This window comes from Clytia hemisphaerica, unplaced genomic scaffold (genome assembly GCF_902728285.1).
Source record: "Clytia hemisphaerica strain Z4C2 unplaced genomic scaffold, Clytia hemisphaerica genome assembly, whole genome shotgun sequence".
In the NCBI taxonomy this organism is placed as follows: Eukaryota; Metazoa; Cnidaria; class Hydrozoa; order Leptothecata; family Clytiidae; genus Clytia; species Clytia hemisphaerica.
Genome location: NW_027103956.1, coordinates 31406 through 103494, shown reverse-complemented (window position 1 = coordinate 103494; position 72089 = coordinate 31406). Strand labels below are relative to the sequence as shown.

General features: G+C 34.6%; 3 protein-coding genes across 3 annotated transcripts; 1 reads left to right on the top strand and 2 right to left on the bottom strand.

Moving 5' to 3' along the window:
* Nucleotides 1–55413: 55413 nt before the first annotated feature.
* On the top strand, nucleotides 55414–57141 carry LOC136810171 (probable ATP-dependent DNA helicase RecS). The gene has a single exon (XM_067066742.1). It carries the CDS (start codon nucleotides 55414–55416, stop codon nucleotides 57139–57141), a length of 1728 nt encoding a protein of 575 aa, XP_066922843.1.
* Nucleotides 57142–57748: 607 nt separating this feature from the next.
* Nucleotides 57749–60457, bottom strand: LOC136810165 (uncharacterized). Its single transcript, XM_067066738.1, has 6 exons — nucleotides 60362–60457; nucleotides 60023–60222; nucleotides 59493–59762; nucleotides 59199–59380; nucleotides 58911–59001; nucleotides 57749–58797 (listed from the first exon to the last, which is right to left on the bottom strand). Exons 2-5 carry the CDS (start codon nucleotides 60191–60193, stop codon nucleotides 58998–59000), a joined length of 627 nt encoding a protein of 208 aa, XP_066922839.1. The 5' UTR covers nucleotides 60194–60222; nucleotides 60362–60457; the 3' UTR covers nucleotides 57749–58797; nucleotides 58911–58997.
* Nucleotides 60458–60672: 215 nt separating this feature from the next.
* LOC136810164 (uncharacterized) lies at nucleotides 60673–62718 on the bottom strand. Its single transcript, XM_067066737.1, has 3 exons — nucleotides 61811–62718; nucleotides 61498–61656; nucleotides 60673–61261 (listed from the first exon to the last, which is right to left on the bottom strand). The coding sequence occupies exons 1-3, from the start codon at nucleotides 62006–62008 to the stop codon at nucleotides 60806–60808; spliced, it is 813 nt and encodes a 270-aa protein (XP_066922838.1). The 5' UTR covers nucleotides 62009–62718; the 3' UTR covers nucleotides 60673–60805.
* Between the last annotated feature and the right edge of the window lie 9371 nt (nucleotides 62719–72089).

The window sequence follows — 72089 nt, the reverse complement described above, 5'->3', positions numbered from 1 at the left end:
ATCCATTTCCTTTCTAGCAGAAACGTTCTTTGAAAGACTTGCGTACTCGTCAAAAAGAAGTTTGCAAATGTATTTTTCATCTATATCAACCAGGTTCGTACCCATCTCACGAATTAACACAAAAAGAATGGTTTCCAATAGAATCGATTGGAATTCAAGAATTGAATCAGGAATCAAACTTTCTGAATGAATAGCAGCACTGTATGATGTAAGAGGTGTTTTTTGGTTGAGACTATTTGGAATCCTTTTTCTTCGCTTGCTGATGGTGGATTCCGGTCGATCATTTTGGCACCCTTTGCAAAAGCAAGATGTACCGCATTTAGTTCCTCTCTTTACACAGGAGCATTTCTTCAGCTTACTAGTATCAATTTGCAAGCAATGGCTGGAACCTTCCTGTTTACTGTTTCTGCCACACCTACAACTTGTAGGCTCATTTGAGTTGCTTACCAAACAAGTAAATTCTTTTTCCTTCGGACCACACCATACATAGCACACATGTGGTATTGCTACACCTTGCCTCGGGGTAATGGGTAAGAACGGCATTCCAAAACATGCTGGTATCAACACGATCATGATGCCTAAAGAATTGGCCAATGCTTCTGGAATATTGCATTCTTCGGTTTCTGAATCTATCTCATAATCATCACAATTAAAATTTACTTCTTCTGATATCATATATCATCGATTCCGATTTCTTTTGTTATCCCGATACTCCGGAGAAACGATAAATAGCTTTCTGGCATTTCAAAGTAATGAAGAAGTAATGAAGAAGATCCAGGAGTTGATATCCAATCGCCTCGACGAAAGTTCCGCATTTCTTAGACTCCGAAAGATTAAGCGATTTTAAAATTGACCCAAGTGGGAAGGAGTCATCGATTGAATGCTTTTTCAAAAAATCTCTCGGATGCCAAATATCTGCAGGGATTGAAGCATACCCTTTTGTTCCGAATATTCGATATAGTAAGTCGGAATCCATTTTGGACTTGATTTGTTTGAATTGATTTGCAATGTTGATGATGCGTCTAGTTCTTGCAGCTAGAATAAAGTTAAGCACAAACATTTGTTATGAATCCGAGAAAAAACTAATCCTCATCTCATCGTAAGCTCCTTTACCAAGCCATGGGCGTAAGACAGAAATCTCTGCAACAAGGGGGTTCGGAGGTCCAAATTTATAATGTAGAAAGGAAAAGGGTATAGTATCGTGTTTCACACTTACGTAAGGCTTGAGTTAGATTGTAGGCATCGTGGTCTGCATGTTCAGATATGGCTAGATTATCATCCATTAAGGATTCAATTTCGAAGGGTTTGTCAAAGTCCACATTGTTATTTAAAGGCATATTCCTATCGTCTGATGATCTTTACCGGCGAATTTCCAAATTGGCTGAACGTGTTTTATTTTGACGGCTTTTCCATTTCTGTCGACGGTTTTTTTCTTCTCGTTATGGTAGTAGAAAATAGAGTTGAACAATGCATTTGCAGTATCAATACCGAGTCTATTCCTTGGCAAGATTATTCTCATTTGTCTGTGTAAGTTCTCGTTTTTGTTTGTTCCATGACCTGAAATATAAAATATATTTGAAATATTGTTGTATTAAAAAAGCCAGATTGACATTGTTTTTTTAGGTCTGAATCGCTGCTTCAAAGACGCTGAGTTTACATAAAGATTGCAGTAAACCCAGCTCTCAACTTCTTATGAGAAAAAAGACAACTTACACCGTTCGATAGCTTTCAAAATTCGATATGGAAGACATTTAAGCGAATATAGTCAATCCTCAACCTAACTCGAGAAAAATGTTAAAACAGGACTTTTGATTTTTGATGTCAAAAGAGTGCAAAGAATGGGCTATTCCAGAAAATGTCTGTACATGGGGGGGGGGTGGAGGATATATTGTCCGGGGGTAGCGAAAAATCATCAAAATTTGCCTTGTCTGGGGGGTAAATTTGCTCTGTCCAGTAGGTAATTTGGTAAACTTCCTATGTTTAGGAGGGAAATCTTCTTTAAGCCTTCCATCTTGTAAAAAGATTTTATTCCTTCTGTTATTTCTTGTTTAGGAAATTGGTTTACTACTTTGCAAGGATTTCTCATAGACACCTAACACTTAAAAGCATGTATTAAAAAAGAAAAACTTACCAACAGGAATTCCTGATAAACAGCCCAGCAACACATGTACTTTTAAATTTTCCCACTTCATAAAAAAGCTTTCCTGCAAGATCTTCCATCCTTTATAGCTAACGGTGTTCCAATTTTTGATGAATCTTTCCATGTTTTCAATTATTTGGGTTGGGTTTGGTGTGGGCATAGTCCTTTCTTCACCAGTATCATTCTTATCTCTGAAAACAAGTCTCAATTGGTTGCAAAGGTCCTTCAAAATGGATGTCGTTTGCTAATGGTTTTTGTTAATCTTTGGACAGCATGGAATAGATCAAGTTTCACCTAAAAAGATAATGAATGAATTTGATTTAAATGAACTTTTTAAAATTTTATTTTTCGGTTACCAGAAAAAGCTCAATTAAAAAACTAAATATGCTTGAAAACTTTGGACAATTTACAAACACTTTTATACTGTTGCTTTTTTAGCCCTTGCAGGACACATGAAATTTTATGGGCCCTAGTGAGAATCATGCTATAACCCTTCAGCTTATAAAGCTTATCGAGGGTGGTAAGATTTCTTACCATCCGTAGCTAAAGGGTTCTGACAAAAACTTTCCTCAGTAAGATGTTTACTTGTCAAGATTGAAGTCAATAGAAAAATGGTAAGGTAAATACTGTAAGTAATGAACAAAGCAACAAAGTACTAACTATTGCTGAAGGAAAATATTCAGCCAGTTTGGATTTCCACATACAGCAGTTATCTAAGTATATGTACTTAATGTTTTGACATAGAGCTGCCAAGTTACCAAATATATCTGACACTTGCTCAAAAGCAGTCCCTTTGCACAGCTTATATCCAAGAACTTGTCCGTTTTCATTGAGAAAGAGAAATATAGAGTCGACCAATTTGATCCAACGTTTGTTTTCATCGAGAAACCCAATATTGGTTGCAACTTTAAACGTATGGTCACAGCTTAAAAATTCACAATCGATTTCATTCATTTTTCTATCCTCTGCTGCCTTGTCACTACAATCTGATATAAGGACACTTTTGCGATAATATTTATCAAATACACCTTCTGTGTATATTTTTTGTGTTGCAGAAAATGAATTTCCATGGTCAACCAGACGATTAACCAGATCAAACGCCTCTACTGTAAGACCACTATCATGGCTCAAATAAAACGGTACTTCAGTCACTGGATTTAACTGGCGAAGAATGCCAGCATGGTAAGATGTGACAGAATGGCTATTATTACACCTGTATCGCCTGCCTACTAATCCCATGCACCAATTTATATCCCATATTGTTATTGGCATCATAGAATTCGAGCTACAATTTTCCCAGCCTTCAAGTGGATTATCTGGACGACGTAATGGTACATTCTGATTTCCATCTTGGTGACAGAGAGGGCAAAGCAAAGTTCTACATGGCTGCTCAATTGGATCCCAAAAAAGCAACACAGGTAAAACAACTTCATTGATTGTTCTTTCATCAACAAGATCCAAACAGTTATATTTGGCAAGATGATGACATTTACCAGCATTTATAACTTGATTGACAATTTCCATACATTTTTCATTCAATTTCATTTTTTATTTTTTTATCTAAAGAGATTAAAATCATTATTAGCTAAAATACCTATGTAATTTGTTCACTCAGATACAGGAAAAAGAAATGTACAAAAGAGATTTCACACTTTTTGACATGTTGAATTTATCGCAAATGGTAGAAAGCACCTTAACTTAAAAATATTTTGTGAATCAATTGTAAATCATTTTGCTATTTTTGCAAGGCTTGTAGAAAAGAATTTTATACTAAATTGAAAAGTTAGTATAGGAAAAAATTGAACAAAAAGAAAAATTTTCCCGTAAAATATAAAACCAAAGATTTGACAAGAGTAAGATTTCTTGGTACCTTTTAAAGGTCGGTTTTCACTGCAGTAAAAGAGTAAGTGGTATAATAACCAAAATAGAACTAAATCTTGGACCACAGTGAGTAAACCAGCCTCCAGAAATATTTACAGGTTAAAAGGTTTAAAAATTAAACAAAAGGATAAATTTACTAAAAAAGAATGGGCTGTTACATTACATATTTGGTGGGGATGGAAGAAATTTTTCAAGAAAAAAACTGAAAGTGATTGTGGACAAACCAACATAAGTCTTAGATGTCCAGAAATGCAGAAATTTTTGTCTACTCCTGCTATAAAATGAAATGGCCTAATTCATTTTCCTAGAATATAAACAATAGAATTCTTATTTTTCTTGTGGTATGAAAAAATATGTTTGAAATGTTAGTCTTATTTACAGGTTAAAAATTTAAACGAAAGAAATGTTTCGTTTTTCTCGTGGATTGAAATATATTTGATGTTAGTCTTATTTACACGTTAAAAATTTAAATAAAAGAAATGTTTCGTTTTCATGTGGTATGAAAAAAATATGTTTAAAATGTTAGTCTTATTTATAGGTTAAAAATTTAAACAAAAGAAATGTTTCATTTTTCTCGTGGATTAAAATATATTTGATGTTAGTCTTATTTACAGGTTAAAAATATAACAAAATAAATCATAAAAGTCTTCGTTTCCTTTTGAAACAATGGTTTTTCTTGTTCGCAATCCAAACTTTCCCTGCACATCCATCATCTGCGATTGCCTTTTTGTGGTTTGAATTTGGCGGACAAGGTATCAGTTAGACTCTCCAACTCTAAAATCAAATAAGACAAGAGCACTTAACTAACCTGTAATAAAAGAAGACTGGTGCTTAAAAGAAAAATAAACCATCTGTTCTGCAATGATCATTAGAATCAGTTAATGTAATATGTCAAAATCATGCTTAAAATACATAATACCTCTCCCCAAATACCTATGGGGGTAGGGAATGGTGAAGATTTTGAAATATAAAAACATATTTAGGAGTTGGGTTTATGAGAAATTTTAGGTGGGGACGACATTTTAACAGATCAGGTTGTCAAGAAAGTCAAAAAGTATAATCCAGATTAAAGGTTCATTTTTTCTACCATCTCTCTTCAGTTTGTCATGAAAACTTTGAACCAAGAGCTTTAAGATATAAAAAGATTTAGGTAGGGGTTGTCAAATAAGGTAAGGGTTGGGCTGATAAGAGATTTCGTTTAGGGGAACCACTTTTGAAGGGGTGTTGCCCACTATGATAAGCTGCACACGTTAAAATCTTACCACTCGCAAATTTTCTCTTTCTAACAATCCTTTTCCCGTTAGGGTCGTTAGGGTCGTTTTGTGTAGAAGCCTTACTGATTCTTTCCACAATCTCATCTTTTCTTATCTCTATCTCATCTTCGATATTAGATTTATCTGTCACATCTTGAAAATCTAAAAATGCATTATGCAGAAAAATAGGTCATTGTAATTGTATGATAATAATTGTACATTTTTGGAAATAGGTCCATGAAAGAGAGGCTCTAAAATAACAAACAAAATACTCTTAATGATAAAAATAATACTCACCAACATCTTCATCAAAACCACCACATCTGGCACCAGATCCACTAAAACCTGCTCCATCAGAATTGTCAAAATCGTCTGCTGATATTACTGAGAAAAAAAAATAGTACATACATACAGACTGACATTCTCAGAATCTAGCTCAACTTAAGTTGAGAATAATTCTTATTTTTCGTCTTATTTTTTAAAATAAAGAAAAATCTGAATGAGGGAAAAGTAGCTGCTGAAAAAGTATGTAAATAGGATCGTCTCACTAGGGGGTTATTTTAATTTATATAGCGGGTTTGATTATTTAGGGGGGGGGTTCCGGACCCTAGGAAACTATGCTACTTTAAAGTGGAAGTACAGAAATTGCAATTCTTGCCCAATCTTTAATTATATATCTAAACAAATACATCACAAGAAATATTAATGTGATTGGGTTCACCTATTCTCCAGCAAGAATTATTTTTAAAAATCTTGGTAAATAAAAATTTATTTGGTGGGAGTTAACTTTTGCAAATGACAAATTTGACAATATTTCGCGGGATTAACTTTCGCAAATGGCAACCTTTGGCATTTTTAGCTTAGCTTAATATTTGAGAATTGGGCAAGAAATCACAAACTCAATAAAGTTTCTTCCTTTAAAGTAGGATGGATCAGACATCAAAATTTTCAAACAATCATGAATCAATACCTTTAGTATATTGTTGTTTGTTTGTGTTTGTTTGCGTTTCAACTTTTGAATTAATGATGTCCACTTTTGGGTCAGCGATAATTGATTTTGTTGTTGCTTGTGTTTCTGACTTTGACTGTTTTTTTTTATTTAGAGCATATTTTTCTTTACTGATTGCTTTCTCTCTGGATTTTTCATTTTTGCGGGCTTGAGCTTTTGCCTCTAACAGCTCTTTAACTATGAAGAATTTTAGAGAAGAGGTAGAAGTTATTCCAAATTATTGATGCAAATTATAATAATTAAGCTGACAAGAGTAAGAGTTTAAAATATGGGACAGACTGGTATGGGTAAATTTTTCTAGTCCAAAACTGGTGTCTCACCTTAGGCTGAGTAAATTGATAAATGAAATTCCTAGTAAATTCTAAAGTTCTAAATCAAGAACAAATATCTCAAGATGATAGATAACTAACATTACCTCCAATTAAGTCCTCCTTTGCTTCATCTGGGAATGATTGAATAGGAACAGGATGTGTTCTTTGTTTTTTGTCAGGAAAGTGAAGTGGGTTAGTTTCATTATTCAAATGGCGTCCTTTTAAGTTTGAATCCATGTATTCCCTTGTAAATGGAGAATCTGCTATGTTTACTCGAATACATATGCAATCGTTTGTGAATTTAATCAGGTATTCAATCTAAATAAAGAACTGACAAAGACGATGACTGTGAATTTGCCCTTCAGAGTTCTAGAACTTTTACCTTTCTCTGGCTTAATCCTGAAAAATGAGACTTAATCCCAAAAGCTAAATTTCCCCAAATCTAAAACAGACCCAGCTGACAATTAAAGGACCAATTTACCTCGTCAGCTTTATTCTTAACCAATTGATCAACATATGAGTGAATTTTGTTAAAAAACTCGTCATCAACTTCATAACCATTTTTACTGTCCAGCAGACTCACAACCTGTAAGAAATCACCTTGTTCAAAATGTCTCTTTGTTGTGAAAAATAATCAACAATGTCTTTTCCGATTTGTAATGTTGAAGAGTTGATTTGAAGGGGGATATCATCATTTGATAGCACCATGTTTTCTTCTTGTTCTTCAATTAGAAACTTATTCAATGTTGAAATAAGAATGTGAAGGGAGAGAGTAATCCTAAAAAGGTAAGAGAATATAAAAATAGAAATTACTCTAGGTGACACAATTGCCTAAAAATATTAACACACTTGTATCTTATAGTCTATTTTCGCTTGCTTTCCATCTTCAAAGAATGTTTCAAATGTAATACACATTATAAAATACTGTCAAAAATACATTTCAGAAATGAAGATGAAACACAAAGAATAAAAAAATAAACTTTCCACCCTTTGGTACTTCTTCACTTCTTTTTTTTTGAATACATTTTCTTATAAATTATAGTGCTCTAATCTAACCTTTTTAACAGTATACAGTATGTTATAACCAAAGCTTTTTTTGAAAAATGGCAAGAAAAACAAAGATTAGTGCACACCTAAGGCAAATGGACAGAAGTATGATTTATCTTTATTTATTTGTTTGATTAAGATTGAAGTTAAAAATACATAACAAAATACAAACGTTGACTAAGCTATATTTACGACGATTTGTAATGATTTTTGTATATTATCGATTAAGCCATGATAGACTTCAGTTTCCACACAGAGTGAGGTCTCAAAGTAGTTTTCCTTATAAACTCTTTCAGCTCAGTCAAATTATCAGACAATTTCCAACTTTTGTTTTAGAGGAAAGGTAAGGTTGATGCCATAAAGTTTATGATGGGGGTAAAAATTTGCTGAAGTTTTAATACCTAACAAGATTACGTTTTTCCTTGCTTGAATTTGTATCATTAAGCTCGTTTGAATTCCAGATCAAATTGCATTGCTCAACCATTTCATCTGATATCTCATTGTACAATACTTTTGCTGCCGGATCAAAAGAGTAGTTGTGTTCTTCCTCTTTGTGATATTCAAACACTTGTTCGTAGATTGCTATTGGAAATATTGTGCAATAAAATCAGGATTGAAGTTTGTACAGCCCCAAGATGTGACTTGATTGCCCCAAGATGTGTGACTTGGGAAGTTTAAAAATGTTGATAAAATACAAGTAAATTGCGATCCTAGAAAAATTTTTTTTAACTTCTTATTTACTGGAAGTCAATTGGAACTAGTATTATGCTAAAAGAACAACAACTTACTGTGAAAATTTTGGATAGGATAATCGTCCAACTTTCTATCATAACTATCCAACTCACTTGCTTTTAAAAGCTTTGGTTGAATACTACAAACCAATAACCGATCCGCAAATCCATCACGCAGCTTTGCTAGTGGGCGATATGCATTGATAAACGGTTCTGGCTGAGCAAATCCATCAATGCAAAAGGTGTTGTGTCTCAACTCCTCTCTTTTTTCTTTGCCATCTTCGGCTCTTCCGCCAGAGGATGTCATCGACCAGAAGATGTCATCGACCAGAAGCTATTCCCATCATACAGAGTGTTTAATCTGTTTCGCTCGCCATACCCTTCTTGTTGCTTTCTCATTAGCGAATTGAAAAAATTTTGAAGCTCGGAGGAAGCAAGTAATCCTCTGCCTTTGTGAGATTTGAGGGACTCAAATAATCCCTTTTTGGTGTAGTCCTAGAAACAATTGACAAAAAATAAAATGTGAGGGACTTTCATGAGATTTGGAATTCCATATTTTGACCTTATTTCTTCCTCCCTTAAATTTTCTTTTCCTTTCTAAAGAACCTATTAATTTTTTTGCTTCAGAGAATGCGATTTATCTTCCACAGGGCTGCAAATAAATATTTTTAGTCACTCAGACACCATGTCGGACTGAAATCAAATCATGTTGGTCAAACTCAAATTACTGTTGGTCATTGAGGCCCGGAATCTTAGAGTTAGAAAACTTTGAGTAAGGAATTTTCGAGTTAGCTAAATTATGACATCATAAAAGTGCAAATTATGACGTCACTCGACTCGAACTCAATTTTTTATTTCCAAAAAATATTTTTTGAGTTAAAATTAACTCGTATTTCATTTTTCGAAAAAACCTTATTGAGTTAGCTAACTCGAATTTCTTTTACACAAAACCTTCGATTTAGCTATCTTAGATTTTTTTAGAAAAAGTGAATTTGAAATTTTTTTGAATTTGTAGAATCATAAAGAAGTAATGTTAGAAATATTCATAACTCTCAAATGTATTGTATATACATAACTTACATACATAAAGATTAAGAAACGTTTCTTGCTTACGCATTAATCAGTTGATTAGAAATAACTATCAAAACAAAATTCTATGTTTATTTAAAAAATTCAATACAGCGTCTTCATATAAAAAAATTGACGTCAATCATTAGAATCGAATTTTTCAAGTAAGTGTTTGTTTATGTGCCGGCATTATATAACTTACATATATACCTTGAAATAATCTGCAATATCTGTAGAACTGACAAAACAATTTTCTGGAGCCAAAGTATACACGTTTTTTATCATAAGGAACACGTTTATAAGGAACTCGAGGCTGAAAATGGTCCAAAAAATAAGGAATTGTTAAGGAACTGCTCAGGCTGAGAATAAGAAAACAAGTTTTAAGGAACAGTAAGAGATGGTTATCCAAACTTAGCAGCTATGTAAATAAGGAACTTGATAAGGAACTTTGAGGCTGAAATTCTCTGTAAAAATAAGGAACTCCAGGCTCAGAGCAAAGTTAAGGTTCCTTATAAAAAAAAAACGTGTAAGTAAAGAACCTGAAAGAACAACCAGTGTGGTAAAAAGTAATACACTCATGCAAGTCAAAATTTAAGCAAAATGTAGTTTTATGTAGAAAAATTTTGTTGGTCATTGGTGCACACAGAAGATACATCAGGGCACTTAAATTCAATAAATCTAATTTCTAATCTTTTACAAAATATCCACTCTACATTAAACAAGAAGCAAACTTCCTTCCGCCTACTTCTTTTTCGAATTTTTTTGGCTTTTTCTACCACCATACAAAAAAATTCCGAGTTAGCTAACTCGAAAATCCTTTTTTGAAAATGAAAAATAGAGTTAGAGTCCAGTGACGTCATAATTTGCACTTTTATGACGTCATAATTTAGCAAACTCAAAAATTGCTAACTCAAAGTTTTCTAACTCGAAGATTCCAGGCCTCTTGGTCATTCTGCCTATATTTTTTCTAAAATCACAATAACTTTTCAGCTAGCAGAACATTTTCTCTATTTTTTTAACTTCAATAAGAAGCTAACTTTTTTTAAATTGTGAGTAGCTAGATAAAAACAACCTTGAATTGTCCATTACAATAACGGAGAAAGTCAATAATAGTGATCTTATCTTAGGTATTTTTGTGGACTTTCAGGTCAATCGAAACACAGAAACATGACCTTTTACATGATCTGTTCCAAACCAGGGTTTTTATACAGACTATGATCTTAGACTTAGTTAAGTTGAAATATAATGAAAGAACCAAGTCAAAGAATGACACATACCTGAACAGTTAAACTTTTGAGAAGATCATTTTCTTGTTGAAGCAATGGGTCTTCAACAGCCAGTGTGAAGGCATTGCTCTTGCCGGAACCAGGTTCAGACAAAATGATGACAAACAAGCCCGAAGACTCGGTGTACGCCTTTCTTGGATGCTTCACATTCAAATTATTTGAACCTTCCCTGACAATTACTTTGGTGTTGACGAGCATTGAATTTGGCTCGGAGGCAAGATTGGAAAGAACAAAAAAAAACTGGCCGGGTATTTCTTGACCAAGACATTGCTTCCAACCACTCCTTGATATTGTTTGGAATTGATTCCATTGGAAACTGTACTGCACGTGCCTCAGTGATCACTGTTTTCAAAGTGTTTGTGTCCAAGTTTCCGTACAGCATCATGAATTTTTTTTGTCTATAACAGAGTTAATAACAAAAAATTATTCTGACAGTCAAATAAATCACAAATCAAAACAGCATGTAATGTTTATATACTTCGATTAAGAAATGATATTATTTATATTTAAGAAAAGGAAGAAACACATCAGATTTAACTGTAAATTTCATCATGTTATTTCTTTCAAGATCCCCATTAAATGTTGATTTTGACTTTTAATTTTCTTTCACTATGGATTCATTCGTTCCCCACAACAGCCCAACGAATTTTAAATTTTCAACCCACGAGGTCGAATTGAAAAAAAATTTCGCGCGCTTCGCGCATGCGCGTATGCAAATAAATTATGAAATCGGGAGAAAATCGGGAAATCGGACCGACAAACAAACCGCGCAGGCGGGCGGAAATAATTGCACCCGAAAGGGAGATTCTCCCGCCCGTGCGTTATTCAAATTTTACTAGATATAGCAAATGTAAAAGAAATTGTAACATTTAACATTTACAATTGAAAGCAATTACCTTGAGAGAAGAAATTACATACTACATATACACTACGCATGCATATACATTGGAACATTGGAACATGGAACAACGGCACATTGGTACACATACTACATCCACTACGCATGCATATATTGGAACATTGGAACATGGAACGACGGCACATATGGTACACATACTACATATACACTACACATGCATATACCTTGGAACATTGGAACATGGCACGACGGCACATATGGTACACATACTACATATACAGTACGCATGCATATACCTTGGAACATTGGAACATGGAACGACGGCACATATGGTACACATACTACATATACACTACACATGCATATACCATGGAACATTGGAACATGGAACAACGGCACATAGGGTACACATACTATATAGTACATATTGGAACATTGGAACATGGAACGACGGCACATATGGTACACATACTACATGTACACTACGCATGTATATACGTTGGAACATTGGAACATGGAACGACGGCGCATATGGTACACATACTACATGTACACTACATATGCATATACATTGGAACATTGGAACATGGAACAACGGCACATATGGTACACATACTACATATACACTACGCATGCATATATTGGAACATTGGAACATGGAGCGACGGCACATATGGTACACATACTACATGTACACTACACATGCATATACATTGGAACATTGGAACATGGAACGACGGCACATATGGTACACATACTACATATACACTACACATGCATATACCTTGGAACATTGGAACATGGAACAACGGCACATAGGGTACACATACTATATAGTACATATTGGAACATCGGAACATGGAACGACGGCACATATGGTACACATACTACATACACACTACACATGCATATACATTGGAACATTGGAACATGGAACAACGGCGCATATGGTACACATACTACATGTACACTACACATGCATATACATTGGAACATGGAACGACGGCACATATGGTACACATACTACATACACACTACACATGCATATACATTGGAACATTGGAACATGGAACAACGGCGCACATGGTACACATACTACATGTACACTACGCATGCATATATTGGAACATTGGAACATGGAACAACGGCACATATGGTACACATACTACATATACACTACGCATGCATATATTGGAACATTGGAACATGGAACGACGGCACATATGGTACACATACTACATGTACACTACACATGCATATACATTGGAACATTGGAACATGGAACGACGACACATATGGTACACATACTACATATACACTACGCATGCGTATACATTGGAACAAGGAACGACGGCACATATGGTACACATACTACATAATAGATAGTATAGTATATAGCACAGCATAGGATAGTATGGCATAGTATTATAATATATAGTATAGTATAGCACAGTATAGCATAGTATGGCATAGTATTATAGTATTGGAACATTTGAACAAAGTATTATATAGTAGTATGGATTGAATTAGGAAAAACCAATTATACGCGACTTTCTATCCAGATTGTGTGGCCTTTTCCAACGCTCTTTTCTTCTTCTGATATTGCTTTCTGAAGTTTTTTAAGCATTTTCTTTGCCTCACCAACTCCTAAAATTGAAAATGGAATATATGTATGTAATTGGTTCGCTCGTTCGTAACAAAGAGTACATAGCGAATCACGTGGGTTTTACTTGATGGCAAGAATATATTAGTAGTTTGATTAGACATTTTAGTATGGAACGCCGTAACTGCCTTATGTGATAAAATATTCAATTATGCGATAAAATATTCGATAAACTCTTTCGGTGCAATAAATTATTCGATAAATCGTTCGATTATGTGATAATCCATTCGATAAATCATTCGATTATGCGATAATCCATTCGATAAACTCTTTCGATGCTGTAAAATATGCCATAAAAATTTCGATAAAAAATTCGATGCGATAAAATATGCCATAAAGATTTCGATTATACGATAAATTATTCGATAAAAATTTCGATGCGATAAAATATGCGATAATAATTTCGATTATGCGTTAAATTATTCGATAAAAAATTCGATGGGATAAATCATTCGATAAAAAATTCGATGGGATAAATCATTCGATTAAAATTTCGATGCGATAAACCCTTCGATAAATCATTCGATGCGATAAAATATGCGATAATAATTTCGATTATGCGTTAAATTATTCGATAAAAAATTCGATGGGATAAATCATTCGATTAAAATTTCGATGCGATAAACCCTTCGATAAATTATTCGATGAATTATCCGATCGACCCAATATTTATACTTTTGGTGGAAGCAGCGCATCTTTCAAAACGCAACCGCACGTGTTGACGCTCTTATAAACTTCCACTAGCATGAGTTGGAGATTTTGAGTATGAATAGACACACAATTTGCTTCGACCAGAAGCTCATTATAATTAAGATGGAGAAGATTTTGCTTAGCTCTAAGGGCTCTGTAATGAGCTTCAGTCAAAAAATTGTGGGCCATCTTACTGCAAAACATCCAAATGAGAGGGAAATATTAGTAGATAATATAAAACTATTAAATATGTCTGCCTGCTCTTGATTCAGATATGATCTAATTTTGAGGATAGTTTTAATTTTATGAGAGGCTTTGTTACATAGATCCTGAATATGAGGATAAAATGATAAAGCACTGTCGATGGTTAGAAGATTTAAGTTTAAAATTTCAAGAGTTATATTTGCCTTTTTTGTACCTGGAAATAACAACTGAAACTTCTCCGGGTTCGCTACAATAGAGTTTTGTTCAAACCAGGTGAGAATGATTTTCAAGTCTAAATACAAAGCTTAAATGACTTCTTGCAAGGAAGAAGCACATTTGTGAGAAGTATTATCATCGGCAAAGTTACAGAGGTCATCTTCATTTACAAAGTAAAACAAATCGTTAATAAAAACATTGAAATTGGACCTAAAACAGATCTTTGTGGCACTCCAATTACTGTAAGATGATCCCACTTTGACTCTGTGTTTCCTATTTGAAAGATAGCTATGAATAACAGCGAGGCTTTTGCGTCTAAGTCCATAAGCGTGAAGTTTTGCAATTAGAAGATCATGAGGGAAACAGACAAAGGCTTTCGACAAATCCATCATAATTGCGCCAATTTTACCAGAAGTAGAAAGAGACGTCTGTCATTTTCGCAACATGTTTAGTAGAACACTCTGTGTGCTATACTGTTTGCGAAAACCACAGAGTTTTGTAGAGAAAAAGGACTCAAGAAAAATGTTTAATTCTTTCGAGATTATTTTTTACATTAAGATTTTAGCCGGGGAAGGGAACAAACTGACGGGTCTGTTATCCTTATCGTACTTGCTATTCTTTTTATGGACTGGAATTATATCAGCCTGCTTCAAGCTATCAGAAAAATGTTGTGATTCAATACTGTGGTTGAAACACACTGTCAGTGTAGGAGCACAAACAAATTTGGCTAGCTTTATGATCTTAGTAGGAATATCACCGCTGACTGAACTTAGAATCGTTCAAATGTTTTATTACCCTGAGTTTTTCTGAATTAGTTACTGCTAAAAGCTCAAACGTGTCAATATCTTGCCTATTTTCAAGAATTTTGATGATGCTTGGATGACTAGAGAATTTTTTTATGGCTGGATTGACATTGCCCGAGATTTCACCATTAACAGAATTCCACCGGGGAACGCTTAATCTTTCAATAGCAGTGTGATAGTGCTCATTAAAGGTTTCAGCAATATCTATATTGCGAGATCAAATGCTATCACCCTCAATGAGCTGAATTTTCTCATCAGCAAAATTGTACTTATTTGAAAAGAGAGGCTTAAAAGTGTCCCAGAAGCCTTTTGGAGATTGTTTTGGGTCATTTGCTGAAGAAAGATTTCTTGGCTTTCCTATTCATATTGACGACATCATCAGGATTTTTTGTTTTGTTTGCAGCATAATAGCTTTCCTGAGATCTTTGGTCACGTGTTGCTTATTTTTAGCGCAGATTAACCTTGTCTTTAATGGTGCATGCTAATTTGATAGATTTAAATTTTTTTTCTTAAATAAGCTATAATCTACAATATTTCTATCTTTAAGTTGACAATTTAGTTCGTTCAAAAATATAACCGAATTGAAATTTTTATAATCCCTAAAGTTCTTTCGCACAGGACCTTCTCTATAGGATGGTTATGCCTCAGGAAAAAATCCCCTAAAATCCCACTGGTGGAACATCTCTTTTTTGGGACGAGTGGTCAACGTTCCCATTTTCAACCAAGCCAATGTTTCTCTCTCTGCAGAACTTTCGCAGCTCTTCATTTTTCAATTTGACTTTACTAAAGCTTCCTTGAAAATCATCATGTAAACATAATTCAGAAAAACAAATTTGAGTTTCAAGAGTAATTTTTTTCATAGTTTTGACGAGGAGATAAAGATTTTCGGTAGTGTTATTGATTGACTTTGTAAGATCATTGTCCCCACATGAATGATTAACTTGTCCGGCTTTCTAGCAGAAGGTTTAACATAATCAACCATATCAAAAGAGGTTGATCCTCCAGAAGATTTAACCACAGTACAAAACTCTTTTCTCGAGACTCGATCACCATCAACACCATTTAAGAAGCTATCACCACAAATATATACCAATTTTCGCTTGTTTGGATCTTTTTTCAACTACCATTATTTGTTGAACTCTCCTCACTTTGAATTTCAACATTAGAGATATCACCTCCATCCCAAATTCAAAATCAATAAGTGTATCGGAAACATAATTATGAATGATCCAAGTAACTCGTCTGCAGGGATATCTGTCCCTGCATATGCGAGTGTCTCTAATTGGTCAGTACGCGCCCAGTCACTGAGCAGAATTTTCGCGGGGTTTTTGATAATTTTCGATGCGCGCGCATAATTTATGGAAAAAGCTGACCTTGCGAAAAAAGATAAACAAATGAAAATGAAAATGCAGGTTCATTTCTAAACAAAATGGCCGCTGGAAAGGAGCCTTTATAAATGTGGCTGATGTTTTGATGTAGCTTAAAGTAGTTTTGAAAGTTTTTTGAGTTTGTAAAAGAGCGTTTTATAGTAAGTTAATTATGTGTATCTGCCTGGGTTTACAAAGTTTTGATAGTCTGTCAACAAGGGTTCACTCACAGGCAGTATCAAACAAACTGTACCCAACTTTTTTAGTTGCACCAGACTCTAAAATTTTAGAAACTTTGTATGTTGAGGTAAGAGTGTTTTTTTCTGAATTTTTGAGTCTGGATACCAAGGCTAGCTTTGCGCATGCTGCGCCGGAAGTGAAATGATGATCCATCTCTCCTCATCGAAATTGCATGATATTGTTTGAAGTGATTTTAAGTGTGTGAGGCCTGTGAAGCGCGGGTTTTTAGGGACGGATATATCCTAACCTGAGATCAGATTGTGATTGTTTTCTTCCCACCACACTGAAGCTCTAAAGGGGTGGGTGAAAACATAATATTCAAGCGCCTTCAGAGGTTTACCGTGCGCGTAAGAAAATTATGACCAGCTGTTATCAGGTTAAGATATCAAGATTTTATACGTTTTTCTGTGTTGGTGGTGGTTGAGATAGTTCAGTCTACAGTTGGAACACCTTTTGTTTTGAACATTAATCATTAATTTGAAGTATGAATATGAGAACCTGGAGTAAATTTATTGATTTGATTGATCTGCTCTGCACCACTCATTGCACATTGGGGGCAGTTTGGCTCTGATATTAGATTACTTTGGACTTTCAACTTTAACTTCATCATCATTCAATGCTGTCCAAATTTAAATAGCAACGTTGTGAAATCAAAGTTTGTCATTGTGGTTCCTTGGAAAAGGAACATACTCACTGTCCATGCACAAGCTGCGAGGGCTCTGCAGTTTCAAGATCTACAGAATATCAGCATTGGAAACAATCACGTATAGTTTTTGGTAGTGCCACTGAAAGTGATACTGATACTGATACAGAAATTGATGAAATTGATAATAATAGCTCATTTTCCAGGAATGAAAGCTATGATGACGAACCACTATCAAATGCAACAGAGCAGACAGAGCCCCTCACTACTAATAATCAAATTGTATTAGTAGGCAATAATATCTATGATGATGGAAGAAGTTCTCCTGGTCAAAATAGCAATAATACTGATGCTCACGATGGAGTCAATGATGTGTAAGTGCTTATTTTAAGATAACTACTAGTTCAGAGCAAAGTTGAACATATACCGTGAAGTCGGGTAACTTGCATCAGGTGAGGGAAACTTGCTTAGCCATCAAATGACTGACCAATCAAAGCAGAAAAATTTCAAAACAAATTAACTATGTAGCTCCGCTCGCAGCTCTACTCCACCATTTTTGTTTTGATTTGACTTTGTATTTTCATGCCAGCCAGGTCATTCATTGGGGGGGGGGGGGTTCCCTCCACTGATGCAAGTTACCCGACTTCAAGGTAACCCTGCCGACAATCCAACAGACTGTTCATTGTTTTCTTAATGCTGGAAGTAATTAGACCGTCATGTTTTCTCTGAAACCAGGTATAATTAATCGAACCAATTGAACCAATTTTTAATCGACCTTTGTTCTCCAATTAAAGTTCGACTAAGTTTGGTTGTCAAACTTCTTTAAATAGAATACTCGTAAAGTTGTTTATTTTGGAATAGAGCGAGTGTTGCATGCACCTCTCGTAAACAAAAAAAATTAAAAACTTTTACACACACCTTGTCTAATTCTGTTATAGCACATATCAGGTCTACAAAGTAAAATCAGAGTTATTTTTTAAATATCTAACTTAGAGGGTTTTATTTATAAACATTTAAAGGACCAGATGGTTGCTACAACAGAATGAGACAATGTATGTCGGCATTACCAGAAGTTATGGTATACATTGAAACCTTTTTTCAGTGAGTAGCTTGTTGCCCATCACGTTGGAAAGACAATGAATCTTGCCGCTGAAAAAGAAAGACAGGTGGCTTGACAAAACTGGTCTTACCTTCCCATTGAATAAAATATGGGACGGCTCAAGGTTTAAAGAAGTCCAGTGGTTTTGGAGTGTAGCACGGATTTTGCACAATTCGTCTTAGATGATCTGAGGTTCGTCTCCATAATAGATTGATTCGCATCTATTATACCTTTATATTGAGGTATGTCTTTATATTTAGGTGATCTACTGTTTTATCCGATGTAATTAGATTTCTGTTTTATTTATTTTAGACTATTTCTCTGAAAAACCCAGAAGGGAGTTCTAGTCGATTTTTTCGTTTTTTATACTTCAATCTACGTCTGCGTGCATATTCCCTTGCGAATTTTCTTTTAATATCTAATTTTTCAATTTTAGCCATTTCTTTTGTATTATTACTGCGGTATTATTATGCAGTCTCATAGGAATATATTTTTTTATTATTGTATCTAGGGAATTTCGATCGAATATAATTTTTATGATATTTTATTGTACATAGTTATAGCTTTTAAATTGTTTTTATCATTTACGTTTTTGTGAAATTTCTAGCTTCCATATAAAAAGGATATCATTTTTTGTTGAGCTATATGCTGATGAAGTCACGAAAGATGACGAAAATTTCTACCTAAGCAGTCGCTTCATTTTTTATGTTTTACAAATTTGCTGCTTCTACATTTTACGTTTTCCTTTATATTGATGTATCTTTCTGTCCTTAAAATGTGCATCTGAGACGTCTCAGGGCCCTCAGACTTTTCGAGATTATCTGAGGTTCGTCTCAATTTTAAAGTCTTTCTGTCCTCAAAATGTGCATCTGAGACGTCTCAAGGCCCTCAGACTTTTCGAGATTATCTGAGGTTCGTCTCAATTTTAAAGTCTTTCTGTCCTCAAAATGTGCATCTGAGACGTCTCAAGGCCCTCAGACTTTTCGAGATTATCTGAGGTTTGTCTCAATTTTAAAGTTTTTATGTCCTTAAAATGTGCATCTGAGACGTCTCAGGGCCCTCAGACTTTTCGAGATCATCTGAGGTTCGTCTCAATTTTAAAGTCTTTCTGTCCTTAAAATGTGCATCTTAGACGTCTCAAGGCCCTCAGACTTTTCGAGATTATCTGAGGTTCGTCTCAATTTTAAAGTCTTTCTGTCCTTAAAATGTGCATCTTAGACGTCTCAGCGCCCTCAGACTTTTCGAGATCATCTAAGGTTCGTCTCAATTTTAAAGTCTTTTGTCCTTAAAAGGTGCATCTGAGACGTCTCAGGGCCCTCAGAATTTTCGAGATCATCTGAGGTTCGTCTCAATTTTATGGTCTTACGAGATTATCTGATGTACGTCTCAGTCTTATGGTCATTTCTTTCTTTTAAATGAATTTTTTCCAAAAATTGTGATTAGCCTATATTATATCAACTGTTTGTGAAGATACATGAACACTAAATTGTACAGTCAAATCATAACATTTAATTTCATTTTTTACCAATTTTTTACTTATTCATTAAATGAATTTTTTCCAAAAATTGTGATTAGCCTATATTATTTCAAATGTTTGTGAAGATACATGAACACTAAATTGTACAGGTAAATCATAACATTTAATTTCATTTTTTACCAATAAAACCTGTTAAATCTACAGTTAAATTTTAGTTAAAAGATAAATCATTACATAACATATTACAAAAAAACTGCTGATATACAAACTCTAGAAAACGAACTAAACAGCTATGCGTGCGTAATTAACACTATAGAATTCAAACCTCAAAACCATAAAATGTCAATCTTATCCAATTTAAAATAAGCTAAAGCGTCGATAAATATTATTTAATTGTAACAAATTATTATTTTTTTGGCATACTAGTAATTGCCGAAACTAAAGGGTAGGGAAAGGCTCAAATAGTAATTCCTCTATGCAAGTAAACCACTTCTTAGACGCTATTTAACATATAATTACATATCAATGTTAAGTTTTCTCCATTTACTTTCCAAATTTTCCTTGTCGTCACAGTCATTGTCATCCAACCGGAAAAGTTTAAATCGTTTTGTGCTCTGGTCAATTCTCCCCAAATCCACATTACAAAGCCCGCGAACAAATTTAAGTGCCACAGACGAACCTTTTTCTTTGTTAATCACCGGATAAATGTTATCACGTGAAATTATAGATAACGGCGTTTCATCTCGCGATAACAATTTTTTGACAAATTTGTTGTGAGGAACCAAGAATTCTAATGTCATATTTTTAGGGTCCGGAATACCAGGCTTTAAGACATGCTTAGACGATCGATTTGATTGTTTGTCAAGCAATGAAAAACTTGTTGCGATTGAGTGATCAACAATGCGCTTTGACATGAGAAAATCGTACTTATTGATGGTAGAAGTGAAATCACGTTTTTCATCATTAAGGTGCACGACTCCACTCACACGTACTATTTGGCCCAACGATTTAGATTTTATACTAACCAATTCTTCGTCAAAGAGATCATTAGAACGGAAAGCGACAATATCATCATGAACGATTTTGTACTCGGCAAAAGCTTCGTCGTCGAGATAAAGTTCACAAGATTCTTTTTGACAAAAGTTGTAAATGGTTTGTAAAACTTCAGAGAGATTTACTAAGTTTTTATTTTTCTGTTCCATCCTAGCTAACTTTTCATCAATATAAACCATTTTTTCTTGGGGCATGGAAATCAAGAAACGTTGAAAAAAACCATCAAGTTGATTGCCTTTCACAAAGTTTAAAGCGTAAAATGGTTGCGTAAAATTAGCCATATTGAATCTAGGATCCTTAACATTGAACGAACCAGATGATTTGGTTTTCTTGGACCAATCGACAGCAGAATACAATGACAGATATCTCCCTTTTTCTGACGATCCGGTGTACTTTTATCCAAATTATTCAGAAAGGTAGAAAATTCGTCATATATTCCCAAAACACATGCGTTATTTTCTGTTAACGTTTTCAATAACCCTTCCATTGTGCCAGATTCAAATACGTGATCGGTATCCATTGCATTTTCCACCTTTGCCAGTTCATCTTTGACAAGTCGCAATGCCCCCGATTTATTGGTACCTGAAGAAAAAAGGGTCAGTAGATTATTAACCATGTGCTAAAATAAAAAATTAGAAAGTACCACCCTACTGAGACAGGAGTGTTTCAAAAACATTTTTTAAATAATTATATGTTTAATCGAGAAAAATTTGCAAAACTGGCAATGATAGGAAAACATAAACTTACCGGAACGACCCGCAACAAGAGCATAAATCAAGACTGGTTCACGATGGAGTTGTTTGCAATTTACAAATGTGTGTTGAGCACAATAACTTGCAGCAGCAAGGAGCGGCCATGTTATATAAGTAACAGGAACGCCCAAAATTGTGCTGTAATAGTTAATCCACTCGTATAGTTCCAATGGTAAAGCGTTTGATAAATCAAATGGAACTTTCCATGCATTTTTGAGGATACGTCGATATTCATTGTCCTCGATAGCGATCCTTGACATCTTGATACGTCTACTCACTGCCCTTTCTTTTTAAGAAATGATTCAGTTATCGAACACCGAACGGTTTAAAGATATGGAAGGTTATCATTATCAATAAATTGACGTCACAGCAATATAATGGCATCTTTATTAAGTGACGTAAGAAAAAGTAATCGTTTCTAATTTCAAAATTATAACTGCAATGTGATCTTTGATATACTCTAGTCATTATTAACAAGGGATAACAAGTTTATTAAAAGGAAAAATGAAGATCAATTTGGATCTGCTGCTGGTTCTGTCAGAAATAACAAAGAGTGTTCCGGTTAATACTCCGAACAGAATCGGACTAATCATTGAAATAAACAGACAAAACTACACCACAAAAAGTGTAATTGTTGATCTTGGATTTGAACAAGAAGTTTATTCTCAGCAAGAATTTACTTTTGTTGAAGTGACATTAACAAGTATAATAGATTATCTACCAAAATATACCAAAATGGCATCTTCAAAACGTACAATCAAGGATATTATATTGTTACGGATGGTTTATTCTACGGAAAAAGCTACCACGGAAAATGTAAGTGTGGATATATCTTTTATTATGGTTACAAGGAACATCGTGTGACAAAATACCGAATATTCACCAACGTGCAAGTACCATATTTGTTATTTCGAAACGGAGTGGTTTTCGAACGAGAGTTATTAAGAAACATTGATTTACAAATCGGTATTGGAAATGTGTCATTCGAAGCTGCATCCGAAATTTACAACAACCTACACAACCCGTCCATTAAATTGAATCCAAGTCGTTTAGAGGACTCCTGGTTTATTTACAAAATTATTTTCTTCCAACAAACCTTTGAAGAATGGCCCCGTAACGCAAAAGGTGAGCTTGATATCGAAAAGATTGCCATTGGTGTGTATCCTAGTGTTCGAGATCCTATCGATAGTACGTGGTTAAAGCATTCATGTTCTAACGTTGGTTGCAAAGATAAATTCATTGTTATAGATGGAAATGAAAAGTTGTATCGGACTATCTGTAATGCCCGAAAGAAAAAATCATCGGTCCTGAAGGCAAAGTAAACCAATATGAAATGTGTATTCGTAACCCAGTAAGAGGTAACCAATATAGGAAAGGGTCTAAGTTTAGCAAATTTCACCAAAATGATCAATCTAGTCTCACCATTGAGAAGTTAGATCTACGGCCTATAACCCGTAGTTATAAAAAGTTGATTCCTGAAATCGTTACATCACTTGAGGGCTGCAAAGACGACAAAAACGTTGACCGATTTTACGAACGTACTACAGGTATGTTTTATGTATTTCGTCCTTGTGGTATTCGGCTAAGTCATTGGGAAATGTATACTGCAGAAAGTTTGAGTAACATCTTTTTGTACTTAGTTGATCTTTTTGGCAATAATCCTAACGCTAACGAAATCCGTGGTATTGTTTATGATAGAGCTTGTGACTTGCATCCTTTTTTAAAACGCTTATCGAAGGAAGGAATTGATGTTGCATCAAAATATAAGCGTTTAACACATATAGTTGAAATTTTTCACGCAGAAAAACATACCCAAGATAAATGCAAATTATCGAGTGATGAATGTAAATACCACCCCCATCTACGTAAATTTGATATGTTTCGAGATATGAACACTGAGATTGCCGAGCAGTCTTTTGCCAGAATAAATCCGTTCAAATACATCACAAGGAAAATGTGTTATGGTAAAAGACTTTTGTTTTTAAAATTCATTGACAATGATTATAACTTGCGGAAATCAGTAAAACTATTGTAGGTAATGACTAAGTGAAAGGAACCTTCATGTTAGATTATAGTGTATTCTAATAATAACTTAGGAAATGAAATTGCACTAAATTAATTATATACAAGGAATTTCGTGAGAATAAATGTTCCGGTGTTCTTCGTAATTTGATGTCTTTGTAGGTTGTTCAAATCTGCTTTTATAATCTGTTTATAATTTTAAAATAAAGTTATGTGATTCGAGTTTATATTTCAATAATTTTTGCTTTCTCAAACAGTTAGTCATTTATTCAATTTCTAATTTACAGCAAATATAAAAAATAAAAACATATTAATGGTTCCAGAAAATTACAACTAGAGTTATTAAAATTCGAAGCGAAAAGATCTAAAAGTTACAAACATTTTGACATTGAACCTTAGATGATGTTTTAAAACTTACAAAATAGCTAAGATAGGAGAAAAATATCAAATAGTCAAAATTTGAGCCCAACCTCAGATTATCTCGAAAGATCTCTGGCGATCTGAGATGCTGTTTTAAAGGAAAAAAATTGTCAAAATTTGAGACGAACCTCAGATGATCTCGAAAGATCTCAGATGATCTGAGATGTCTAAAACGCTGTTTTCAAGGAAAGAAATAGTAAAGATTTGAGATGAAATTTAGATGATCTCAGACGTCTGAGACGAATTAATCAAAATCCGTGCCTAAGTGTGGTTTTGGGACCCTGCTTCATCATGGGCGCTTCCACATCAATGTCATAAGTGTGATAGTATCATTAATATGCAAAAACTAGACCCTAACCCTGGTCAGGAATATCTGTTGCTTGTGATCACTGTGAAGAGCTGCAATTGGTTCAACCAATTTTTGTCAAAGGTGACCCAAGAAATATTGCGTTGATTGGACACTGGGACGGCTGGCAACCTGGTTTCGGCCGTGGTTATTCGAAGGGATCTGGTAAGAACGTTAGTTGATAAGAACATGTTAGGAGTTGATATTTCAATAAACGCTATGCCGTTTTAGATTATATAGTCTCACTCAAAGTTGGGTTCTGTCTTAACTTTTCAATAAGTTATGGCTACCCTAAGTGTATTAATTTTTGAGAATTGAGAAATTTTTAGTATTCCAAGTTTTCTTTTTCTCCTTGGGGTTTAGGCAAATTAAAAAATAGACTATGAAAGCGCTACACCTACCCTTTAACCATGAATTTTAACTTTTTTACCATGTTTAATTTGTGCGCCGTTCTCATCTCCAGTGACTTGTTAGAAAATAAAGCGTTTTTACAGATTTCTTTTTAGATTTAGTAAAAATAGTTGATTTCCCTAAAAAGATGATTGCATGAAAAATCTTATCCATTGGTTTATTCAGGCTCTATTGAGGTAACCTTTGCCAACATGGAAAAAAGAGAGATCCAAAAGTGAGAACGTTTTCGTGTCGTCTTTTGTCTCTGAACATCAATTACCAAACAAGCAACCAACATCACTTGATCCTTATCTGGAACCTCTTATACATGAACTTGCAGACTTATTCATAAATGGTAATTTTTCACTTCTTTTTTTATTTAAAGTTAGCAAGATAAATAATCATTTCAATGATTAATGTAAAAATAGTTGGATCAGCACCAAAACTTTTCAATGAGTACCTGGGGGTACTTAGGCAAACGGAGGGTATGTTATGTACCCCTTCCCTGGAACCTGCAATAAAACTACAGGATATGAGGAGCAAGGGACCATGTAAGCTGGAGATCTAAGTAAGCAAACTATCCAGCTGATGTAATTGAAGAGTTTGAAGAAGGAAAATTCACTGTTAGATGCATGCTGCTTTGCTGGATTTTGGCAAATCGGTCTACCACTCGTCTTCACAAACTTATTTGTTTTTCAAATATTTAATTTCACCCCAAGAAATTCCAGGCCTGGGAAATGCCCATTTTCGGGGTGGGTTTTCAAATCTCTGATTTTTTGAAAAATAAATTCTACCCCAACAATGACCTTTTTACATCCCGAGAAATGAGATGCACAAAATGCACACAATTCATTGGTCGGGACAAGGGCGACCTGAACCGTCATATGCTCACAAATCACACAGACGAAAAAGATCTCCTTCATCACTGCAAATTTTGTAAAAAGGGATTCGCCGTACTGTACAGACTCAAGACTCACGAATCCGAAGTGCATAACAAAGGATATAAACATGCTTGTGATAACTGTGGACAGAAATTCCCAAGAAAAGGAAGGCTTCTGAAACATCAAAAGAAATGTTCTGCGTGATTTCATACTTAAGTTACGAAATAAAATTGGAAAACGTCACCATTTACCACCTGACTACGGTCGAAACCTTTTCTATTTTTAACATTTCAAAAAACGAAAACATGAATATATCTTTACCTGTAAATACCAAAGAGACGTCTTTTTATCATAGGATATTATATTCATGTCATTTTATTACTGATAAAAGATATCTTCTTAAAAAATAAAAACACGTGGCTCTAATTTACAGTTTGTCCATTTTTATTCGGAAAATGACTGATAATGACATTGTAAAAGCTTTGATGGTTTGAATTTGTACTTCTGAGAACTTAAATTAGGTAAATCCAGGCTAAAGTCGAGCTATCTAAAGTAAAATGAGGGACTAACTCTCTTTAAGTACCCTTGAAAAGCTGAAAAATATTTTCAAAATTTCAGAGATGGGGGGTTAATTTCTGCCCGGGCCTGCCCTTTTCTTTCGTTTTCTCTTTTCTTTTGATTCGAATGTTTTTCGAATGTAATTAACGATCGTATTCGACATTCGAATTCTTTTTAAACAAATTCCTTTGTAGAAAAGAACATTCAAGATATTCTGATTACAAAAGCAGCCACCGAGGGATTTCTTCAAAATAGCTGTTCTAAAGGCATGTTCCAGCTGTAAATGACGATCCTGTTCTAAGAAAAACTGGAAATTTGTCTACCTGGAAATTTATTATCTGTTCTAAGCAAAAATTATGGCTGATCTTGCAAATGTTTTAATTTTGATCCAACTGGGAAAATGTTATCTCCTAGAGTAAGTCTGTTCTAAACAGTTCCTAGCTGGAAAATCACTATCTGCTCTAAGGGCACGACCAGTGAGCTGCTGATGTTCTAAACGTTTTCCAGCTGGAAAATCGCCACCTATTCTAAGATGCGCTGTCGCAGCTGCTCGCTTCTTTCTGATCTGTTCTAAAAGTTTTCCAGCTGGAAAATCGCTGCCTATTCTAAGATGCGCTGTCACGGCTGCTCGCTTCTTTCTGATCTGTTCTAAAAGTTTTCCAGCTGGAAAATCCTTACCTGTTCTAAGATCCGCTGTTGCAGCTGCTCGCTTCTTTCTGATCTGTTCTAAAAGTTTTCCAGCTGGAAAATCGCTACCTATTCTAAGATGCGCTGTCGCGGCTGCTCGCTTCTTTCTGATCTGTTCTAAAAGTTTTCCAGCTGGAAAATCCTTACCTGTTCTAAGATCCGCTGTCGCAGCCGCTCGCTTCTTTCTGATCTGTTCTAAAAGTCTGGAAATCAGGTACCTGTTCTAACATAGGAAACATTTCTAACTGGCGAAAGAACAAGTATTTTTCCTGAACCTGTTCTGTCCTGTGAAAAGCTTTCCAGCTGGCAATTAAGAACAGCTATTTCGTAGGTAGTCCGATTTTTCGAGTCGAACTACAAATTTTTAGATGAAATGGTATCTGTTCTTTAGGTTTTCCAATTGCTCGGCTGGAAAAACTATAGCTGTTCTAAAAATGATATGACCTGTTCTGAGTGTAAATTGGCGCCCTGGAAATCTGGGGAGCTGTTCTAAAAATCGGAAAATCCTTCCAGCTGGCAAATAAGAACAGGTTTTTGCGAATTTTGCGTCGGTGGCTGCTTCTGTGATTCATCAATAAAGACAAACAAAAGTTGAACTTGTTTTAATCTTTCTCAAAATCCCCTTATTTACCTTTGTATAAACCTATTAAAATGACCTAAATTTTTTTTGAGGGGGGGGGGGTCATTTCAAAAGCGTACATACGCGAAGGGGGGTGGTAATGCCAAAGCGTACGAGAGCGTACAAGGGGGGAGGGGGTGGTCAATTTTCACCAATTTAGAGCGTACATACTTTTTGAATGGTCCCCAAATGTAAATCAAAACATAATAATCAAAAAGTTTGTCGCACAACAAAATCATTCAAATCAAAGGCAGGGCGATAGAGGAAACCTCTTTCTTCGTTTAAAAATATTCAAGTTGTAGTTTTTGTTAAATAGGGTGGACGACATTTTACATGTTTTTAAAATTCATGACAAGGCTTTTAAAGCAATTTTAGAATTTTCTTACAATTTTTCTTAAAGTAAACTTGATAAAATCAAATGATTCTGATAACTTTTGTCTTCAACAAAAAATTCCGTCACGGGGACAGTACTCAATCCAAGTATATAGACAGGTATATAGATAAAAGATAAAACAGACGGAGAAGGATTAGATTTCGTTTTTTTTTATCGTAAAAAAATTCAAAACTATCGAAATGCTCTAAATAGCCTAATTGCAGGTGGAAGATTGATAATGGTACTGGAATTTGTCGCTGAAGAAAGCTTTGATCCTAACCCTCCCGTTTGTTTCCAGTCCCCGAACATTGTAAAGACCGAGTTTCTTAGATGAATACATAAAAATATAACACACTGATACTTTTACAACAATGTAAAATTCTCACAATTGATTTTACTTTACTGGGTATTGAGGAATAGTTAGAAAGGTTTAAGCCAGTTCGTCCACTGATGACTTGTTCGACCCCACTCTACAATTCAGCACAGAAGAGTGCACAATCTAGGCTTTTTTGAAGCGGCGATTCAGACCTCAATTTAAAAGTATTTAATGTTACTCTAGTTATAACCAGCTATTAAAAATGTAGCGAGCAGGAATAAAATAAAAAAAATTGAATATAAGTTTGCTCATCAAGATTTGTTGTTTTGTTAGTTATTAGCCAGTGCAATCGTCGCATGTCCAATTTTGAAAATCTATTTCTTCATCGAGGCAGCATTCGTGGAATAATTTCACGTGACAGGTTAGGTTCGAGCATCTAACGAGCGAATCCAAATTTGATTTGTGATCACAAAAAGCAAACTGACGCCGAGTTATCTTCGATATTCTCTTTACACTCAGCACAAAGCCATTCTCCACGTGGAACTAGAGAATAACAAAAGTTTGAAAAAGTATTCTCATTATCCTAATCATGTTTTGCAGAAAGGGTAATGACGCTACAGTAATAAGCTACGAAAGTACTGGGGAACCACTTTCAAATATTGAAGAACGGGTGTTTTATTTACATGCCAAACACATTGTAAAATATATTAAATAGGAGATTCAGCTCGAAGAAAAACCTGTAAAAACAACTAAACAACCAATGACAACTATTTTTCTTATGAATATAAGTAATCAGAGCAAGGAGAACAAGTGGAAGGGAGTGTTAAAAATCTTAAGATCAATAAAGGAAAATCTATATATACTCGTTCAGCAATACATAAGAAATCATTTATCCAAAACCAAACCCAACACGTTTTTTTCCATATGTTTTCGACAGTTAAACTGAATTGTTATGGAAAACCCTAGTTCAAGTTGACCATGTGAAGTCAAAATATTTAAAAGTGTCGCATGAGTTCTACGGTCTAACGTAACTAAGTCTTAATCCTGGCAAAAAGAGAATTTTATTTTCATTTTATTTGCGCAAATATGACCACGCTGACCTTGTACAAATGCGTCCGCACCGGAAGCACCGGACATTTAGATGTCCGGTGCGCGTATTGTCCGGTGTTGAAAAGTATTCGATCTTAACACTGGACAATACGCACCGGACAACTTGCGTGCCCGGTGCATCGGCAGGGTCGTGCACAACGTTAATGCGTCAAAGAGGATGATGGTGCTGTCTACAGCCCCAACCACCCCCCAGTTGAAAGCATGAAGTCACCCCAAACAAAAAAGGCAGTTGTGCAGAGACGGGCGAACACCAGAGCCAGAAGAGAAGCCAAGGAGCAGGATGTCAACGAGCAGGCCACAGCTTCAAGTCGGCCTAGAACCAGGTGACAAACCGCAGCTCAGCGTGAGCCACTCAAGGTGCAAGGCGTCGGTAAGTTTGAGGTTTCCCGTTTCATTGCTGAGAATGGAATTGTCGACGTTGCTCACTTGTGGGCGGCAGGTCGCTCACGCATGGATGCTAGGGAGAATGACCTGGCAAAATTTTTAATTGACCGCGAATCGAGACCCAAAGAGATTTCCTCCCTTTTTGAAGGCACCAAAAAGCTTGACGAGTCACTCAGTCCTGCTGAACGCCCTCCCCCTCGCAAAAGAATGGAAGTCCTCAGGGAAGTCTTGCGTGGCAATTGCATTGAGGGGTGTGACGGCCGTTGGTTCACCTGCGCCATTGAGATCTTGGACCACAATAGGATTACAGTTGGCACCTACGCCAAGTCCATGAGGTTGCTGTTTGAAAAGGGAAGGGGTAAGAGGAGAAACATCATGTTGACTGGGCCTAAAGACTTCGGGAAGACTTTCCTAGTGGATCAAGTCCGCAAAACCTTTAAGACTTTCTTAAACCCGGCTGATGACAAATACACGCCGAAGATTGTGAGGTCATGTTCTTTAACGATTTTCGCTGGTCCAAAAGCATGATAAGGTGGAATGATTTGCTTGTCCTGCACGAGGGCCACCCTGTCCGGTTTACCCTACCCAAAAATCAAAGGGCCAAAGATATTTTGTTCACGGGGGATGTCCCAATATTTGCTACCAGCCAATCTACTGTCAGACTCGGAAAGGGTGGTGGATCTTACAATGATGACGTTGAGGACGACGACGACAATGAGGGAGATGATGCTGTAAGCAAGGAGAATGGAATGATGAAAGTCAGATCGGGTTGTTTACAATTTGACGAACTGTTTTGATCAGTCACTTTCGCAGCAAGCAGCTTTTCACGATGAACTCTGAAGAAATGCATGCAATACTTCAAAGGAAATGATTCAACTGAATAAATAAGTATCATTCCCTGAAGTGGAAAAAGGGCTGATTAATTATTAAAACTCAAAAAATGTTAATTGATTTCAAACCCTTAAACTATAGACGAGGCATTTCACAAGGTGACATTGTCTCAGTAAAACCTCAACATAAAAATAATTATCTTCTTACTAAAGATGAGCTCTTTGAAGTTTTGACTTTAAAAGCAAAATCTTATGACGATGAACTAAGTAAATTTTGTTCATTATCAAGATTGCAAGTTTCAGGTATTTTTGCGAGATCCAATCAACACGAAAAATTATGATTTATACTTGCTTGCTAAATTCGCCGATAAAGACAGTATAAAATGATAATATAATAATAATGATCAAAACCTGGATCAATAGACACAAATCTCTCAAAAGTTAAAGAAACAGAAAAAAGGGTGATGAATTTTGAGCTTCTCATCATGTGGTGTGCATCATGGGAAAAATTTATGAGTAGTTTGAGTTTGTGGGTTCGAAAAACAGTAATAAATCGCAAATAAAAGAAGAGTCACATTTTGTTATATGACTCTGTCTGTACAAAAAGAATGTTCTCTGTCTGTTCATTTACATAAAATAAGTATAACAATGACAAAATTTGGGATTTCTAAACAACTTTTCAACCGTAGTTTGTGTCAATTTTATTCCCCTAAACTTGTAGTTCTGACATGACAGGAGAAAACATTTTTTTCATTCTATATATGGTTAAGATCAGAGATCTGACCTCAATGAAAGCAAGTGTTGAAAATACTAAATAAAATAAAAATGAAACATAAAAAGGGACTAATATCTTTATACTTTTTCTAAATATACATCAAACAAATCGAACATTATTCTGTCAATTCTGTCAATTTCACGGTTAAAAATTGTACTTCTTGTTGACCTCTCTCCCAAAAAGAAAACAAAAAGGGTCTAAATGAGGCTAATCTGTAAGATTTTGTACTACCCTGCAAGATCGTGCACGAATTTTGGCAAGATTCTTACAAGATCTTATCAAGATTTTTGACCAGGACACCTCTAACTTGTAATGTCCAAGTTTTCGATTACGAGTTGTGCGAGAATTCTATAAAGAAGTACACCATATTTTTATCTTTTAATTGACGATTTTAGATGCAGTCAATTTTAACCAACCAATAATAGTCAGGCAGCTGAGGTCACATAAAAAAGTGCAGTGGCGACAAAGTTTGGGAGCAAACTTTAAACAGTTATTTTGAATAGGTATGAGCTTTCTGATCATAAAATCATTAACACGTCCGGAAATATTTTCGTATTTGATGACGTCACAGGCAAAATGGAAATTTTTATGAAAAAAAAGTATAAACATAATACTATAAGGGGATTAATTTCCACGAGGATTATATTTCGCGAATGTCGCGAGTTTTTCCGAAAATTCGCAAAAATTAATCCTTGCGAAAAATTTAAAAACCTTTGGATTCACGAAAATCGCGAATTTAACTTTCGCGAAAATTAAGTACGTAATTTTTAGGGTTTTTTAGACCTTTGTTTAAACAAAAAAAGCCAACTTCTCGCGAAATTCGCGAAATTTAGTCCTCGCAAAAAATTTTTTCAATTGGGATTGCTTGCACACCGTCCAATTTTTTTGTGACCTCAGCTGCCTGACTATAATACTTCAACCACAATATTTACTTACTCATCCAAACACAATTAAAGTGAATCTCAAACCCTTATTTTGGGATTACTCAGGCGCACAAAGCGGGAATTAATTTAGCGAAATACCATTAACATAGGTCGTCGCTTGAGGCGGATGGAAAACTAATAGAATTCACCTGCGAACACTTGAATACCTCATTAACCGATCCGGTGTATTTGGTAAAACGTTTTTCTCAGGAGGAGATATATGCTTTCACACCCGACAAACAATTAAGAGAAAAGATGCCAATCGACCCAAAAACATGATAAACTATGTCACCGGTGCTCTAGATGGCTATGTACACTTTTCGTGTGTAGTTTTATAAACCTGTTATTGCATGAAAACAAAAAGCGTATGGATAAGGCCTGTTTCCATGCACTTGGTCCTTGCAATTTTTCTCGATTTTTTTAACTCCCACAGACATTATTAGGACCCCCTGTTTATTGATTTATAAAAATATTTTCACCTGTTAAAGGAAAAAGCCCCTTATTTTGCTCTAAATAGCCTAATTTTAGCCTTTTTTATTCATTTTGGGTTTTCAGAAGTATCTCTTTATCTACTTCTATTACGAAATTATTGAGAATTTCATGCTTATTTTTCACTTTATAGATGGTTAAATATAATTTCGTTATTGAGAATGAAAAGACATTCTTCATTATTGATAATAAAAATAAAACAAAGGATTAGTTGCTGGGTGGCATTATTAATCTTATCGGGTATTTGGTGAAAGATAATACATCCCTTGGGTATCTGTGCTACTGCCGTTATAAAAACAGGGATATGAATATTGTTTCAAAGTAAGTACTACAGATCTTACAAAACTTTTGCTTTTTGTATTACTGAAAAAAGGCAATCTACCAGGGGTTATCTAGTTAACAGGAGAGTCGGAGATGCAATGTTTAATTCAAACGAGTGTCGGTGGAATGAGTTGTCAATGAGGAATTACCTCCTCAAAAGAATTACAACAGACATAAATCGTTTAAAATTGATAGAAGATTGCTGGGGAGGATGGGAGCTTAATAATTTTGAGTATAATTTCCCCGTTATCTTTATTTATAGAGAAATCCTTCTGCCAATGAAGACTTTTGACAACCACGAAAAATTGATAAACGGTTAACGACAGGGCACAGGACACAGAATTATTGTCACAAATGTATCCAAGAACGTGGTGTCTGCTTTCAAGACATACAGAATCTTACAGAACCGAGGTAGGAGCCAATGGTGCATAATTTTGATGGAATTGTGCACATTTGGCTAAAAGCATGAAATTTGGCACACACCGAGTTAGGACTTTGATCAATGCAATTGACCCTTTGGGAAGAAATGATTGATGTGATTAGAGAAGATACCTTAATTCAGTTTTACTGCTTGTCGTCTAAAGAATACGCATTGGAAACAGTCCTTACATCAAACTTTTCTTCATGCGTTTGCTATCTAACTGAAGATAAAGAGATCGCTCATGATGAAGCTTTATTAGAAGCAGGTGACAAAAGTGCCGACAATACCCATCTTTTGATTCATGACCCAAAAATTCATCAGTAAAGGTAGGTTAATACTTTCTACCCGTGTAAGTCGTGCAGATGTAAATTGATGGCATTTCTGGCAGCGAAGCTCTTTACTCGATTCCACGGTGCAAAAAAGGCTACAGTCGAGATGGAATAGAATCGATGAGAAATCGTTCGGCTCAAATAGAAGTTGAAGTAGGCAATTCGTTAATCATGGTGACAGCGTTTACTGACGTGTTATCGCAGTTCTTTGGTGTGCTTCCTCAAAGTGAGAACGAATTAAGAAAGTCTATTCTAAATTTGAAAAAGATTTGCATCAGCTATGACAATCAAAAACTTGTAGAGGTCAAAATTGAAAAGGAAGAGTAAATTACATTTTGTTTAAACATTTTACTTTTTCAAGTTTTTTATTTTTGCTTTGTTTAGAGTGTTGAGTTTTGACCTTTTCAATTCAATTTTCAATTCAAGTATAGATTTATTTGAACTAGAGAAGGGTCCCCTTGCTGATTCATTTTGAACAACTGCACTCTAGGCAGATTGTTAATTGTCCTAGCAATTTTATGGTACACTCAAATGATAACTTTTTTTTATCAGATCTTGCTCATTTTTATTTGAAGATTAGCATTATTTTCTATATTTAATGTAGAACTGTTGAGTTTTTATTTTATGATGTTTAAATTATTACAATTTTTTTTTTTTTTAACTCACGAGCTTTTTGCTTTTGCGGTTCTTTCACAGTTGTTGTTCGTTTTGAACTTTTTAATTTTGGAAGGATTTAATTTGAAAAACATCGATTAATTTGTTTCAGCCTTGGTATATATTTATATTTTATACTTTATTTCCTCAGGGTGGGAAAAATTTAGGATAGAAATTTTTGTTTAGCTAGCCTTACATCATTACCCCCTTTCCGCCCCCAAAGCTTATCTTTTTCTTACCCTTTATTGAATTTTTTTTGGTAGAACCAAATTATGCAGGTGTTTAGTAATTCGCGTGTCCAATTGAGTCACTGGCGTGCGCCCTGCCGTAAATAGCAAGAGTCCCTTTAAAATGACGTAATCCAGCTGCATGATTCTTGAATCTCCCTTTACCTGGCGTTTGCCGACGGACCATATAAAAGGTCCTTGCTGAGCAGTGTTTGATTAATTTTGAACAATTATACTCTAGGCGGATAGGTAATAGTGCTAACATATTTTAGTTACCATGATACACTTAGATGACAAAGTTTATTAATCAGGTGTTGTAAATTTCTAAAATTGTTGATTTTTTAATAAAACGAAAACGTGATGTACGACAACGTAATTTTTGTCCCTTCGCTTTGGGTTAAAAGCCAGTATATCTATTCTCGAGTCTGTTTGCTTATTCTGCAAAAACATGACACAGCTCCATTAAAAACGCAGACAAGTCATTTCAATTCTTATTCAACATTTTGAAGTCAAAAACATTGTAAACTCCTAGTCATTAAAATGTTTTATTAAAATGAAGACATTTCAGTGTTTAAAGGGGCCCTCGCTTAAAAATGATAACAAGACACTCACTTCATAATCGTATGAAAAGCAACTTCCCAAAGTATTAGCACGCAAAACTCTTTCTTCGCTCCATAATTACAAATTATAAATTTTGATGTTCACTAGACTTTCAGAAATTTCAAATGGCTTCTGAAGGCCTTCCAATTTTCTTGCGCTCTTGTCGCACCAAGTTGTCGACAGAAATGCACTGGAAGATTACAGTACGAGTGTAGAGGCCAGCTCTAGTTCAAACAGTCTAGAATCCGCGCTCTTCTCCTAAGAAAAACCCTTTGCTTAGAGTCGAGTTGCAGGTTTATGGAGAATCGGTATCGGCTTCAGAACTCCCAATGAGCCCCGGTTGTGTTGGTTTCAGTCAGACGGAGACGCCATACTGTTTTCAGAGGAATTTTTCGATATCTCTACAGGAACTAGCAGTAAGTTTTATGTTCTTTGAATATGCTGTTAGGGGTTTTTGGACCAATATAGTTTGATTTCCTAAAGATCACAAACAAGCGAGGGGTCCCTTTAATGGAACAATTATGTTACTTCATAGTCATTATAAAATTCCCTGGAAATTGATCTTCGATGACTTGCAGTTCTCTTACAGTATTTTGATTTTGAACTAAACTATCAAGTTACTACATTGGTTTAATACAATTAAGGCGGTCGTTACAATGTGTTTCACGAGCACATTGACCTTGTATTTTTTTACGTCGCTGAACGCTCTTTTGTGAATTGAGATTAAAAGTTTTACAAAAGCAACAGCAATGACAAAGAGTTCTTGAATTCCCAAGTCAATGAATGGAATGGTGGCAAAAAGTTTCTTCAACGCCTTTAGCGAATGGAAATCATATTTGTGCATTTTCCCCTTTAATATGAATTGGAAAAAGTATGTAACGAGGAAATAAGCTATGAAATAGGCTAAATCTCAGGCTGATAAAATCGAAGAGCCTGATTAGTTCTTTACTTTTCTTCCAGGTATTAATTTTTTATCATAATTTACTTTCACAACTTGTGATTTAAAAAAGCACTCTTGCAGAAGGTAGAAATCTGCTGATAGTCATCTGTGTTTCAAAACATTTTTTTACAGATGAAGACTCGCATATAGCATTGCTGTTCGGAAAGGAGAAGAACATAGGAAAATCTTTGACACAAAAGGTCATTTTTTATGGATAAGGAGGAAAGGAATGGAAAAGAAGTGGTTTGGTGCTTGGCGCTGGAATTTCTATCCAGTCGGGTATTTCAAGGTAACCATCTGTCTCCCAGCGGCACTCCTCGTCACGTCATTACGCGAACCCGAATACTGAAGTTTTGAAATTGAAAAAGAAAACTCGTAATCTCAATTTAAACCACAAATGAACTACTTACCCGTCTGCCTCGTAGAAAAAGGTAGCGCAAGTGTATTTCTCTCATGGAGGTATAAAGAAAAACAGGAGATAAAATAATAAATAATAAAGTTATGAGGTTTGCATATTCTTAATCTCGTATATCGTGCATTTTTAATGAGATCTTTTGTCTTCTATGGTTTTATCTAGTGCTTTTCAGTTTTGATTCAAAAAACCTGGAAAGCGGTTCAAGTCACGCTCAATAACACTAACAGTGAAAAGCGTAGCCGTCTCCTTCGTAGAAAAATACGGAATACATATTTTGGATATATACACGAGATGCATTATTTGCCACAATAACAAGGAGTTAATTAGCTTCCTATATTTCTTGGCCTCGTTTTGTGCAAAGCATATTTTACTTCAGGGATATTGTATCTATTTAAAATGCTTCTTTTTTAATTGATTTTATTTTTCTTGATTCATTGCATGATTTAATCCTTCGTGTAAGTTAGCGTTTGCAATCTTGTATTGCAGGTAAAGCAAAACGAACTTGAATTTAGATAAAAGTTCAAAGCCTTTCACAAAGCGTTGATAAGACTTTCTTTACCATCTAGTCATGTAATGCAAGATATCTGTGGAGGCGCGATTGTATCAATTAATGACTCCAACATGACACCTTGTTAAGCGGAAAACTTGTTTCAAATTCATGACAGAAATATTAAAGGGTGTAACGTGGTGGGAAAATCCAATAGCAAGTGTTGCGCGATCACGGTATCGTCAAACAACCAAGAACCAGAGCGGTTGGTAGATATTAATCACAGGCCAACGTAACCACTTTTTTCTAAAAGATGAAATTTCAACATTTTTTGTAGCATATTTTCAAATCTAACATTATATGTTAATGGGCATTCAAAAAATTTTAAATTTCATGTCATTCATAAATAGTAAACTGATTGGAGTCCCGGCGAAACAACCGTAAAAATTAAGGAGCTAAAGACTAAAATCGGATATATTTTTATTCTAAATGGAGAGTGTGGAGGCGGCAGTTGCATTAGCCAATTTGAATTTATTTGGGGGCTGAACTGATGGTCGAATAAGAATGATATTCATTTGGAAGTTATAGATAGTTAATTCTTTCTTTTGATTATAGTTTGGACGGGAGAACATTAAGATTCGATTTCCAAAAAGAAATACTTACTAAAGAAAACGAAGAGAAATTGAAGAAAATGAAGGTTCTGGTCAAAGATTATAAGGTAAAGAATTCAGTATTTTACCACATCTTTAGCTTTCTTTGCTTGGACCAGATATAAAATTTTAATGTGAAATCAAATATAGCCTGGAATATAAATGCTAATAATACAAAGTTCTAAAACTTAAAGTTTCGTATACCTAGAAACGGAAAGCTGTAAATGCACCAGTGGTCTTGTGACAGGGGGCGGTATGCTTTTTTGAAGGGGTACCGAAGGGCAAGATGTGCAAAAAGAAGCTGCTTCTTTCGCTTTTAATGTCAATTCTCTGACTTTGAGGAAATCTGATTGATAAACTTACTTGAATTCGAAACCCGTGTATTTTGAAATTGATCAAAGATTTGTAAAAAATAATAACTTAGATTTCCAATTAGAGATTTAGAAGATTGATCCTAATAAATCATAATCGAATCTATGTGAAATAATGAGGAAAAGACTTACTGTTTATTTTCAAATTCGGAAGTCACGTGCGTCTTTTTATCGGCAGCACAATTTGGACTAACTGAGTCATAAAAATGAAGAAGTGTCACAAAACCAGTAGGAGCCGTATCCCATTAAAAAAAATAGTGAAATATCATCAATCAGTAAAAAGCAAATCTTATTTTCCAATCAACCAATAAATCAACCAATAAATCAATTAATCAATCAATACACCCATGTGTCACACCCGCTAGGACCCCAGCCCTACTTGAAAATTTGGCAAAAATTGTGTCTTCGTTTAGGAAAATACCCGGGAATTTCAGCCCCACTGGGAAATTGACTTTGATTTCATTCCCATCCGAAAATCAACGTTGAAAAACTGCACTCCAAAACCATTCCCACTGACTGGATATTTAAACTTTAGAATAATGGAATTTATATCCCCATTTGAATTTTGATAGAAATTTTTATCCATACTGACCGAATTTTTTTCGGCCCGAAATGGCTGTTTTTCAAGATTTTCATCAGACTTTTTCCTTATATTTCTTTGTTTTTTCACACGAAATCAATCAAAAATCAATGAAATAAAACATGATTGGTAGCAATGCCCACAATCAAGCATGTTTCAATTGTCCAAAAAAATGATTTTTGAACCCTGAAATTTTTTAAAATCGCCCGTGAATAACCCGTCAGATGATAATGCCCGAAATAGCCGTTTTCCCAAATTTTTGATGACCTTTTGTTTATTTTTTTCAGTCCCTTTACGTTTCTTATTTCATTTTTATTTCTATTTCCATTCTATATTTATCATTAGGTAGGTTCATTTTGCATTCTGCTTGTTTACTGATGTGTCTTAATTTCCATCTCATTAACAGGGATATGAAAACATGTATCGTGGATCCAAACCATAGAGTATACTATATATATAGTATAAAAATAAAATGTTTTCTCCTGTCAGATCTACAAACAACAAAGAATGGCCGAATTCTTTTTCCTCTTAGAGAGACGATGTTATAATGAAAGGGTAATTAGTCCTCTCTGGGTCCCTCTGTCTTTATCCTGGCTTGGGACAGGATATATATATAGTACGTACTCAATCTACCAAAACATTTAAGAGACGTCCATGGATTCTCGCTCACTGAATCTCTAGCAGCCATGTCACAGTACGGCTTAAGACAAGTACCAGAAAAAAACAAAAAGAAGTTATCATCATAGAAGACTGTGTCCTTTAGGTTGTGAGAAAGCGCTTGTCCACTTAGGACCACATCTCATTTCTGACCACATAGATTTGGTAAAAAAGAAGGGATCTACTGAATATCGAAAAGCATTGAAACTGGCTAAAAGGTTTGATCCTTTCAGGATGGAGAACCCTGTAGAAGGAGCTAAACCAAATATCGAATTAGGTGTGTCATAACTAAGCACAAATCCTTGAAAAACATCGCTCAACGTCTACGAATCAGCTTGCTACCAGAAGAGAATATGCCCCATCCCACGCTTTAGAGTTCTTGAATTCAAGACAACAGAATCTAGCAGCAATCTCTGCTCCATCACACCTCGCAAGCTCTGCTTCAGCACAACTCGCAACATTCAATCTTGATTTCATGGAAATGAGTTTTTATGATATTGGGTTTCTTCTAAAAGAAAATGCTAAAAAGGGTGTTTCTATGTTCTAGTAAGCTAGTTCTAAGGGCATTTTGTTTAATAAACTAATATTTCTGTTTTCCTGATGACGTCCGAATACGAAATTATCCTTCCGAAAAGATTTAGATTCTATTTTCATGTAAAATTGTTAAATATATAATTTACCTTTTTATTATAGAAAATAACTTAATGTCATGAAAATTTATTTTTCTATAAAGATCCTACTTTGAATACAATGGTGTATTTTGTGAAATTTAAATTTTGAAATAAATTAACAATCTTTGGTGGTGTCTGTTGTTTTTTTCCAGCGAATCCCTCTGTTTTGATATCTTCCAAACTTATTATGTTGTTTATTTTTTCTCTTTTACAGAATGTATATAAAACTAATAAATAATAAATGTCACATGGATTACATTAGATGCAACATTTCCTTAAAAGCTGTTATTGTTTTGTCAATTGGTCTTCTTTAACGTATCTACTAAACACAAGGTATCTAATTTATTATTTTTTACTAAACACCCCTTACATTTTGCCAGAACTTGCTCAGAGAATTGTTATTGTCCTAAATTGTTGCTGATATTTAAATTCGTACATTTTTACCTTAACAATGAAAGAAGCATTCTTGGTTCCAGATCTATTTATATTTCTTAGTATTCCAAGGATGAATAAATCCAAATTAAGAAACGAGAAAGGATTGCATATATCCAAATCAAGCGAATAAAGAAAACACATGTCGAGATTAAAGATTGTGTGTAAATAAATTTGCTGATTTAAGAACGCTGTTTGGGGAGTGCTTTTTCATAGGGTTCAAATCAGCAATTGCAGAATATATTACAAGTGTACTCAAACTATAATGGGAGTATTCTAAATTGCACGTTATCTTTTCCAACAAATGTGTATACTTTAAAAGTCAAGTCATACTTAGAATATAATTCACTATCCCGCATCAGTAAGGTTCTAGCGATTCCATTGGTCGAAAGACATCACGTGGAGGTTGGATATAAACCGTACCTGTCTTCCTCGCATTCGATTGAGAAAAAAAGAAGACATTGCATTGCATATTGACGAATGTGCTTTAGAATGTTTTGGTCAAAATTCGAATATGTTTTGTTTTGGCAGAAAAAATAAAGCAAGGGGAAAAGACATGAATTGTAGTGATTGAGAATGTTTGTGTCAATAGGATGCAGAAAATCTTAAAGTTATTTAGATTTTTACTTTTCTTTGGTTGATATAGATTGAGCAAGACTTTTAATTGCGATGCTATAAAATGTCACTTTCACATATCCCGCTTTTACAGTTTGCTCTTTATTGTAAGTATCTGCTTGGAGAGTTCTGAAAGTTTTTCGTGCTTTTGGAAGACATGCAAAGGGACTTCAACGGGATAAATCTGTTGCACGATTGTCTCGAGGTGGGATATGGGATATACAGGGATCAGTAATCCCGTATCCCACCTCGAGAAGACCGTGTAACTAATAATACTTTTACGATCTAATTTGTTTGAAATATAGTTCAAGTATATTTTTCGTGTCCAAAATTACACACAACATAAGTATATAGAATGAGTATACTTATCTTGCTCCTATTCAGTACTCTCTTCGTACTACATAAGTATATTTTGAGTACGTATGTACCGTACTTAAAATATGCTCCACTTTGCTAAAGGGAAAGATTATCAAACAATTCTTCCAACAACACTGTCTTCAACGAGAGCAAACACGAATAGCCGAAGCCTTAAAACAAAGCGGCTACAAAAATCCTACATTAGAATATTACAAAAAACAAAATCAAATAAAACGTAAACGTCGCAGAAACATCATTTGGTTTAACCCACCTTTCAACAAAGATGTATCTTCAAATATCGCCAAAGTGTTCTTACAACTAATTGATAAACATTTCTCCGAAGACGAGAACTTGCGAAAATTATGCAACCGAAACAATGTAAAGGTTAGTTATAGCTGCACACCGAACATGAGAAGGATAATAAAAGGCCACAACAAAAGTCTAACTTCAACCAAAAATCACCAAAACCCCCGGGGGGGGGTACTACCCTTGTCGACCGACGGGGGTGCTCCGCTGAGGTTCGAAAAATGGACCCTACGTGGGACTCGAAATTTGCGAAAAAAGTGACCCTGAATGGGACTGAAATTCCAAAATTTTCAACTTCTTCCCCAAATTTTCCAAAAATAGGCACCCTACGAGGGACTGATTTTTCTATTTTGGTGTTTTTGTGACCCTACCTGGGACTCGTGGAGGTTGAAAAAGGTACCCTGACCAGCGGAGCATCCCCGTAACCCATTTTGCCCTAGTACTCCCCCCCCGGGCCAAAACCCATGCAACTGCCGAAACAAAGATGAATGCCCGCCACAAGGAGACTGTAGAAAACCTTTCGTTGTCTACAAATGTATCATCACAGCACAAAACACACCCACAAAAGCTTATATCAGTTTAACTGAACGTCAAATTAAAACCAGAATCAATGAACATATTGCCACAACTCGGAACGAAAAATATAAAAATAGCACAACACTTTTAACTTATGTATGGGACCTAAAGTCTGCTGGAAAAACTCCCAATTTTAAATGGTCGATCGTTAAAGAGATCATATAACAACGTGTCCAAATCTTGCAATTTATGCCTTTATGAATAATACGAAAATTTCAATTACCCTCGTCAAGAAAGAACTCCTAAACAAAAGAACTGAACTGGTTTCTAAATGCTGTCATCAAAATAGATTTTTATTAGCAAATTATAAGTCTAAAGATTGATCCTTACGCATATAGAACGCCTATAGAGAATATCGTCATTTGTATTTATGACGCTAGGGATTCATTCTAATTATACATTTTTTTACGATCAATTTTTCAACATAAAATCATAGCGTTTGTCATTTTTCATTTAATAGCTGACGATTCGAAAAAGATGAAACTACTATGATTCAAATTTTGTTTTTTCTTGTACACTGAGTTTTTCATTCATATTTAAATTCCGTAAGGGCAATCCATTTTATGGATGGGAATATCCGTTTGGTTTTTGATAATGAATAGATTATTGGAAAACGATAAAACCTTGATGCTAGAAGTAACACTGTGTCCTCTAGCGTTATCACAGGCTCACTCTATCTTAAAATTGATGACACAGACATACAAAGTGTCGAAAACAAAATTTCAATGAATAAACAAAAAAGATCAACTGTCCTAGATTTCAAGAGTTTTTCGGCAGGACACGGGATAAACTTTTGGAAGCAAAGCTGTCCATCATAGTTAAAAAGTGCGAGGACAAAGAAAATCTAATAGATTCACTGGTCCAACAAAAATCAACCCAGAATGAAAAAGTGTGCGAAAAATGTGACGCACCACATGATATGAGCACGAGGACTTGTATCTACGACAATTGTACCACCCCATTGTTGTTAAACACTTCTAAAACAGAAGTTTGTTTTACCAGATACAAAAACGCCATCCGATCAATACAAACATTTCCTTGATATTGTAAAAGATAATACCCAGAAACTGGATACAATCGTAGGTGCGCCAAAAATGATCAATCCCAGTGGGTATTTTGAGAGAATTAGGAGGTGTGTTAAGGACGGCAAGAGGGATTGGTTATTTTTGGAAAATGATGGGGCTATTTACAGCATTGAAACTCATTAACAATGTTTTTTATCTGTACTCATTGCGGGCAGTCACCTTATGACAAAGACTACTTTGACGATCATAAATGTTGCACACTCCTCGATAAAGAACCAGAAGTATGATTGGATAATTCTACCACCAGGGCTATTACATTATGAGATAAGTACTAGTAATAACATGGTTTAGAGGGTGATTTGGGATTAATAACCCCATTGAAAACATTTCAAAATAGTCCCGAACGTAGTGAGGGCTATTTTGAAGTGTTTTCAATTAAACAAGGGGTTATTAATCCAAAATCACCCGAGAACACCATGTTATTCCGCGTTAATCATATGGTCAAAAAAGAATTGAAGAACACTCAATCGCTATTCTTTTCGAAACTTATAAAAACATTCGACTGACACTCTTATTTTGATTGGCTTAAATATTTCGTACGATATTTTGTTAACCAAACAAAATATCGTACGATACTTTTCTTTCAACCAATAGAAATTTTTGTTTACATCAGGGCGATTACAAAAAAGCGGGGCTATTACGGATTTATTGCCCCACTCGTCCTTTACAAATCTAAGCTAAATGTAATCAACCATATAATTAATGGAGGAAAATCATTCATGAAGTTAAATTGGAGTTGTGAAGGAATTAAAATTTGCCAGGGACAGCACACAAAAATATATAAAGAAGGGAAGCGATCACCAATAAGCTTTGGCAACTGTTAGAGATTATTACCTTGATATTGTTGACGAATTACTTGTATCTTACGTTAGGTTAGTTTAACTTAGGAATTGTATTTAGCATCCTGATTGACGCTTAGGAAACCAATCTTCTGAAAAGGTGATTTTCAATATATAAATCAGATTGGGTGAGGGATTTGGGGGTAGATCTTTACTTTTATTTTAAACTCGTCAACATGTAATAAATCTATTCACTTTGAGCGAGACATTGGGAGGGCAACATGGAAAGTATAATACCTTTTGCATTTTCATCTCATATATCGAGAGATGATCAACTTCGATGAGCGACTTTATGATCTTCTACATAAAGATATACGTATTTCAATGAAGAAATCAATGACTACAAGCAGAACTGGAGAGTATGACCAGAATCAAGGTGGAGATGCTCGGCTGGAAGAGCTCAATAAAAATGCCAAAACTTGAGTTATTGGAGTACCAACAGAACATCAATGGAGTCGAAGCATTCGTAACCTTGATGTTCTTTCAGAGGTAATAACAAACAAAGTAAAGTTATTGGGACAGTTTGACAATATTGCGACCAACAGCGACCAATTATTTTAACCTAGTCTAACATCAATCCGTTTAATAATTCACACTACCCTCCCTGAAGGTTTTAGAGGAAAGTACAAATAAAACAATAACATAAAAGAAAAACCAAGCAGCGATGATAATGTCCATCAGATAATATAATGAGATACCACCACAATTAAAGTCAACCGCCAACAAGTCAACAACTCAATCAAAGGTGGAAAAAAGGATTTTCTGAAACCAGAGGTACAATATCCGGCTTCACCTGTGACTCAGTTGCTATCTATTTTTCTCTAGCTTGTTTTAACAAGACCTCACCCGTGTTTATGGCCGACAAACCAAACTTACTATTGGCAAATGATTTGTCCATGAGTGATGAAATATTTTTAAGTCTCTCTCACATCTTTAAGCACCAGAGAAGATTATCAAATGTGCAACCACGCTTTATTCAGCTCCTCCTGCTCCTGAGTCTCGACTTAGCTAAGGGGTCCGCAAAATAGCTACTTTTTCAGGAATTGAAAAATTGGTGTCTTCATTCTCCAATTTCGATCAATCATTGATTCTTATTAATTCAGTTTCAATTATGAATAAAATTTCAACTTTTTCTTTTTCATATAACAGAAAAATTAGCATCATAAATGCAAGCGAAAGGCTGTGGGATGCATTTTTAAAGTTATGTACTAAAATCGTAGCTTTTCGAAAACTGCACGGATTTGAGCAACTTTAGTTTTAACTTTAAAAAGCTAATTTTTCTTGAAATAACTCAACATTACTTTGTGTGAGGTCCTCCGATAGGGGCCAATTCCAGATGCAAAAGGAAAGCATAAAAATCCAAAGAAGTGTCACAAAAATCTCAACTTTCAACTTTGAAGCCGCATAGGTCAAGTTTGCGACATCGTAGATTTAGCCCCGACCTATGGCTGGGTCCGCAATTTATCTGGCTTTCATAAAAACCCAAATATGAATTTCCCTGCCGAATATAACTGGTGCAGTTTTGAATTTAGTGAAACCTCCTACCTGGCCAACCAATAGAAGCTTTGTTCGAATAATTTGTTAAAATTACAGACCAGACCAAAATTGCTGAAAACTTGCCGTGATTGGCTTATTCACGATAAATCGACGATTCTGATTGGCTTAGAAAAAATCGATCTCGTAAAAAACGAAGGCGGTGGAAAGAAAATACAAATTCTGAAAGAATCTTTCCACATTTTGATAAAAAATCCTTTTTTCAAGCAAAGAAATTTTAAGCTAAGGACTCAAATATATGCAATAATAATTGTGGTAAGGGATGGAGTCAAAATTAAAATAAAACAAACAATTTCATGAAATGTGTTTATCAAATATCATAAAGCTCGGTTCAAAGCTCGCCAAGTAACATTGTGTCACATCTCATTTTGTAAACCTAATAATATTTTAATAAGCAGTGTCCTAAAAATTAAATAGAAGAAAATCAATCCAAGACTGTTCAGCTTGACAGATCTATTCCTGTGAACAGTTATGAACGCTGAGAAAAGCTCAAGTGAAAAGAACTCTACAGAGAGGAGGGTAACCAGAGAGGAGACAGGGGTGGTTGGTTGGTTTCTAGCAATATTTCTGGAAGGAAGTTTTCCCAATGAAATATTGTCAATTTTTTAAGGAAGATTTTGATGTGAACTGGACAGCAATCAATCGGTTTTTCCTTTTTCCATCTCAAAGATTTATTGGAAAGTAAGTAGGAGAATAATAGACATAAAGATAGCTTTCAGTTAAACAAAAGAATACTCTTAGTACTCTGATGATAACAACCATAACAGGGGTTCACGAAACCTCGAAAAAAACAATAGAACAAAAAATACAAAGAAACTGAGGCGAAAATAAAAAAATGTATTGTTTCCTAGAACCTGCCAGGTAAAAGAACAGAATTTTGAATTTTCGCATGAGAGTTTTTTTCACTACAACACTACATTTCTTTATTTTCGCCTGAGACTATACGTTTTATAAAGTATTGCTTACCTGGTATCGACAAAATAACTTCCAAACCAAATTACAATCATTTCTTCTTTTTCCAACAGTATTGATTCGTTGATGTGGCTTGAATTTCTTCTTTTACTTCTTTTTTCCTTGCTTGAGTAGCCAACCAAATTTATATCGAGCTGCAGAGATCCAACTAAAACTCATTTAATTAAAGTAAACTAATAACAAAAATTTGAATGCAGAAAACTGAGGTTACCAAGTCTTTCTCTTTCTCATCATTTAGAGATATTTTGAATGAAATCTTGCAGCAGAAATGTTTTTGGTTTATAAAGGTGAAGAACATATCCATAGATTGAATGATAAACCATAATTTCGATTGAATACAAAGGCATCTTTCAAACAAAGAAACTTTGAGTGGACCTGCTAAGAAAGTCTCCCACCCCTTTGCTTCGTTGAAAAAATGAAGTGGACTTCGAGAAATTTCCATAGAAAATATTTCCCAGACCGCCCAGATTACTTGCACCCACCAAATTAAAATCGAAAAAGAGTCACGCACGTGTGTTCGATGGCAAACATTCGAATCTTAAAAAGCTAGTTTACACTGCGAAAAAAGAAAAAAATTGAAACAAGGCTCTATTTATACTCGGGCGTAGAGAAAAACAAAGATTTTCGAAAAATCACGTCCCTAGCCGACTCGAGGTGGCACAGTTGAATTGAGTCCTGACCCTAGAAGAGCTTTAAAGCTTCCTTGAGGACAATGCAAACGAGCAGTGACGAATGCTAACTGACTGATACATCCACAGCATCTTTATCATCTGACGAAACACCAATCAAAAAGGAAACCAGATAATAGGAAAGCCAGCAAACTACATGTATGTATTCATATGTAATTTCCAGAGTATTTATAATAAGAATAAATTACTCACCAACAAGCTAATTTCCCACGACATTGATATATATAGTCTACAAGTATAAAACCTTCAACTACTCAAAATGGAAACACTAAAGACAATACAAATTACAACAAAAATCTAGAATGAACATTCACAAAAAATCAATCAAGTTGGAGTTGAAGAGGAAAATATAATGACAGAGAAATCTATCAATGCAAAACTAGTGATCTAAAATGACTATAAGGAAGAAAGCAACTCAATATGAGTTAAGATGGAAAGAAGTAACTCAATATGAGTCAAAAATATTTCAAGAAAACACATTATCTGTTCTTCAGTTTTCGACCTACACGGGATTTCGGCCATTTGTGAAAATATCAACACATTGTCACACTTATTTCTACCATATGTGTAGATATTAGAATCCGTAAATCTATTATATGTGTAGATATTGTAAATCTAGACAAAAAACAGCACCCGAAAAGCTTTCCCAGTGCAAAAATGTCGTTTTTTAAGCTGCATTGTAAAACACTGGAAGTTTCTGGTGCACGGGGAGTGTCATGTTTAATGTAATGTACACTAATCCTTGGATATTTTTTTATAGCCAACAAAAGAAGAAGGTAAAAGGTGGACATACGAGGAAAAGGATGAAGAGGGAAGAAAAAAGTGGAAAGAGGAACAGATTATGGAAGGAACAACATGCAGACACTGATGTTGAAGAAGAAGGAGAAGAACAAGAAGAAGAAGGAGAAGAACAAGAAGAAAAATTAGAATTGAAGAAGGAAGAAGAGGAAACCATTGTGAAAAACAAGAGACAAGAAGAGACCAGGCAGACAAAAGAATGATGATGAAAATTTGATAACGTTTTTTAATTCACATTTTATATGTATTTTTTAAGTCTTATCTCTTGTCATTTGTATCTCGTTCATCACAAGAACAATTTACTATCGTATGCGGTGGAAAAAGCTTATGTTGCAATCGACGATGTATTCCAGGACGACTATACGTTAAGCTACGACGGTGGGAAAATAGGTTTCGTCAAATTCTTTTTCAATCAGATGGAAAAGGGAAAGGAGAATCATTTCGCCCTCATCCAAAACCCTGGAGAACCGTCAATTTTCAAAGAGGAACTTAATGGAGTGACAATAACCATCCATCACATGAAGAGACTTGTTAAAAGAAGGTTTGTTTTCAAGATTTAAATGTCTTGTTTAAAGATTTAAACAATTTCCATTCAGAGAATCTCATAATGAATGCGTTTAGTTGAACAGACACAGTAGCCTTTGAGCTACACGAAACAAAGAATATATCTAGTGCATTGAACCATTTACTAATTAATGCTCTTTCATTTTAGTAAAATTTAACCTCCAGGTTCAACTATTAATTATTTTTCTAAGTTTCATTTCTTTATTTGCAGGTCGGAAAAAACATTGGAGATGTTACCTGTCGGATGCTTCGAAGAAAAGATCTGCTGTATCGATTGTAATGATTGTTTTTATTTTTGTACTTTACCTAATTATTATGAAAGTGATTAATAAATTTATTATTCTAGAAAAAATCTAAATATTGGTATCTCTTTTAACTGAATTAACTTAAATACTAATGCTACGATCCCCAATGTTTCGTTTATCAGTTTTGGTTAGTGACCACAACATAATTTTCGAAACAATTCAAATGTTTCCAGACTTTTAAGGTGACTATCAGGTGACAAAAAAACAAGGGAGAGAGCGGAAATTTTTTCATACAGTATTTTTTATAAGCATAACGTTTATAAGGGGGGAGCTTACGGGATTTGCGATTTTCGAAATACCAAATAATTTTGCCAAAATTTCCAAAATTCCGTAAAGAAATACTCCATCGCAGAGGCTACCTTAAGTGGATAAATTTTGGCGTGGATTTAATTTGGCGACTGGCCAAAATACGATTTTTGGTGGGGATTTAATTTGGCGAATTTTGGCACAATTCGCCAAATTCGCCAAATTTAATCCCCGCCAAAATTTATCCACTTAAGGTAATCAATTTTAATGACTTTCTTGACCAATCACCAAGTTAAAATTTTTATATTTTTTTATATTTGAGTATTAAAAAGGCATGCATTCAAATAATAAAGGTTTAAAATATCTCAAATAAGCTCTGATGGAGGGCAAGGCTGAAAGCCACATGAATATGGTTCATCCTATAAAAGGAAGTTCATTCTATGGTGGCCTATCTTGAAGTGAAGGTGGTTGAACAAAATGTTTTTGGCATATTGATGTAACTGATAGAAAATTATCTGCGGATTATTTTAGGGTTATATACAGTAAAACCTCTAATTAACGGACACTCTAAAAGGCGGATACCTCTGATTAGCGGACAATATCATTTTCCCCGGCCGTTTCCTAGTCAAATCCTCATTAAAAAGTTTCTAAAAGGCAGACACTCAATTAGCGGACCCTCTGATTAGCGGACAAATTTTTTCGCATGAAATGGCCAAAACCCCTATTTTAGCTCTCCAAATAGCGGGCATTGAATATCAAACGGGTCACAGACGTCCAAAATCGAAAAAACTTTTTTAGATATTTTTATTTCAAGCACTTATTAGTCTTATTATTCAAATTATTTTTACAAATTTCCAGTTTTCCCTTAACCCATTCAACGAATTTAGGTGGGCCAAAAAAATTACAAATCACCGATTTGTTAAAAACTAAATTGTTGCGTTTTAATAACCTTTCTCTATAAAAATGTACGAAATATTGTTGAGTATTTAAACGTAATTTTAATCAACTACAACGCGGAGCAGAATATCAATTTAAAAAATCAGCTGAAGCCCAATCTTAATGCGAATCACCATTCGTATATCAAGATGCTTGTCCGTTTCCCGACGACCCATATTAGGAATTGGGATATTATGCAAGTTTCAGTTTTATTTAGAATCCTTGTAATTTACATTTAGAAGAAATTACTTTTTTTAGTATAAATAATATGCACACTTCTTTTTCTTAAATGATCATCATAAAATACAAGTATTGTTTTTATCAACGGCATCGTAGTATTAGGGTCGTGCGTATGTTTTGAGTAATAATATAATAACCAAATAATAATAACAATTTTTTACATCTCATAGGAACGTCACCTCAAAAAAAAAGAAACTTGAGGAACGCCACGAGTAGAATGCCCAAACAATCTCATCTGGCGAGGACGATGACAGCGATATCGATAACGATGAAACGTAATCACTGTCAGGCGACGCAGAAGACGAGGTATTTAAAACCAAAAGTGGATTCGTAAAGATTAAAAACACTGAAACGCAAAAATTGGACGGTAACGAAGCAGACAAGGTCGAGAACAGTGAAACACAAAAACCATTGTCTCCAGGAGTAGTTAATATTAATGGTACAAGGACAATTGCTACTCAGACTGTTGTAAAATTTTAACAAATTCAAGAAATGTTTTGAGTGATAAGCGACCTTACAGAGCAGATAAAATATGAGATACATCAGACACTACATGACTTGGTAATCATTGCACCACCAGAAAAGAAGATAAGAAAGAATGATTTCTTGTACACTTTTTCTATTTATATAGTGTTGATATGTTCAAAAAACAAAATGTTGTGTATTATTTAAATCTCAAGAAAATATTCGTTTTTGTTGGTTTTTTCCATGAGTTTTGCCCTGATTTTTCCAAAGTGCCTGTGAAATCCGTGAAAAAAATGTATTGTAAAATTTGTATTTTAAACATATTTCAGAAAATAGAAAAAACACAAACCAGACTTAATACGTTCTCAATACGCACTTATTTCCTCTCTTTTTAAAAGTATTTAAAATGAATTTCAAAAATTGTATTCTAAACATATTTTCCGCAGCATACATTCTAAACATAGTTTAGAAAATAGAGAAAAAGCAAATCAGATGTTCTTATCTCTTTTTGAAATTGTATTCTAAACATATTTTCCGCAGAACACAGTATAAACATATTGTAAGAAATGGAGAAAAACTTCTCACTATGCTGAATACATTTAAAAACCCTCGTTTTCTGAAATCCGAATGAAAAGCTTTTCGAACATATTTCTAATTTAGCCACTGTATTTAAATTTCATAAGGGTGGCTGGGAGGAGTTTTCATTCAAGAGACCTATAAGGGGTGATAGTATCCATATGAATTGAATTGAATAATATATTTACTACCAGTTTAGGTAGAGGGATCACCTCTAATAGAAACTTAATTAACCATTTCCTTTAAAATTTCAAACGGAAAGTTGATGCAGGATTAAAACTTAAGTTGAAAATAATCAAACAGATGTCACTGTTAGGAATAAAGTGACAAGACTCATTCATTCTGTGTAAAAATTTCCATAGATGCCTAATTCGCTTGATTTGGTTATGGGGCCAAAACCAAGACTATTAATAAGCAATTCTCGGTGGGAGTTACTAGTGGCCGCCTATAGCAGTGCCTATAGATCAAGAGTAAGGCCTAAAAGCTTTGAGTTGTGTATTGTGTATTGTGTATTGCCCCTCCCTAGGGGCGTTTATTAGTAGGCATTCACGAGTTGATGACTTAATCTTTTGACCAAAGTAAGATATGAAAATCTGAATATTGAAATCAGCAGGGTTCAAATCTTTAATCAAATGTAAAAATAAAAATATCTTTTTTTTATCTATAGTATAGTAACACAAACAAATAGTACAAATCTAAAGGTTCCTACCCTCCCGCAAAAGGAACACCAGATCATACCGCCAGGAGGAGAAATATCTTTCGAACGGTATACAACATTTAAATATAGTGCCTGTTTGGTTGCTGATAAATGTTAAAAAAAACATTATATCCTAATTCGCTTTGCTCAAACGGAACTTTTTGAACAAACTAGGGAATCAAAGTATTCAATATGGATTTTTGTGTATTTCGAAGTCACTGAACACAAGTAAATATAACTAAAGTGATTAGAAATAACTAGTATATTGGAAGAACAGAGGAAAACCTGTTTTAAAATCATTCATGATATATAGAGAAATAAAAGTCTAGAAAAATTTACAACCCTTCCGGCATCGTCAGCTGAATATTTTCGCTAATAGACCGTCTTCACCCCTGTCTCACCACGCACGTGAAAATAGGAGTTCTCTTTTTAAAGGGACCCCTCGCTTGTTTGAGATCTTTAGGAAATCAAACTATATTGGTCCAAAAATATAATTCAAAGAACATAAAACTTACTGCTAGTCCCTGTAGAGATATCGAAAAATCCCTCTGAAAAGTCAGTCTCCGTCTGACTGAAACCAACACAACCAGGGCTCATTGGGAGTTCTGAAGCCGATACCGATTCTCCACAAACCCGCAACTCGACTCCAAGCAAAGGGTCTTTCTTAGAAGAAGAGCGCGGATTCTTGACAGTTCGAACCAGAGCTGGTCTCTACACTCGTACTGTAATTTTCCGGCGCATTTGTGTCAACAACTTGGTGCGGCAAGAGTGGGAGAAAATTCGAAGGATTTCAGAAGCCAGTTGAAATTTCTGAAAGTTGAGTGAACATCAAAATTTATAATTTGTAATTATGGAGCAAAGAAAGAGTTTTGCATGCTAATACTTTGGGAAATTCATCTGTAAATCATACAGCGTATATTATAGCTTATATTCATATGGGACTGTTTTAGTAATTTATCCCTTGAAGATAGTTGTATAATTAAAGACATTATCTGTTGACCATAAAGCTTACATTCATAAGGGACTAATGTTAGAAAGAAATCGCGAAAGTTTTGTGACTTATTCCCTAGTGTGTTCAAAAAAGAAAATACATTATACTTTTTGGAGCACTTTAGCCTAGAGAAAAGAAATTAAGGAATAATAAGTCAATCTTTTCGCTACATTTCTACATTTGCAATCAATGTCTTTTGTGAAAATTTCGTTGCTTAAAGGTATATTTTAAACGATCTTTAGCTGCACTAAATGGGTTACATGGACAGAACTTCTGAATGAATATATAAACAAACCAGATTCGTAATTTCAATAATATCTTTGCAAGAATAAAATGCCTTAATATTTTCAAAAATATAAACATTTATGTTACAAAAAATATTTCTCATTCCTTAAAAGAGAGTTCGAAGTTAATCGTTGATTTTATCACGAGATTTACGTTAGGCTACGTTTCGAAAGTATGAATTTCTAACTAATAGTGTAATAGTAATAACGATAGTGGGACTCAACTCAGTAGGTATGTAGATGTGAGAAACATAGCCAAACGAAAAATGTCATGCGTTATCTGCGAGCCATGCTAAACTTATTTGGTTTAAATAAATCTTTTTTTCAAACATGCAAACACAATAAAGTCGACCAAATCCCACAAGGTAAAAAAAAAATTTCAAAAATATATCAAAAGCGGACCAATATCCCAAAAAGGAAAAAAATCTTTTTTCAAGAATGTAAACTCAATAAAGTGGACCAAATCCAACAAGGTACATAAATCTTTTTTCAAAAATGTAAACACAACAAAGCGGACCAAATCCCACAAGATAAAAATATATAAAAAGTGGACCACTATCCACAAAATAAATAAAATCCTTTTTTAAATATATAGTCTAGAACAGGGGGTCAGTGTACTAGAAGGCGGCTTGTATGTGTGCTACAAGGTATTTTTCAAAACTTTACACCCACCCACCCCTGAAGTACACCATACTACATGGAAAAATCCCAAAACCACCCCATACCCCCCTATTTACTACTGGGTAGTACCTGGAAAAAAACCAAAACCACCCCATACCCGCCATTTACTACCGAGCACTACCTAGAAAAATCCGGAAAATAAAGAAACTTTTTTCCTATAATCGGAAAATCGGGTAAACATTTTTCCGAAAATCGGGAAATCGGGAAAACCTTTTTTCGAAAAATAAGGAAATCGGAAAATTGGGAAAAATTTTCTCAAAAATCTAAAATGTACGAGAAATCAAACTTTTCAAAAATTACGCGAGACCATGTGGAAATGCATGAGTCTCACACCCAATGCGTGAGAGTTGGCACCAAGGTTGAATGTTTGAATTTAAATGTTCGAATGTTTACATCGAATTAACCTTCATTTCAGTGGGATCTAGTAGGATTTCAATTCATTTCAAGAATTTTGGAAGAATGATCTTAGAGAAACTTGACTTGATCAATTTATAATAGAACAACTTTATTTCTAATTTCTATTTTAGCAGAATTCTGAACCTTTTTGTTTACACACTTTTAACATCGATTTTGGACCCAACACCCCTATTTTGGTACACAGGTAGTAAAAATCAAATTCTATTTTGGACCCAACACCCCAATTATAGTACACAGGTAGTACATGACAAATTTTTTTCTCAAACACCCATCCACCCTAGTTTAGGTATAAACTTATTTCTTTTTTATGATTCTTGTTGGCGAAAACGTTTAGAACTTCCCACCGTTCTGCTCGCTATAATATAGCGAGTTGAACCTGATTGGTCGAAAAAAACTGTGAAATATTTGTAATAATTATCGGAGCCGCGAACTCACTCACTAAACAATTATGCGCAATTATCTAATTTAGCCGCGGATTTTTTATCTTAGAAAGAGTAACCACGGTAAAACATATTAAAATCAAAACATTCAAATCAAAACAAAGTTGAAAATGGCGAAGCAGACAGAAAGTTGTGTTAAAGAATTTCTGGAATCTCTTCTTGGTGGTACAGACTTTAATGTTAAACAAAAACAGATAGAAGCTGTTGATAGTATTTTGAGAGGAAAGGATACACTTTGTGTTCTACCAACAGGATATGGGAAGAGTCTCATCTATCAAATGTTACCAGTTTGTTTTGAAAAGTTTCACCATATCCAGAAACCAATGATCATTGTTTTATCACCATTACTGTCATTGATATCAGATCAGGTGAACTCTGCAAAGAAACTCCCTGAAGTTCTTTCTCTCAAACCAACAACACTAGACTTTGAGAAGTATTCTGAGATCGCTTCTGGTCAATATAACCTTTTGATTGGTACTCCTGAAAGTTTTCTCAACGTGAAAAAATGGAGAGACATGCTAAGCAGTGAGACATTTGCTGAAAGAACTGTCTGTTTGGTGGTTGATGAAGTACACAAAGTGACATGGGGTGAATGTGATAAATCATCAAAACCCTTTCGAGAGGCTTTCAAACGAATCAACGAACTTCGTTCGCTTATCAAAGAAAATCTACCAATCCTTGCCCTTAGTGCAACTGTCGATGTTGATATCACTAAACTACTGGAAGCCTCTTGTTCCATGGGCCAATCTATGAATGTTATAACCGAAGTGATTGATAGAAAGAATATAACACTCCACAAAATCAAGCTAAATCAACGCTCTTCGAAACCCCTATATTGGGTATTGCATGGTTTGAAGGATTATGCAGAAGCGGCTCCAAAAATTGTTATCTACTGTAGGACAGTAATACTTGCTGGCTGGTTGTATGATGAGTTTCTCATGAGTGAAATTCTACCAAAAGATATTTCACGTAAACATGTACAAATATATCACTCAACTTCTTTCGATGACGAAAAAATAACCATCCTAAATGCCTTGAAAGAGGAAACTGATATTCGTGTTATTTTGGCAACAAGTGCTTTGGGATGTGGTGTTGACATGAAAAGTGTTCATTTTGTGATCCATTTTGGACCAGCATATGACACTGTTGATTTTTGTCAGCAAATTGGTAGAGCAGGTCGTTCTGGGACTATGACAATGTGCCATGCAATTCTCTACTCTTTCCCTCGATGTGGCAGAGTAACACAAAACATGAGAGATTACATGGATCACCAGGAATGTTTACGTATTAAACTGTTTACCCCATTCAACCCACCCGAAGTAAATATAGAACCCTTATCACCTAAACATTATTGCTGCACACTATGTTCTAAAGTTTGTGAATGTGAACTTTGTGATGGAAACCAACCCACAAACACCTTTTTTTTTGAGTTAGACGAAGAAAGTCCTCCTAATAGAATTAGAGATGTCACGAAAGATGACGAGGATTTAGTCAAAGCCTTGCTAATAGAGTACCAGGAAAGATCAACTCCAAATAAAGCAATTCTTATCCAACACCAGCTCATTTCCAATTTGGCACCAAGCGTGATGGAAGAAATTATATCATTTTTACCCTTTATAGACTCTGTCAAAACAATTTCTGCCCACTTACCAATCATCGATAAAGAGCTTATTTTTGAGCTTATGGTAATAATAAATAACGTTTTTGACGATGTGGAAGTCCCAGATAAAAACGATTTTGAGGATACGTTTTTCAAACTTTGTATAGCTGATACTTCAAATGAACAGTATCTTTTTAGTGAGGATGATTTTGATTACAACTGTCTGCTGTTTGATTGACCTGCTTTATACTTATAGACTATATTTAATTTGACTGGAAATAATTTTGATTTTATATTAACAAGTTTAACATGTTTTCAATAACCAGTAATTAGTATAAAATTTTAAGAAGCTAAAAAAAGATAATTTCTTATCATAAGGTCATTGAACTATCGAAAAAAGTCATGCATTTTGAAAACCTAGGCAAATCTTTTCACTCAATTCTTAAGCGTGTTTACAAAAAGTACTTTCGTCAGGGGGAGTGGGATCACTTAAAAAGTGAAGAAAAACGAATGTGCAGAAGGGGGCTAAGTCTGTCTGTACGTCTACTAATGAATCGAGGGGGTACTTCAATTGCAAAATGCTTGTTAACAATTTTTTGTCAGTCACACTTATCATTTTAACAACAGAGCCGACAGATCATGATTGTTGTAATTTTCGGCATATTATATTATAAAGAAGACCAATCAATTATTAATAAAAGTTTTCTTTGAACTCATCTGTCTAATTGCTCAATTATCAAAACAATTTATACCCTGAAAAACATTTTCCATTTTAATCAACTTTAACATTCAAATTTCGGGGGACGGAGCGTATCAGAAATCTAATATAAAAAAACGAACGTTGAACAAAGGGGGCTACCTCGTAAATAACGCTGAGGAACGAAAAGGGATCTAGAAATTGGTGAAAAAAAAACTTTCTGAGTGTTTTTAAAGACATAATGAGATTCTATATTTATATTTTACGTAAGTGTCTGACCAATATATTCAACATTTTGATTTAATGTGTCTCACTCTTGTATGCTTTTTCAAATTCTTTTTCCTTTTTCTTTAACGTATGAAGTTGTGCACTGTCAATTAATTCATGTAAAACATTTTCATTAAATCCCGGAAACGATTCGTATGCTCTTTCTCCCATGTCCTTAAAAACAGAAGCCTTTTTGTATTCTTCAGCTAATTTCTTTACGTCTGGAGTAGATTTTGGTGTTCGTGATGAGGTTTTTCTTGATTCAATAAGTAGACCTTTCTCAAAGCTATTCACGATTGCCTGTGTGTTATTTAAAGCTTTTGCAATCTTGTAGCGTTCTTTTCATTCAAATTCCCCCGTAATGATCTTAACAACTCCTTTAAATATCCATTAAGATGCTCCATATGTAAATCATTAGGTATGTTTCGACCGATGAATCCATGGGTATTGATGAAACGGCCCCATATAAGTCGAAATGCGTCCTTTTTATCACCTAGCTTAATTTGGTAGAAAAGCTTGATCAATTCATGAGAAAAATTGGTATGACCAGTTGCTTTAAAATAAAGAAGTGCAACCTTGTAACAATTAAGTAACCGATCACCATCTCCCTCGCGTATGCTATCGTTAATGTTTCGCAAAATCATGTTGATTGAGAAAAGAGCCTTTTGGTATTTCAAAACAAAGTCCCCTTTCAAGCTCTCTTCTTTGATCTCGGGTACTTTTTGTTGCTCTTCTTTTTCTTCTCGTTGGATTTGGTGCACTTTTAATTCGTGAGAATCTCTTGCTTTTCGATAAACGTATGGGTTAGCGTGCCTGTTACAGTCAAGAACACTACATGGGTAGACTTCTTTTGTCGATTTTTCTGGCTCAGTCGTTTCTTTCTGTTCAGTTGGCACATGAAGATCAGCGATGTCGTACACGGTTAGGAACCTATAAAAGATATTATTCTCAATTAAGGGTAGGTATTTTAAGGTAGAAAAAGGTCAATATAGATGGTAAGACTATAAGTCTGAAAGTTTTGAAGAAATAGAAAAGATAAGCACCTGTCCAATATTCGCTCGATATTAGCGTAAAACCATTCTTTCTTAAGATCATCGTTGGTTGATTTTTTCACTTCCTCTGGCACTGGATTATCTGTAGAATTTAAAGCATTATACCAATTATTCATAAGAACTAGTCCAGACCCTTTTACTAAACACAAATACTATTTTTTACTCCAAAAATTGAAGTTTGACTAATTTCAAACTTTGTAAAACACCTGAATTAACAATCAACAAATTTTTACCTCAGTTTTCGAGTTCTGAGAAAAAATTTTTGAACATGTTTCTTACCTGCGAAATTTTCCATCTGAAAGTGTTCCATAGTCAGTTTCTTTATCAGAAAAATCTTGATACGCATTGTAGTTAGCGTGTGGACCTTGCTTGGCGTTTGAAGTGTTGAGAACGTTCATTGACCATGTGACTGTACCAAAATCTTTCCCAGAATTGTGCTTCCGGAACAAGGCATCTTTGATCTGAGAATAAAATAAAATTGTACAGTATTGCTGAGTTAAAAAGGAACAGGGGGCGATTTTGTTCAATTTGAAATGATAAAAAAGACTTGATAATATTCTGATGAAAGTATACCTCGTAGAATGTTTTCTTTAGATGCCAATCTTCAAACTTTGGTGATAAGCCTTCCAAACGTTTATATTGGCTATTTCCTACCAAAAATGCCTTCTGTGCACTAACTGTCCTGGCTGCACTCATCTGATCGCCACCGAATGGAACTTTCTCCTTCACTTCTACTCCTTCTTCAGTTTGTTTGAGAGGAACATACTTTTCTTGGATCTCCTTTAAAATTTCGGCCATTTCAGATGTTGTTTGCTCACATTTGAAAATGAGACCAAGAGGGACCTGAAAGTTTGAAAAGATAGTGGATAAAAGTTTATGAAAATATTTGAAACTCCTTTTATTCTATAACGAAATGGGTTTTAGTTTTTGACACCCCTGTCCTCAGTGACCCGGTGAGAATATTTTAGCCTGTGGGGATAAAATAAGGAGTTAATAGGGGTGTTTTTTGATTTCTTGATTTTAGAACGAAAAGAGAATTGTCCTTTATTTACAGAATACTGTATTTGCTTTCAATATTGAAAATGTGCCATTTTGTAACTCACCACTTCTGACTTTTGTGTCATCTCTTTAGTAAATTGATGTTTAATATGCTTTGGAACAAATTTTTTAAACATTGCGAAGCCTGGAAGGAAGGATACGACACTTCTGGCGAAAAGGATGATAAAATCCTTCTTTAAGGCATCCAAGCATGTCTTGTTTGGTAAAATCTTCATGTTACGATAATCTTCAGCGTTTCTTGTATCTATAAAAATAAATGGTTTTTATTTCTGCTGATATACACGATACCAAAGACTTACGATAAACACAAAATTCGAGAATATTAAGCTCATCCCTATCAAAATAGTTTTTTACTTTTACTTATCAACAACCAATTATTTTACCTTCCGAATAATGAGTTCTCTCTTTGACTCCATACAAATACAAATGAATTGAATTATTTTTCGATTGAATGCCTTGATATCGAGCACGAATTTCGAAGTCAATGTTATCCCCAATGATCTAAGGTAAAATAATTCCATATTAAGCTTGTTTTCGTAATAGTTCTCTTTCGGTTGAGATTGAAATATGATAAAATTATTCTTACTCATCCAGACTAGAATCTTGTATCATTTATATTAGTATAAAAAGTAATAACTTTTCTTCGGGATGAAAATCTCCGTTTTTCTTTAAAAATAATATCATAGACCGCTTGAAGTCGGATTTTGAAATTAGGATAAGAAGATTCCCCATTTCAATTTCCTTTTTCCAACGCATAAATTCCTTATCAAAATCGATCCCGAGCGATATATGTTTGTCTAGAGCTTTTGTATAAGAGTTTGTTACTCCTATTCCTTTTTCCAACGCATAAATTCCTTATCAAAATCGATCCCGAGCGATTTATGTTTGTCTAGAGCTGTTGTATAAGAGTTTGTCACTCCTAATTTGTTAAACCACTGAAATGCCCGTTTCTTCACCCCTGCTGCCACAGACAGTTGGTTGTTTCTATGAGCAATGACTGATGGGCGACTGAAACCGAATCTTCCTTTATACAAAATTCCATAGCACATTATGCGATGTCCAACGCGGGATGTGCGTTTGCTGTCTGCTGGACCCAGAGCCGCTTTCATAACTGTCGAAATGATAGGGCAGATTCGATCTAACTCTGAGCACATTGCCTCAGGGTCAAATGCTATCAATGCTTCATTTGAAACGTTAGATATTTTCGATTGACGCAACATCTCTAGCATCTCTTTTTGGCATTCATCTTTCAGCAAACTGAACAACCAGGATCTATCATCAACCTTCAAAAAGGAAAGAAAAACTTACTAGTGAGAACCATAACAAAGTTTTGGCTACAACACGTTTTTTCTAAGAACATCCAAAAATTTTGAAGCTTTCGGACACTTTTAACTTATCTTATCTTCAACATTTTCTGAGTATTTTGGTGTATCCTAAGATATTGGATGTCAAAGCCTTAACATGTTTTAGCCTCGAAGTCTTTAGTTCTTATATATTGTTCTTATAGAAAGAACTATACCTGCTCCTCTTCTTCAACACGAGGCTTTTTCGCACCGACATCCGTCACTGTGTCATTCGTTTTTCTTTTATTTGGGAAATTTTCTTTGTTCTCATTGGGCGGATCTTTCAGTACATTTTCACGCCATTTCATTTTCACTTTCTCTCCATCTTCAAATGCCTTAAATAAATTTAAAAGGAAAATAGAATAAGTACACAGTAATAGATTATTAAGAAATTTGTCTGGTCGATATTTCTGCAATTACATAATTACAATAATCATAAGAAAAATTTAACGTATAGCTGGTATAAATAAAGGTTATTAGCAAAATTACCTTGATAGCACGTTGGCACTTTCGACAAATTGTACTGGCTTTCTCATTACATTCTTTAACCAATATGCCCAAGGAACGCAGTCTTTCAGAGGCTTGACCATCTTCTCGTTTAGCAAATATTCTTATAGGTGAGTCAGTTACTTTCCCTTTTTTACTAACTTTATATGTACCCCGACATAAACGGCAATATGTCGACATATTTTTTGAACAGTCATAAAAAGAATCATCTTCTTTTTACTTTCAAACTTTTCAGCTCGCGATTGATAGTGATATATTTTTTGAGAGTGTATTCTCCTCTCGCTGAGCTAATGGTTTGTTTGCTCTTTCTATTGTTGGCCAATTACCTTGCGAATGGTTTATGTAAGCCTAATAGCGAGAGATTGATCTCTTTCGTGTTGGTGAAAACTAGTTTCAATCAGCAATTCCGCCCCTTCAATTTTTTTCGTTCTTTCTAGTCCGTGGTAATTTTCCGGGGGTCAGGATTCGATTATCAGTTAGGGTCAGGGTTGCTAGTAACGGCTTGTCACTGTGCCGGGTGCATACTCGGCGCCTTGGGCCCCGCAGGGTTGCTAGTAACGGCTCGAATTTCAGTCAGGTTTAAAAAGGGGTACTTTTACCCATATTATAATAACATTACCCCCGTCTTTTGCCAGTTTGGTATAATATGTTATGAATTGCGTGATTTGGCTGTGCGACGATAGCTCAAGTGGTAAGGCGTCGGGTTTGGAAACCAAGGTTGCTTGCATTTGGTGGTTCGAACCGAGGTGTGGGAGTATAGTTTCAGAATTAACAAAATAGCTTCAACTAGTCAAATTCAGAAAAAACTAAGTCCAGTGATCAGAAAAGACAGAGTTAGAGATAGGAAATAGAGAAAAAGAGGAGAAGGGCGGAATTAGTGATTGAAACTAGATCTTTCCTTTCGTGTTGTCGCGTCTCTTTCTCTTCAAAAATATGTAAAAAAACCTAACAAATCAACACTCACACTGCTACTCTGGGTTCTATTAGATTCAGCGTTCTGTAAAATGCAAAGAAGAATAAAAACATAACAGTAAAGATTGCAGCCAAAGCAGCGATATAAACTTTCAGATTAAAAACATTGCTGTAGGGCTGTATTTTTAAGAAGAAAACAGCTCTAAAACGCTTGAGATTGAGCTTTTTTATCGCGTTTTTTTTTGTTCAAACGCCATCTTTGTTTATGTAAAAGGCGCCATTTTTAAAGGGACGTTTTGCGAATAATTAATGCGGTTAATAAACAATAGAGAAGTTTCTGATTCGCCAAATCGTTTTCTTGCAATTTTTGACGTTTTTTGACTAAGTCTGGGATGTTCTAAACGTTTTCGCCAACAAGAATCATAAAAAAGAAATAAGTTTATACCTAAACTACATCCACCCCAGGATACATGCCACCTTCTGGTACACTGACCCCCCCCCCTTTCTAGAAGTATAAAACCTTCAACTAGCCAAAATGGAAACACTAAAGACAAAACAATACAAATTACAACAAAAATCTAGAATGAACATTCGCCGAAAATCAATCAATCAGGTTGGAGTTAAAAAGGAAAATATGATGACATAGAAATCCATCAATGCAAAACTAGTGATCTAAAATGACTATGAGGAAGAAAGCAACTCCATATGAGTTAAGATGGAAAAAAGTAACTACTCAAAATGGAAACACTAAAGACAAAACCCACAAAACAAAAAAACAATACAAATTACAACAAAAATCTAGGATGTAAATTCACAGAAAATCAATCAGGATTGGAGCTGAAAAGGAAAATATGACATAGAAATCCATTAATGCAAAACTAGTGATCTAAAATCAATATAAGGAAGAAAGCAACTCAATATGAGTTAAGATGGAAAGAAGTAACTCAATATTTCAAGAAAACACATAATCTGTTGCTCAGTTTTCGACCTACACAGGATTTCGGCCATTTGTGAAAATATCCTCGCATGATGGAAATAGGGTTGTGTAGGTAGGCCAAGCAGTGTTAATTAGACACTGCCACAGATAAGATAGTAAAAAGATGTGTTTAGTGAAAGAATAAAAACGCGCGCAATAATATAAAATAAACTAAAACGTAAAAACCACGGAACCAGTATTAGAAACTAAAATAACAATGAGAAAAGAAGTATACTTTCTACTAGACAAAGTTGCCACACCTTTGATACGTTTCTGTCACAACCTTGAAGAAAGCATACTAGAAGAGAAAGAACTGGGATTGGATTGCCACTATCCAGCCCTGTGGCTCTCACACACATTTTACAGTTCAAAGAATAAGAGTAGGGAAAGAATGAGAATTAAAAAAGTCGGACTAGAACCCGGTTCGAAGCCCCGTACACCCGTGACCGCTCACCGCAAGAGCTAGTGAACGAGTGAATCTTGAGAGAGTTGAAATCTTGAAAATTCTGAAAAGTGACGAGAAAAGTGACGAACTATAACCCGTCGAAGACTGCAAACTAACTTTGCGTTTTCAGCACCTTGACTAGCCTAGAAATCTAAGCCAGATTGATTCAGTCACTTAGTAAAATCTGATGGTAAGTTGTGACTGAATATCTGGCTTAGTACAAGTAAACTCGGTTTTTTATCAACTGACAAAAACGAAATTTCAAATTTTCCCGGGCACGTTTTTGTAAATGCACATAAATTTGTATAATTTGTTCAACACATATTTTTCAACAAAAGATTTCCCATAACTCATTCGCATAAAAAAAGCAAAAATATAAAAATAAGGAATTTGTTAAACAAATACACCCTCCTCCCTTTTTACTCAACTACTCTTTCATTCAGTTATATAAAGGTTTTTCAAATTAAAGAGGGAGAGAGAAAAACATGTCTTTCTTTTTATGCAAAAAGTACAGAATAGAATATGTTCAAAAAGTTATTCGTTGAGAAGTAAAAAGCGTTTTCAAAACAAACGAAAAATGTTGTTTACACGTTTTTTTTTTTATTAGAACCCAGTTTATAAGAACATTTAGGCTGAAATTCGTCGAAAAATTAAGAACATCGTAAGAACATGCCCAGCCTCAGTTTGGAAAAAATGACAAGAAACTGCAATTTTTTCCTCTTTTCAAGCAGTTTTAACCGAACTTAGGGATAGATTTTCTAAAATCGAGAGTCAAATATTGTCCAAAATTTTCCAATTTTAAGTGCTCTTTATTTTGCATAATACCCTTACGAATTGTTTTGCAATTCAAATACATTCCAAGAACAATCCATTTGCAATTCAAAATCTGAATGTATTTGAAATATTTTGGAAATAAAAGAAGAACAATCCAAATGTGATTCACAATCTGAAATGCTTTTGAATTATATTTTTGATTTTCAAAAGAGTTTTCGAATGTATTTCAAATACAATCCAGAATGGATGGTATTTGAAATGTCCAGGAAAACAAAAATAGCAACATTCGATAATTCAAATGTAATCCAGTACTGAGCATGCCCAGGCTTGTCAGAAAATCGAACTCCAAAATCAAAACAAACCACTTCAAGATTTTTCAGAGTCGAAGGTTTACTTGAAAGACGGAAAGCTTAACAAATTATATTTTTAATGTGAAATACTCTAGAATGTATTATGAGGTTGTTGATTGTGGCTTTTTTGAAAAATGGTTGTTACATTATATGGCAATAATGTATGTAAGTTGCTGATTTTTTATGACTTTTGTACCTGTTCTAAATTTGCATCAATATATTTGGTTTTAAAGGAAAAGATAGCAAAGAGGGGTCCGAGTTTTTAGCCATTTATTTTGCGATCTATAAACGGAGATAAGAGAAGCTGCTTGTATACTTTTTAAATAAAATCTTACGTTTTGTAGGAGTCCATGTTCTGGAAGTCTTGATTGAATTTCCACTAAACAACCTCATTTTTTCTTGAATGCTTGAATGTTTGAATTAAAAGGAGGTAACAGGTTTGTTAAATTTCATATGAGTATAAAATAATCTTTCTTGATAATGAAATTTATTTTCGTAATAAGCATTGCAAATTTTCTGAATCTTCTGGTGTTTTCAAATTCTGCCATCTTGTCCAATTTTAATTGCATTGCCCACAATGCATGATTTAGATTGCATTTGAAATGTGAAATGTGCAATGGAATGACTTCTATGTTTCAAATACAATTCAAATTAGATATTTCAAAAACATTTCACAGATTGCTTTTGAAATGTGTTTTCGAAATGCTTTTGAATTGCTAACTATTTTCTTGTAAATTCACAATTCAAATACAATTCAAATTATACAATTCAAAAGCAGTTCATGGATTGCTTTTGAAATGTCATTATGAAGTGCATTTGAAGTGCTAACTATATTCTTAGAAATTCATAATTCAAATACAATCCAAATTATACAATCCAAAAGCAGTTCATGAACTGCTTTTGAATTAACTGCGAAATGTATATGAATTATTATTTGAATTGTAACTGAACCTTCTTTGAAATACATTTGAATTGTACAATTCAAATACAATTCACATTCGTAGGGGTATAGTCGATTTAGAGTAGTCTGAAAAATTAAGAACGCATTTAAGAACATTTTAGGCTGAAAGTTGCTAAAAAAATAAGCACATCCAGGCTCAGCCAAATTTTAGGTGTTCTAATAAAAAAAAAACGTGTATTATCACATGGTCTATTATGGCCAATTAGAAGAGGCCAAATGCTCGCCGAGTCTCACCGACTTCTGCGTTCAAAATATGAACGCACGGTTCGCCCAAGCCAGTTTTTCAAGGCAAACTTAAAATTCCGTACATCAAAAATATCATTGAAGCACCGATAACGCTATATTGTCTTCAGCCTTGTAAAAACTGGCTTGGTTAACCAGGCTACACCTTGACATCGCATTCTTTGTATATAAACTTTGGCTTTAACTTTCAAGTCCACCAAAAGTAACGTAGAACGAGCAATCCTAAGAAGTTCACCAACAAAAGAAGAATAAAAAATCGATTCTGGCAAGTTGCTATCTTTATGTGGCATTCAGACTATAGAAAAAGGAAATGCATCCCGTTTATTATTAAACAACTTGTAAAAAAAAATCTCGTCTTTGATGGTAATATCAAGAATAATATGTCATATGTCATATGTTGTATTTATTTGTTATGTATTATATTAATACACCGTTTAACAGTGTCGACTGCGCACGCGTATGAACAATTTTTCATTGTTTTGATTTCGGCAACCACGGGAAACTTCACTCTCCCCCGTAAAAAATGGTAGGTAAACATCCAGTTCTCATAAGAAAAGCCAGCAGAGAAATGGTAGGTAAAGAACTCCTTTTAATCATAACTTCTTTTTCTCTAGATGAATTTTTGTGAAATGTTCAGGAGAGATACATAAAATTGTCATTAATATCATGTTCAAATATCTAAAACATTCTCTTTAAAGGAAAGAAAAAGATGGCAATGTTTACATTTCTCTGACCTTCCACAGTACTAAAGTGAGCATTTTTACCTGCCGCCTCTCTGGTGGAGATGGCGAGACTGTTAAACGGTGTATTGACCCTGACTCTAAAGTAGAAATAAAGTATATTAAAAGTACATTATGACCAACGTCAAAAAAAAATTAAATGAACAAAAAAATATATATATCTAACACTACTGTACGAGGCCCGGAAAACCCGAGTTACAAAAACTCGAGTTACAAAAACCCAAGTTACAAAAACCCGAGTTACGTCATAGATCTCAAATTATGACGTCATAAGGGGACTTCTTAACTCGAAAAAGTTATTTTCTGTCGTTACACGTTTTTTTTTTATTAAGAAACTAGTTTTACCAAGCAGCCTCAATGTTTCTTAAGAAATCGGCCTTTTGAGCCTTAAATGTTTCTTACATGTTTCTAAACTTTTTGACATAATCAGCCAAGGTTGGATTGGAAAGTTCTTAAAAAAACCGAATTAAAAAATGTTATTTTCTCATTCTCAGCCTCAGCAAGAACGTGTATGTAACTCGAATTATTTTTTTTAAATTGTGTTTTCGAGTTACATAACTTGAAAATAAATTTTATATTTAAGTTTTCGAGTTACGTAACTCGAAACTTTGATACATTACTTGAACTTTCGAGTTATCTTTAGACAAAAATGGACCAAATTGGCAAAAAATATAAAATCTATAGTACGAGGGAAAATATTTCTACAACTACTAGATGATTACAAAAGAAAATATTATATTTGATTTTTCTTTTGAATTGAATCTAAAGCGGAAATGATAGAAACGGCGTCAAAAATCTTAAATCTAAATCTAAAAATCTAAAAATTTTACAAAGCAGAAAATATAAAAGAACAGACGTCATAACGATCGTTTTGAACAACACCATTAAAAAATAATTTAAGCAGTCATTTAAAGCATTTGTTTTAACGGCTATAATTTATTATATGGTTTCTTTGTGCAACAACAAAAGGTCATTACGCAATCGAGAATTTCTTTTAAGAGAAAACATAGAGAAACTGCAAGGTCTAGCGAACAAAGATTATAAACACCATTTGTAAAATGATAAAGCCTGCTCTAGAATTTTTGGCCAACTTGATCGCTTTTTAACATAACTCGAAAAACGATGTTGTAACTTAAAGGGATAATCCAATACTACGCAAATCAAAATGTTATGGTCACGTGTCTGGAATTTGATTGGTCGAGCGCGATAAAAGTTTACAATTTGATTGGTCGAACGGGATTTTCACTTTCGTTTTCGTAATCTAAACAAACCGAAAAATACTTTGCGACATAAAAAAGTTCGAAGCTGGGAGGGGAATGAAAAATCTTTCTTGTAATTTCTTCTGTCTTGTATCATGCTTATATGAAGGAAATTTTCTGTTTTGCTATGCCAAAATTGATTCACAAATGTAAATACTACACAAGAGTTTTTCTATACACAAAGAGATTGTGAGCTGAGAAGATATAAACAGTTCTTTTTTGTTTTCCTGTGTTCTTTGTGTTTCATCAAGAGCAGATGAACAAAATAACAAATAGTAAATAAAGCATAAAACATTTTTTGAAAAAAATAACATCACATTACAAAATTCCTGTATATACATTTGGATTTTGAAAACTATATAAAGTACTTACAAATTGTTTATGGCTTCACTTTTATCAAGAGTGATGCAAAAGTATTTGAATAATAATATGACCTCCTCTTTGAAGTTGCCTTCCAAAATATTTCAAATATTTCTTTCCATTCAAAAAAATTTCTCAATTAAAGCACCCTCAGAATTTTTTACACAGTAGCACTTCATAGGGAAAAAAGTAACCTAGTAAATAAAATTTTATCAAAACTGTTAGTGAAAAAATACTTTTTTAATATCTTAAAATTTTATCATTGAGTATATGTATTTTATCGTCACTTCATACAACATCAGTTACAATATTCCACATTCACTCAAGTTAACAACGTAAATAAAATGTAAACAGTTCTTCTTACAGCAGCATATCCATACCACTACTGTAAAAAATACAGCTATGTCCATCCATCACGAAACAAACTGGTACATGAAAAATATGTTCAACTGTTCCCAAATCATAGCCTGTACGAGGACTTTCAAAAAGGGTGCAGAGATATGTAGCTTCAGAGTCGAACCATGCCAGAAGCACAAGGAGACAAAGTGGTTTGATCTTAAGTTTCAATGATAGCTGATGATAGTCACAGGATTTTAAATCTAATCAAATCAATGTGTCCTACTGCTACTTCCTCAACATTATTTCATAAAATTCCAAATCAGTACAATATGATGCTCAGAACCAGAGTTTTTCGTTCATCGTAGAGTTACTTTTCACTTCATTTTATTTGGTCCGTGCAAAATCTCATGATACAGTGCTTTTATCGAGAAAATAATATCCGCGTTTCATGATTCTATCGAAGTATTCTGAAGTTATGTAAACTACAGTCTCCAGAGTTGATTTTTCAAGTCATTGGATGAACAAAAATGTCCCATATTTTGAAGTACGAACCATGAAAATCTTCTTTGAACAAGGCTTTCTTGTCTTGATGAGTTTCATCCACTTCTCAGATCCATATATGCACACTTTCGAGAGATGAACAAGTCTTTTATCTTGTTGATGAGTTTCATTTCACTTCTCAGATCCATATGCACACTTTCGAGAGAAAATATAAATCTCTTTCTCCTCTGGAGTGTTCAAAATTGACTACATTGTTATTTAACTGAAAGAAGCAAGAGAAGAGATAGTTCTGTATAAATTGGTTAGCAAAAGAATTCAACCTTGATATTAAATATCTTTTTGTATCTTCAGCATCATAGAAAAATAAACATTGAAAATTTGCACAAAGATAGTTGAATAAAAACACTTTATGATTTTGATAGTATTGACATGTTATGGACACCTAAAAGTATATTTAATCAGTGGTAAAAATATAAACATTTCACTGATCAAATTATTTCGCTTCCATTTTGAAAGCTTCGAAGCTTCTGGTGCTAGTCTATCTCAACTTCATTTCTCTCGCAATTCCCGCACAAACTTTCCGTGAATCGTTTTTAACTTTGCTGGATAAAATGAAACAAGTTTATTTGCTAGCGTCTTTTGTTCTAGTATTGGATTATCCCTTTAATTTTTCGAGTTAGGTAACTTGAATATCTATTTTACATTTTACATATTTTACAGAAAAAACTTTTTCGAGTTAAGAAGTCTCCTTATGACGTCATAAGTTGAGATCTATGACGTCACATTTGTCGTAACTTGGGTTTTTGTAACTCGGGTTTTCCAGGCCTCCTACTGTACGGTATAATGATATAAAGGCAATAACAAATACTTGAGATAATAAATTAATAGATATTAATTATTAGTAGTTTATATACTATGAACACGAATTTACATCATTAGGAGAAAAAAAATTAAGAGAAATTGTTGTCAGAGGCGTGTACCGAAATGGCATCGTCGCTTGTAACTTGCGCTGCCTTCATTGGTGAATCCTGAGTTGTTTTTACAACTTTAACAACCGATTGAACAACCGAGGTATCCTTCATGATAACCACTCGTCGAACATCCTTAGTTGTCATTCGAGCCAATTTTTGTTTTTGACGAGCAAGATGTCTATAAAATTTCTGCCGATCTCTCCTTGACCTTTGTCTTCCCCATCTAGAATAAAAACAAATATGATCAGAGGGAAAAGGGGGCTTTACGAGACTGGTAACTGAACATCACTGGCAGTTCTCGTGGAAGCTCAGCTTACTTCGATGTAACGTTGCCTTGTCTTTCTTACCCTTGTTGACCTTCTGGGTGGGGATTTCTCCATTGCTTGTGGAGCAGCCTGATCAGGAATATTATCTGGAAAATCAGGTTGCAACAAGGTCTCTCCCTCATGATCCTCTTCTAACAGTTGACTTGCTAACTTTTCTAGGTCACTGGTGTTCAGAGGTGTTTCGTTTTGGGTCAATGGGAGGGACATTTTATGACAACATTCCTTGGCGTCGCCTAAGTGTCTAAATAGGATCCTTGTTGAGTTCAGGTCCTGCAGAAGAACACTTTTCATTTCCTGGTTCAACTCCATAACTATAAAGGGGGGAGGCAAGAATATGGGATCAAATTTCGATCTTCTGGCCCAATCACGGACAAGGTCCCCTGGGTAAATCCGAGAACCTTCCTATATTTTGAAGAGTTTGTTGCTTCTTGCCGTTCTGATTTCTTTTGTGTGTCCAATTCTCTAGCATTTTCAACATCCTGTTCTGTCGAGCCTTTTCGGGGAAACTTATGATTCAGACCATCCCGAAACATCATACTTGCTGATGGAATTCCTGTTGATGGATGAGGCGCTTGACGATACCTTTTTAAGGCTTCTCTTAAGGCCTTCGATTCATTTCTACTTGTATGTCTGCCAATCTTCATTGTCTTGCCAATGGTCTTCATAAAAGTTTCTGCCCCACATAGTCACAATCTTTTAGACAGAAAGACTGTCAGGATCTAGATCTGCATCTGTTATCACAAGTCTCTGAAGAATTACCACATGTTGTAACGTATAGTTTCACCCTACCTCACCCTCTCACAACCTTTTAGGCAGAAAAACTGTCAAGATCTAGATCCGCATCTGTTATCACAAGTCTCTGAAAAATTACAACATGTTGTAACGTATAGTTTCACCCTACCTCACCCTCTCACAACCTTTTAGGGAGAAAAGATGTCAAGATCTAGATCCGCATCTGCTATCACAAGTCTCTGAAGAATTACAACATGTTGTAACGTATAGTTTCACCCTACCTCACCCTCTCACAACCTTTTAGGGAGAAAAGATGTCAAGATCTAGATCCGCATCTGCTATCACAAGTCTCTGAAGAACTACAACATGTTG

Excerpts from the sequence above, each read along its gene's own strand:
- LOC136810164 (XM_067066737.1), bottom strand. The coding sequence starts at position 62,008 with ATGTCGACATATTGCCGTTTATGTCGGGGTACATATAAAGTTAGTAAA. Across the intron at positions 61,657-61,810 it reads AGTGCCAACGTGCTATCAAG|GCATTTGAAGATGGAGAGAA; the intron begins GTAATTTTGCTA and ends AATTTATTTAAG. Across the intron at positions 61,262-61,497 it reads GTGTTGAAGAAGAGGAGCAG|GTTGATGATAGATCCTGGTT; the intron begins GTATAGTTCTTT and ends TCCTTTTTGAAG.
- LOC136810171 (XM_067066742.1), top strand. The coding sequence starts at position 55,414 with ATGGCGAAGCAGACAGAAAGTTGTGTTAAAGAATTTCTGGAATCTCTT.
- LOC136810165 (XM_067066738.1), bottom strand. The coding sequence starts at position 60,193 with ATGAAGATTTTACCAAACAAGACATGCTTGGATGCCTTAAAGAAGGAT. Across the intron at positions 59,763-60,022 it reads TGACACAAAAGTCAGAAGTG|GTCCCTCTTGGTCTCATTTT; the intron begins GTGAGTTACAAA and ends TCAAACTTTCAG. Across the intron at positions 59,381-59,492 it reads TAAAGAAAACATTCTACGAG|ATCAAAGATGCCTTGTTCCG; the intron begins GTATACTTTCAT and ends TTTTATTCTCAG.